Source organism: Gobius niger, assembly GCF_951799975.1.
Source record: "Gobius niger genome assembly, chromosome: 18".
In the NCBI taxonomy this organism is placed as follows: Eukaryota; Metazoa; Chordata; class Actinopteri; order Gobiiformes; family Gobiidae; genus Gobius; species Gobius niger.
This window is the reverse complement of record NC_136869.1, coordinates 28,307,048-28,377,925: the sequence shown is the minus strand read 5'-3', so window position 1 is coordinate 28,377,925 and position 70,878 is coordinate 28,307,048. Positions and strand designations below refer to the sequence as shown.

The 70,878-nt window shown below is 43.4% G+C and overlaps 1 protein-coding gene across 1 annotated transcript; it reads right to left on the bottom strand.

Moving 5' to 3' along the window:
- Positions 1 to 14,783: 14,783 nt before the first annotated feature.
- plppr4b (phospholipid phosphatase related 4b) lies at positions 14,784 to 50,533 on the bottom strand. The gene is made up of 7 exons (XM_079575929.1): positions 50,207 to 50,533; positions 26,929 to 27,114; positions 23,476 to 23,605; positions 23,207 to 23,402; positions 20,126 to 20,183; positions 18,762 to 18,935; positions 14,784 to 17,579 (listed from the first exon to the last, which is right to left on the bottom strand). The coding sequence occupies exons 1-7, from the start codon at positions 50,276 to 50,278 to the stop codon at positions 15,990 to 15,992; spliced, it is 2,406 nt and encodes an 801-aa protein (XP_079432055.1). The 5' UTR covers positions 50,279 to 50,533; the 3' UTR covers positions 14,784 to 15,989.
- Between the last annotated feature and the right edge of the window lie 20,345 nt (positions 50,534 to 70,878).

Sequence of the window (70,878 nt, the reverse complement as noted above, 5' to 3'; positions counted from 1 at the left end):
TGCTAGTGGAACAGTGCTGGTGGAACAATGCTAGTGGAACAGTGCTGGTGGAACAGTGCTGGTGGAACAGTGCTGGTGGAACAGTGCTAGTGGAACAGTGGAACAGTGCTGGTGGAACAGTGCTGGTGGAACAGTGCTGGTGGAACAATGCTAGTGGAACAGTGCTGGTGGAACAGTGCTAGTGGAACAGTGGAACAGTGCTGGTGGAACAGTGCTAGTGGAACAGTGCTGGTGGAACAATGCTAGTGGAACAGTGCTAGTGGAACAGTGCTAGTGGAACAGTGGAACAGTGCTGGTGGAACAGTGCTAGTGGAACAGTGCTGGTGGAACAATGCTAGTGGAACAGTGCTAGTGGAACAGTGCTGGTGGAACAGTGCTAGTGGAACAGTGCTAGTGGAACAGTGCTAGTGGAACAGTGCTGGTGGAACAATGCTAGTGGAACAGTGCTGGCGGAACAGTGCTAGTGGAACAGTGCTAGTGGAACAGTGCTAGTGGAACAGTGGAACAGTGCTGGTGGAACAATGCTAGTGGAACAGTGCTAGTGGAACAGTGCTAGTGGAACAGTGCTGGTGGAACAATGCTAGTGGAACAGTGCTGGCGGAACAGTGCTGGTGGAACAGTGCTAGTGGAACAGTGCTGGTGGAACAGTGCTAGTGGAACAGTGCTAGTGGAACAGTGCTAGTGGAACAGTGCTGGTGGAACAATGCTAGTGGAACAGTGCTAGTGGAACAGTGCTGGTGGAACAGTGCTAGTGGAACAGTGCTAGTGGAACAGTGCTAGTGGAACAGTGCTGGTGGAACAATGCTAGTGGAACAGTGCTGGCGGAACAGTGCTAGTGGAACAGTGCTAGTGGAACAGTGCTAGTGGAACAGTGGAACAGTGCTGGTGGAACAATGCTAGTGGAACAGTGCTAGTGGAACAGTGCTAGTGGAACAGTGCTGGTGGAACAATGCTAGTGGAACAGTGCTGGCGGAACAGTGCTGGTGGAACAGTGCTAGTGGAACAGTGCTGGTGGAACAGTGCTAGTGGAACAGTGCTAGTGGAACAGTGCTAGTGGAACAGTGCTGGTGGAACAGTGCTAGTGGAACAGTGCTAGTGGAACAGTGCTAGTGGAACAGTGCTGGTGGAACAGTGCTGGTGGAACAGTGCTAGTGGAACAGTGCTAGTGGAACAGTGCTAGTGGAACAGTGCTAGTGGAACAGTGCTGGTGGAACAGTGCTAGTGGAACAGTGCTAGTGGAACAGTGCTAGTGGAACAGTGCTGGTGGAACAGTGCTAGTGGAACAGAGCTAGTGGAACAGTGCTGGTGGAACAGTGCTGGTGGAACAGTGCTAGTGGAACAGTGCTGGTGGAACAGTGCTAGTGGAACAGTGCTAGTGGAACAGTGCTAGTGGAACAGTGCTGGTGGAACAGTGCTGGTGGAACAGTGCTAGTGGAACAGTGCTGGTGGAACAGTGCTGGTGGAACAGTGCTGGTGGAACAGTGCTAGTGGAACAGTGCTGGTGGAACAGTGCTGGTGGAACAATGCTAGTGGAACAGTGCTAGTGGAACAGTGCTGGTGGAACAGTGCTGGTGGAACAATGCTAGTGGAACAGTGCTGGTGTATCAGTGCTAGTGGAACAGTGCTGGTGGAACAATGCTAGTGGAACAGTGCTAGTGGAACAGTGCTGGTGGAACAATGCTAGTGGAACAGTGCTAGTGGAACAGTGCTGGTGTATCAGTGCTAGTGGAACAATGCTAGTGGAACAGTGCTAGTGGAACAGTGCTGGTGGAACAATGCTAGTGGAACAGTGCTGGTGGAACAGTGCTAGTGGAACAGTGCTAGTGGAACAGTGCTGGTGGAACAATGCTAGTGGAACAGTGCTGGTGGAACAATGCTAGTGGAACAGTGCTGGTGGAACAGTGCTAGTGGAACAGTGCTAGTGGACCAGTGCTGGTGGAACAGTGCTGGTGGAACAGTGCTAGTGGAACAGTGCTAGTGGAACAGTGCTGTGGTGGAACAGTGCTGGTGGAACAGTGCTAGTGGAACAGTGCTGGTGGAACAATGCTAGTGGAACAGTGCTTGTGGAACAGTGCTGGTGGAACAGTGCTAGTGGAACAGTGCTAGTGGAACAGTGCTAGTGGAACAGTGCTGGTGGAACAATGCTAGTGGAACAGTGCTAGTGGAACAGTGCTGGTGGAACAGTGCTAGTGGAACAGTGCTAGTGGAACAGTGCTGGTGGAACAATGCTAGTGGAACAGTGCTGGCGGAACAGTGCTAGTGGAACAGTGCTAGTGGAACAGTGCTAGTGGAACAGTGGAACAGTGCTGGTGGAACAATGCTAGTGGAACAGTGCTAGTGGAACAGTGCTAGTGGAACAGTGCTGGTGGAACAATGCTAGTGGAACAGTGCTGGCGGAACAGTGCTGGTGGAACAGTGCTAGTGGAACAGTGCTGGTGGAACAGTGCTAGTGGAACAGTGCTAGTGGAACAGTGCTAGTGGAACAGTGCTGGTGGAACAGTGCTAGTGGAACAGTGCTAGTGGAACAGTGCTAGTGGAACAGTGCTGGTGGAACAGTGCTGGTGGAACAGTGCTAGTGGAACAGTGCTAGTGGAACAGTGCTAGTGGAACAGTGCTAGTGGAACAGTGCTGGTGGAACAGTGCTAGTGGAACAGTGCTAGTGGAACAGTGCTAGTGGAACAGTGCTGGTGGAACAGTGCTAGTGGAACAGAGCTAGTGGAACAGTGCTGGTGGAACAGTGCTGGTGGAACAGTGCTAGTGGAACAGTGCTGGTGGAACAGTGCTAGTGGAACAGTGCTAGTGGAACAGTGCTAGTGGAACAGTGCTGGTGGAACAGTGCTGGTGGAACAGTGCTGGTGGAACAGTGCTAGTGGAACAGTGCTAGTGGAACAGTGCTAGTGGAACAGTGCTGGTGGAACAGTGCTAGTGGAACAGTGCTAGTGGAACAGTGCTAGTGGAACAGTGCTGGTGGAACAGTGCTGGTGGAACAGTGCTAGTGGAACAGTGCTAGTGGAACAGTGCTAGTGGAACAGTGCTAGTGGAACAGTGCTGGTGGAACAGTGCTAGTGGAACAGTGCTAGTGGAACAGTGCTAGTGGAACAGTGCTGGTGGAACAGTGCTAGTGGAACAGAGCTAGTGGAACAGTGCTGGTGGAACAGTGCTGGTGGAACAGTGCTAGTGGAACAGTGCTGGTGGAACAGTGCTAGTGGAACAGTGCTAGTGGAACAGTGCTAGTGGAACAGTGCTGGTGGAACAGTGCTGGTGGAACAGTGCTAGTGGAACAGTGCTGGTGGAACAGTGCTGGTGGAACAGTGCTGGTGGAACAGTGCTAGTGGAACAGTGCTGGTGGAACAGTGCTGGTGGAACAATGCTAGTGGAACAGTGCTAGTGGAACAGTGCTGGTGGAACAGTGCTGGTGGAACAATGCTAGTGGAACAGTGCTGGTGTATCAGTGCTAGTGGAACAGTGCTGGTGGAACAATGCTAGTGGAACAGTGCTAGTGGAACAGTGCTGATGGAACAATGCTAGTGGAACAGTGCTAGTGGAACAGTGCTGGTGTATCAGTGCTAGTGGAACAATGCTAGTGGAACAGTGCTAGTGGAACAGTGCTGGTGGAACAATGCTAGTGGAACAGTGCTGGTGGAACAGTGCTAGTGGAACAGTGCTAGTGGAACAGTGCTGGTGGAACAATGCTAGTGGAACAGTGCTGGTGGAACAATGCTAGTGGAACAGTGCTGGTGGAACAGTGCTAGTGGAACAGTGCTAGTGGACCAGTGCTGGTGGAACAGTGCTGGTGGAACAGTGCTAGTGGAACAGTGCTAGTGGAACAGTGCTGTGGTGGAACAGTGCTGGTGGAACAGTGCTAGTGGAACAGTGCTGGTGGAACAATGCTAGTGGAACAGTGCTTGTGGAACAGTGCTGGTGGAACAGTGCTGGTGGAACAGTGCTAGTGGAACAGTGCTAGTGGAACAGTGCTGGTGGAACAGTGCTGGTGGAACAGTGCTAGTGGAACAGTGCTGGTGGAACAATGCTAGTGGAACAGTGCTCTACAAATAAATAAACTTGCTAGTGGGCAGGCGAGCGCTTTGTGCTCGTTTTGTAAGCTCCACATACTTTGGGGACGGTGTGTACTCTAATTCCACGCTCTGCTAAGATTATTAGAGCCCCTTTACCAGCCCTGATGGAACTTACAATAGTAAAATAAAACGGGGCTTTCCCATTACAGAAGTGTGTCCAACTGGAGTGGTAAAGAACAGCAAAAATACCATGAAAATCATATAATGCCAAAAATTACATAATCCACATTTCAGAAAACGCTTTGTCTGTGTCACCAACCGCTCAGTGACAGCAGCATTCTTTGATTTGTGAACATTGTCTTTGCCCTTCACTGTCATTATGTATTGAATTGTGTCATGTGACGTGTTTACCAAAGACACCATTAATATGTGTCTCCTCAGTGTTATGGTGAGTTGGACCAGTGTGGGATATGCGTGTGATGGTGAGTCTAAACTGTGTGGCTCCTTAGTGTGATAGCGGGTGTAACCTGTGTGGCTTGTCAAGGTTATGGTGAGCATGACCAGTGTGGCTCCTCAATGTTATGGTGAGTAGGACCAGTGTGGCTCCTAGGTGTGACAGCGAGTGCGACCAGTGTGGCTACTTAGTGTGATGGTGAGTCTAAACTGTGTGGCTCCTTAGTGTGATAGTGAGTGTAACCTGTGTGGCTTGTCAATGTTATGGTGAGTAGGTCCAGTGTGGCTCCTCAATGTTATGGTGAGTAGGACCAGTGTGGCTCCTCAATGTTATGGTGAGTAGGACCAGTGTGGCTCCTCAATGTTATGGTGAGTAGGACCAGTGTGGCTACTTAGTGTGCTAGTGGGTGTAACCTGTGTGGCTTGTCAATGTTATGGTGAGCATGACCAGTGAGGCTCCTCAATGTTATGGTGAGTAGGACCAGTGTGGCTCCTAGGTGTGACAGCGAGTGCGACCAGTGTGGCAACTTAGTGTGATGGTGAGTGTAAACTGTGTGGCTCCTCAATTTTATGGTGAGCGTGACCAGTGTGTAGTTCCAGCGTCGCTTCTCTATGTATTTCTTTTAGTGCACTTAATAATGCGTTTATAACTGTTACATATTGAAATGAATCGGTATAGTGGAGGATGTTGACAAGGTATCAAGTTGTTCTTTCGCCAAAGCAGACCTCGAGCTGATGTTTATTCAAATGCATTTGAATAATATAATAATAATAATAATATTTTGTTTGAGCCAAGTTACTGTTCCAGTGAGATGCACTTCAGCATGTCTCCAGCAGAGGGGGCGGTTGTCTCTCTGTCTCACTGCTACTGTAAGTCACTCAGAGAATATAAATGCTATCTTCTGGTCAGATTTTTTTCCTTTGTTCATAAAAGATCTAACAGCAGAATTTTTGAGTGACTCATTTTTAACATCTGTGCATGGTCATGTGACTGTCAGGGTCGGACAAAAATATATTATTTTATCTGTAAACAAACTACAAGCTTCTGTAAGTGCTTCATCGTCTCGCCGTCCCTCCTCGTTCTGTGATTGGTCCCCAAATCCATTCCAAAATTTCGGCCATGGTCCCCAGACTGCTGTGCAGTTTGAAATGATTGAAGCGCACACAGCAGCATGGGGGTTCCCAGGCTACATGACTAAAAATAACACTTCCCGCACACTGCCAACCTTGCAAAAACAGTTTATTAGGATTAGGTCAATGTTTCGGTCCTGAGACCTTCATCAGGCAAATTGCTCAAGGCTACCAAATTTGATGGAGGAGGCTGAAATTATAACGAGTCAAGCCACAGTTTGTGGTTTCACATTTGTAAAATAAAGCATTGCCATAAAGTATATGTATATTTTTAATGTATTGCCTGTCCTGCATTATGTTGTATATCCATTCTTATGCCTGCAGTTGTAGTGGCCATAAAACTGCACTTGGGAGTCCACAATATCACATTTAACAATAATACATTTCACCACCAAAAATATCAGAAAAGCTTTTCACCACTTTCTGTCATTGAGACTCAACCAACTTCACCTCAAACAGAACTGGTGGTCATTTCCGCACCAGCTGTAGGAAATGACCACCAGTCCTGATTGAGGATGCAAACTGGAGGCTCGCTTTTGACATCCGAAAAATCATGGGAACAATTGGAAATAAGGAAAAAAAAATTGCTGTAGGATTAATGTCAGGTTGAAAATTACAGTATATCCTTCTTTCAAGTACTTTCACCTGCTAATTTATAGTTTTGATAAATGCATTGACCCATTTTCATTTTCAAAAGCACATCAACAGAAAGCCCCTACAAAAAGAAAACATCCTTTTCAACTCTTGCTCCATGGATGTCCTTTCAACAGAAGTTCAAAAGGAAAATATGCTTAAAAAAAGACAAAGACACACTTTAGAATTTGTTGAATGCCAAACAGTTTAGTTTTACAATGTTTAGCATAGATGTTTATTACATATATTTAACTAATGATCATGCATGACATTATGGTCATAATTACAGCCCATAAAAAGACTTCCAGGCGCCTGTGAGGCTCTTGGTGCAGAGGGATCAATTACAGACCTTAGAAACAAACTAAGAGCTTGTTCATTTCAAGGATGTTTAAGTGGACAAAGCCCATTGATTATTTGCTCAAGATCAAACTTGTCTGTAATTAGTTTGAGCTTCTTTCTGGAAGGTTCATGGTGATGTTATCCACGTGCTCCCCAGGTACTTACCACCTGCGGGGTGCCCACATACTGGTGTGTTTTTTTAGATATGTCCATGCTTAAACAAAGGACTTTTATATGTTTCTACAACGGAGTGCCTCAGATTTCATTGACTGCATTCACGGTTACCAGACAGTTGTCTTTCTGCTGTCCAATCCTTCTGTGTACTATTTGACCGTGTGCTTTTCACATAAGCCATATCTATTCCAGCTGTACCCAGAGACGTCCACTGCTGCAGTATAGGGGAATTTTAGTTTAGCCAAGTTTCAAAAAGTCTCAATCATAATCCACTAATAAATGCTGTATTTTCTCACTCTGTGGCACAATACTTCTTATGCTTATCTATGGTCTCCTAAAATGCCACTTGGTGTAGCATTAGAGTCCCACACTATGCACTAATGATTGAAATTGTCTGATCGAAATGGAGTTGTTGCTTGTTGCCGTGCTATCAAATGTTTAAATCCACAGATGAACAATAACATGCACAGAATGAGAGCTGTGACCACACCTGTACTGTACCACCATCTTGCTTCTATTGTACAGTTGTGCACAAACGTTTACCCTGGCAGAGTGTTTGAATGTTTGGCTGTTTTTCAGAGAATATGAATGATAGCTCAAAACGTTTTCACTCATAGTTAGTCAAACAACTGAGTTTATTCTTTTTAAATCATAATGACAAAAGAAATTTCCAAAAACCTAATGGAAACTGTTACTTACCCCAGTTATAATACTGTGTATTTCCACCTTTAACATCAAAGACAGCTTGGATTATTTTGTGGTAGTTGTGGATGCACCTCTTTATTTCCTCGTATAGTAAAACTGTCTGTTCTTTTTGGTAAAAAGCCTCCAGTTTCTGTACATTTCTGGGCTGTCTTGCATGAACTGCACATTTGAGATCTCCCCAGAGTGGCTCAATGATATTGCGGTCTGGAAACTGAGAGGGTCACACCAGAACCTTCACTGTATTCTGCTGTAGCCAATGAGAGGTCCACATGGCCTTGTGCTTTGGATCGTTGTCATGTTGGAAAGTCCAAGTGCGTCTCATGTTTGTAAAGATGGCACAGGCTTGGAGTCTAAAAGATAAAGGTCTGTTGGAAGTTAAAGTCTTTGTCTTTGACCTCCTCTGTCTGTAGCAGCTGTCTCTTTATTGATAGACATCTTGTGCTCACTCCTCCACATTTACATTAATAACAGGATTCAACAGAGAATCCATGATGGCTGCTCAGTATTCCAAAAAAAGGGCAAAAAAGCAGAAACTCCACCCCCGTGTCAATCAAAGGAAAAACGTTTCCACAATAAACTGTGGTTTCATAAACTGTACCCATCCCAGAGTTATCTAGCTTTACAAATACTAACTTTTTTTTTAAAACGAGGCTTTAAAGTTGTTTTTGCAATTAGTAAACTGGCTTTTCTGAATTTGCACCGAGCCACTAGGTGGTGGTAATGTAGCAATGGCAGCCCCCTGTCATAACGGTCACGAAACGGTGCTACCCTCACCCATTGCTCACAGTCGGATATGCTCGGTTGCTATGGTAACAATATTAAAGGAAGTGAGTGGGGACACTCACACATCTGATGGCCATTAAACGTCATATAATATGTTTATATTATATGTTCATATAATATAAGCCAGTATGGCTTCACCACATCCCCATACTTTACTATAGAGACTGGCTTCACCATTCATTTGAATGGAGATTGAATGTTCGATTCAAACAGGTCCAGGAAGCCGTCGGCTACTGATGTGGTATTTGTACAAACAGGCTCAGAGCAGTTTCTGTGATTACTGTGATTTCAACAGGAACATATAGCCTGCTGATGTATCTTAAGGACGTATTCATTCATTTACAGTCTGATTTTGTCATACTGTTTAGTGTTTACTAGCAGTTATAATAATAATAATAATAGTAATAATAATAATAATAATAATAATAATAATAATAATAATAATAATAACAACAATAATAACAATGATAATAATAATAACATGTACACACTGCCCTCTACTGGACACAAATATAAAGATTGAGGCCCTGCTTAGTTCTACATGAAACACACGCACACAGATCGGCATACAGGCTGTAAGCTCTGCAGTCCATACGCTTTGAGATTTGGATATAAATAATTGCTAACCCTGTCTCTAACCCTAACCCCAAGGTGGCGGATAACAGGTTAAGTGAAGGAAGTCTTTCTCGATGATAAGTTACACTGCAGGTCAAACTATTTTTAGAAGCGAAAGAAGATGGGCTGAGGCATTCTGAATTTGCAGAAAAACGTTATTGAATAGCATAAATAGTTTTTCTGAAAATTCAGAATGCCTCGGCCCGTCCTCTGCCACTCCTCTTCTAGTTTTTCTATTTTCCTTGAAAATATGTAGTTTAGTGTCTCGATGTTCCCCGAAAGTAATGCAAAGAACAAATCACGTCTCCTTAACCTTTGTCTCGTCCTTTGAGTCTGTGATTTGACATGTTCGTTGCCGGAGTCACTTTCTCTTGTACTTGATTGGATTGTAAGGTCACTGAGCTCCCAATGGCAGTATTCAGGCAGTACATCATTTATAGTGGGTCAGTGCTAAAAAAAAAAAAAAAAGATTCATTGAGTGTATCTCCGGGAGGGCAGCAGGCTCTGCTCCACCTCCAGGACAAACACGGCAGGGCCGCTCCAGGCTCTGATATTCTCTCCACTTTGGATCTCCTTTGAAGAGCCGGGCTTTGTTATGCTAATACTGCTGTTCTTTCAACACCATGTTATGATGTTCCCTGGCATAAAGCAGGCCAGTTCACCAGCTGATGTCACAAATTGCAGCACCCAAATTGCTTCTGCAGTCTGATGTTGTGGTTGTATTATTTATCTTCAGTAAATATTCAAATTGGTCCAAAAGTACAGTATACAAAATCAAATGTATGTCCGAGGCTGCAGTAATGCTAATGCTGCATGGTGCTAACATGACCCTGTGTTAGCCGGTGTATCTTAATCAGCTGCACAGATGTGTCCTGTCAACGGCACTATCAATAATTGAAAGTCCTCCATCCATAATTCATAAACACATGGATGGAATATGCTGATATGACAAATTATTTAAAGCAACATTGTGCCTTGGCCTATTTTCCTCGTGTAGTGGAGTTCTAAATGCAAGAGGTTAGTTACGCTGGGAAAGAGAGATTTTTTTTACTTTTGTCAGATACGTTTCTGTAAGCTGATGCATGTAGAGGGCTAGTCAGTCGTTAGTGCTTTGTGATGGGGCTTCATCAGACCCTAAAGTCAGCGCCATAGGAGGTTACTCAGTCAGGTGGATCGTCACTGGTTATATTGCCCATATAGTGGAGCAGACTAAGCCCAATTTAGGCCAAACTGTTCACTTTGTAATGCATTGAATAAGTAATACAACAATACTAAACAATACATATGGTGAGTGAAACAGAGTCAACACACACATCATTATCCCATATACCTGTACCTGTACCAGATGTCAGAGCCGTGGTAAGAATATTCTTGTTTCATAGTTCAGTTTACCTCGGCGTGTTACGTTCCCTCTCGTAGTTTTTTCACAATCGCATTTTCAAGTTTAGCGTGTTTGGTTCTGTTTTTGCCCCGTTTGGCGTCAGGACCCAGAAACCTGGACTTGTAATGGACTGGACTGTAACATGAGCAGTAAGGTGGTGCACAATAATGGTTTATGTAAAAGTTTTCAAACTTATGCCATATCACATTTTGCCTTGTTCCCATAGACATTTTGAATATCTACATAATGTATCCAATAAGGTCTAGGCCGACCGAAGAATGTGTAACTTTCACAGGAAACAGAAACTTGAACGATACAAAGATATAGGTCATAATAACCTCTTCCACTCTCCCTGTACTTGTTCTACAGTTGTAAAAAACATTAGAACAGTTCAAACACTATGTTCGATGTATGATGACTTTGTTCTCTTGGATATTTTAACTCCGTGTAGGCGACTTGCACAATGCGGAGCAAAAGTTGCTTTAGATCTTTGTTTCGTACAGATTGCTGACAGCGCTTAATAAGGTCAATGCCTGTCGTTGATGACCTTCAAGGAATGAACTTTTTTTTCTTCTCTGTGAGAACCGACCTCCCATAATCAGAGTTGTACTCCTACTGTTAATCTGGCCTCCAGTCCACTCCAGTAAAGAGTGGACTGAGCGGTAAGAGATAGTATTTGTGCTGCTCGTGTGTAAGAAATACTTCTTTCCAGGGTGACGTTTTGTGGGTGTGGTTTTACGCACAGGGAGACTCCACAGACAGGCAGATGGATTGGTTCACTCAGCCCTGTGATAGTCGTATGTATTTAAGCACACGCTGCATGTTGTACATTCATCTAGTCTCAAAATCCTTCATTATACTTATGGAGCGATAAGTCCACACAGTCATTATCGCGAACGTTAACAAAGTCAAAATGATGAAAAACTGTTCCACTCCTGCAATAATTGACTCCATTATTGGTGCAAATTCTTACAAAACCAATCTAAAAATCTGGCCACAGACCACTCTAACGAACAGTGATTGTGGAAATGAAAACCTGCACGAGATATTCAAACCAAACTTCCTGGCACACATATGTAAGTGTCAGCCTGCAGGATGAACATCCAATCACAGCCAAGCATCAGAACAGCAAACCACACATCCATTCAATATTAAGTTTTCAAAAATGTTGTGTTTGTAAATCTCCTCACGTTTTTCTGTTATCGGCATGTTCTTATTGTCGATAAACGGCTTCTTCTTGTTGGTAAATGTTTGACCCGCCCCCACAGGGCAATTATTGGCTCAAACCACCGCAGGTTCTGTATGGAAACAGACCAGCCGGAGCACAAGTTGAATTGTCATGCGTCTCAGGACTCAGAGAACTTTCCTGTGCTTTCTCTCTGAGTGAATACTTTTTTTCTTCACTAGAGTACGGGAAAAGCTGGGACTGTAGGTGCCTAACCTTTCAGCCAGATGCAGATATAGCAATGGCGGGCTCGAAATGCACAAAGTTGAAATGAAAATACATCACAGCCAAACATTTGAACAATGAATAAAAAGTTTATTTGACTTTTTCAGACAATGCACATCTTGTCTTCTACCCTGAACATGTGCCGTCAGAATGCGGTGGTCTTTAGCTTGTTTTTTCTCGGAGAAGAGTGCGGTGGCGTCTGCTGCATAGAACTCTGGCACAGCTCATCACAGTATCCCAAACATTTAATTACAACATGAGGCCCACATGCACGAGCGATCACAGTCCAGCGAGCTACACACAACCAGACCACTGGACCGTCCATGGCACAAAGAAACACTTGTCCTGGACTATGTTCAGACTGCAGGCCTTAATGCTCCGTTCTTTATCTTCCCCCAAGCTCCTTCACGTGTCCATGCCACTTCAGTCTCCACAACATGTCCGCTGTGTCTGAGGAAGTAAACGAGGAGGGTGGGCGCCTCATATCAGGCAGTGTTCATGTTTTAGTACGAAACCAGCACATTAGCAGCATAATTGTTTGAAGACGGCCTTAGAATCGAGTTAAGAAGAGCGTAGGAATGTGGCCAGGGCTGCTTTTGGAAAAAAAAATCAATCTGATCTGCGTCATATACAGCTGACACAGAGACCCAACAGTAAGGTTTGGCCACTCTGGCCTGCAGTCTGAACATAGCCTGTATGTGTGTTGTATGGTCAGTATGAAGGGCTGAGAGTCTAAAGACCACTGTGACAACTTTAAAACAGACCTTTTTTTTTAAATTTTGTTATGTAATTATGGCACATTTGCTGTGCTACTGTGCCTCGTGATGATGATACACATCAGCAGCGCTTTTTGGCTGATTCAACACCAGACTTCTATGTGGTCAAGTGGGCTAGGAGCCACTTCATGTTTGCTAGTACACGCTTGTGAAGGCCTACAATCTGCCTACACTGTACTTTTCTTGCACACAAAATCGCCCTCCCTCCTCTTGGCGCTCGCTGTAGACATGCACACGTGGCCTTGCGACGCATCAAGTTGGGAAATGTTCAACTTTTTGTCACTGTCACCTGGCACTACAACGAGCCAGCGAGGGTTTCATTGACACAACATGAGTTTGAGAGTGTCAGATTGTTATGAATTCCCCAACACTGGCCTGTCAGTTAGGACACGTATTATCCAGCCAAATCGTCTTTGAATTCAATGATTTCCCTGTTTAGAACAATCATCAATGATATGTATATGTTCCTTCATCTCCACACCATGTAGCTAAAACACTGCCAACTTTCATAGTTCAACAAATCTTAATAAACATGTGATGTGTGCTGAAACATAGCATGATGTGTGTGGCTTCCATTAGGGTCGCTGTCATGTTCTCAAATCTGTGTGAATGCTTTTGAATTCCCTCTTGATTTTTGGCAGTAAAGAGCTTAATATTATAGTGGAATAATGTTACGGTCCAAGATTCTCAGCCCTCTCCATACATCCTCTGAAGTAGTGCCAAACAATAAGGTTTTTTTTTTTTTAAGTAACTTACAAGAATGATGGAAACTAAACATAAAAATGCTTTACAAACTATTTCTCCGATTTTTAGTGAAGTACAATTTGTACATGATTGTTGAAAGAGCATGTTGATCTAAGTCATTACAAATGTATCATGTTTCGATAAAATATACTTCATTTATTACATAACATAAATACTTCACCCACAGACTTTCAAATGCACTGCAGTAAACTGTGAAGATCAGGATTCAGTATCAGAACACGGTGCAATAGAATTCTGATACATTTGTCATACTTTGTTTTTTGATGATAGAGAGCTCATTTACGTGTGATTTGTGTCACATGGCAGCACCATGCCCTTCTACATCATAGACTTTACATGTTCATCTATTCTTTGTTATTTGGACATAGGCAGTAGGACATTTTAGAAGAGAATAAAATATATATCTATGACAAATATTTACTGTATAAGACAGACGTGAATAATATCAATGATTGATAAATCTCTGAAAACGGACAAGGTTGTAGCAATATGAACTCTAGTGACATGCAACTGTTACAAAGAAATCATGTACAATAGAACAGACTGTACAACAACTCAGTACAGCTCATGTTTTGCAGGAAAATTCTGTACTTTGGCTTTTTTCTGGTAATTTAAAAACAACAAAACTCTTTTCATATTTAAATATATGCCGGGGCGTCTCACCAGCAGGTACAAAAGACAAGAGGGAACTCTCTTTACACAGAAAACCACGGAACAATGATTTAGGAAAATAGGACTGCATCAACAGTTACTCTGTTACTGAGATCTGTTTTATGTAAAACATGCGTGAAACACGCGGGGTTTTGGCACCATGATCCACTTGTGATCCATGTCACAGAGAGGGAGCAGTATCTTTCATTTGTTACAAACGCTTCTTCATTTAGATCAAGTCTAACCCTTTTCCCACTAGTACCTCCTCAGACACACATCACACGCTCAGATCCAGGTCATCTTTGCTTCACTCAGGTTTTGGACGACAGAAAAAGGGAGGCAGAGTCCTTGTGCCACATGAGTGTTTGGTACTCGCTCTGTGGTGTTTCTTCACCATTAAACCAGAGCAGGCCTCAGGCCCAGGGTCGACAATACTTCTATCTCAGACCTCTCCTTTCAGATACAGTTTTAAACCATCTACTGGTAGCTTACGATTGTGAAGACTGCACTGAAAAGGTTTCTGCTCCCTGGTTAGCACCATGAAAAGCCTGAGATCTGTGTAGATATACGCTGAGGCTGAGGGGGTACGAGCAGAAAAGGCTTATGAGGAAATATTGGCCCATACCACACCGTACTCTGGAGAATGTGTTTGTGTCTGTGTGGACACACACACCCACTGCTGGTAGTGCCTCTACTTTTGGAAGAACATTTTCCATTCACTTTTACTAATTACAGATTTTTTCCCCAAATGAAACCGATTTGGGGCAGAAACAGCTTTCCTTTGACTTGGACAGCCCTCTGTGGAGCCAATGAAGACGCTACAACAGCTTCAAATCAGCCGCCATTGTTGTCTCTCAGTTTACCAACAAACACTGGTAACTCCTGTTACTACAGTCAGCCTCCATGTATGTCTAAAGTGACAAAAAGCTACATTGTTGATGGTGTTTTTCTGGGATCAAGTATATGTTCACAATATTAAACCTTTACTTAGCTATAAGCTGTTTCAACAGTGTTTTGGGCAGTTGCTATGCTAGATTAGCTCTGAAGGTACTGAATATGCTAATGCTAACACCAATGCTCAGGCTTTATACTAAAATAATACTGTGGAGAAAAGCTGAATGTTTTATGACTGATCTAAATTACTGTGAAGAAGAATGTGTTTCGAACATAAAAGGTTTAAATGAAAGATTCTGTCACATTGCACCATAGCATTAGCATTTGGCAGTGTCTCTGAGTGCAGTGCTAATAGCTACTAATCAGAATTGTCAGCTACATTTAGTACAAAACACTTTTTTGGCAATGTTTATGTATAAAAGCTGCTTCTACTGGAGTTGTAGAAGGGGATCTGTGACATAGACAGCTTTAGAGTCCTCTGCCCTTGTGACAGTGAACGCATCTCATTGAGTCACAGCATATTGGACTGAATCGCTACAGGAGGAGGCTAAGCACACTTATGGTTCCAACAGTATCTTCAATGTCACCTGTACATAAGACTGTACAAAATATCACATCTGTGTCTCAGTGCTGTCCACTCAGCAAAAGAATTCCTCTGGGCTTTAGGAAGTGATGAGTGCAGTAGCACCTTTTATCTTTTCAGCGGTAGACTATTTACAGTGTGAACAACGGGGCCACACTCACAGGGACTGACCGAGCCTGCTACAACCTCGGATGCTGTGCTACGTTTTTCCCTCTGCACTAAAGACAGAGCAGTAAAGGCCTCCTGAGGTGGTCAGGGGCTAACAGCACAGTGATGGTTCAAAGACATGTGCACTTGTGCTTGTGCAGGTCAACTTGTGCTCAGTGCAAACACGGACAAAATCATGCTGAAACGAGAAAGTGTACGTGGCTACAGCAAGGCTCCCACAGAGTTTTTCAGGAAATATGGGGTCAACAAATGTACCAGAACTACAAGCTGAGCACTTTTCACTTTTATCCAGGTGCACTAATTCCTATGCTCTATTTAGCTGCATATTTGCTGAAAATAACAACAGCTCATTTGATCAACTGCCAGGTCAAAAACACATCTTTCATAAAAATAGTAACTTTGTCCAATAAAAACTAAAAAGTGAAGAAAGTCCACTTTCCCAGGGGAGTGGGAGCCCTGGGTGTTGCTACAGTTACTCCTTAAAAGCCGGTGTTAGGGACGTGCCCTTGTAGAAAATATTCCGTGTGCTGTCCGGACTGTTGGCCCTCTCCGGGATCAGGATAGCGTTGTTGGCTTTTCTCCGGAGTGTGGACTCGCGGCTGGATGCGACCGAGGGTGTTTCAGAGGCGCTCTCTGCCCCCGCCGCGGAGCAGCCGTCCCCAGGAGTGACCCGAATAGTGGACAGCGCAGCAGGATGGACCCTCTGCTCGGCCTGGCCCGGGGTGCTCTGCGTGTGCACCGTCACCACCGGCGGGCTGCACATGGTGGCCGAGGTGGTGACCACGTGGTTGGGCCGTTTCCTCTCCATAGACCCCTCGCAACTCTCCGAATCCCGGTTCAGATCGTTCATCTCGAATGACTGCCTTGGAGCCCCGGGGCCGCCTCCTCCCGGGTCCAGCCCCGCTCCACATCGCATGCCTGTCCCGTGGTCCAGAGACCGCCACCTCCACGACCCGCTCCCATCTGTGGAGGGAGGCTGAATGATGGGTTTGCTGTTCTCAGGGTGCGCCTCGACTCGGACGATGGCGCCTGTGCTTCCTGAGATGCTGGAGCTGTCCTGTTCGGCGAGCGCTCTGTACCGCGGCGGGCCCTGGCAGCTGGGTGCGGCTGTGCATATGCTGGACTCGTCTAAGCTTTTGGAGTGGGTCTGGAGCAGACCTTGCTGTTTGGACATGGCGATCACCTGCATTATCCTGGGCTGGGCCTCACTCGTCCGGCACGTCTTCTCTGCCACCTTTTGCCAGTGTGCCTGCCCTGCATTGCCGCCGTCATTGGGTGGCGGCCCTCCCCCTCCCGGCACTGACCTCGGGGATGCGTTGTAATTCTCTTGAGCTTCTTCCGGGATGTGGACCAGCTGAGAAGACCCGGGCCTGGACTGCAGAGCTATCCGGGCCCCTCCAGTGATTCCGCTGCAGTTGCTTGGTAAAGTAGTGCTACTGCCTGCGGCTAACTTGGCCATGTACGAGTGGCAATCAAAGCCCCCGTTTAGGCCCATTGTGGCTGGTTCTGAACTGGGGTGGAGGTGGTCCATGCTACCGTGGTGCGGGGCGTGCTGGGAGGACTGCCCCGACGAGGAGTCCAGGGAAGAGGAGAAAGAATCGGGAACTTGCAGGGAACACTTGTGGTTCTTGTTTTTCCACTGTGACAGCAGCTGTTTGGAGCGACTGGAGTCCATGGACGCGTGGTGGAGAGTGGCAGCGTGGCGCCGTGCCGCCTCCTCGTACGCCGCTATGGCCTGCGGGGTGTGGACGCGGGGCAGGGTGTGGCTGAAGGCCATGTAGGCCTCTTTGCTCTGCGGACTGCGAGGGGAGAGCGCGTCCCCTTCAGCGTGGGCTTTGAGTCCGTCCTCGGGTCTTTGCTGTGGGGGGAGGCCGCGGTGGAGCAAGCCCTCGGAGTGGGACGTGGGCAGCAGAGGTTCTCCAGCCATGGCTTTCATCTGCATGTGGTGCAGCACGGCCTCCTGGCTGATGTGGGGCAGGGAGCAGGGGGGCCGGTGGGGCTGTGGAGGTGTGGTAGAGCTGCTGTCCTCACTGGGCTGGAAGTTCCCCACAGCGAACAAGCCCTGCAACAGAGAGAGAGAGTTTATGCGGGCGGCCAAAAGTCCAATTCAGTGGCTTGCTGTGGAGTGCCACCAGCTGCCAGACTACATACTCATACAAACTTATATTATGCTAAGTCAAGGTTTTATAGTTTGTTTTTGTGTTTTTTTTTACCACTTTGGAATGTAACACATTTGGAGTTGTGCTTTGAAGAAAAAAATGCACTGATCCAAGTTTATTACTTCCAATACTGATACCAACCCGGGGTTTGAACGTCGATACCCGAGGCCAACCGATACCACAACACTTTCTTAAAAATGGCTTGCTGATTATTTGTCTCTGTTAGAAATTGGTTTGCGGGGAGTGAAAAAAAAAGTGTGGTCCTTATGTTTCACCTACAGATAGAAACATATCCTGTAGGTGTGTCCCTTACAGATATGTTTCTATACTGTCGGTCATTTAGCACTTCATAAACTAAAATAAACACTGAGACCTTCAACAGTGGCATTACTGTGCTGTTATAATAGTTTATCCCCCAACCTTGATTAGTTAAAGGTGCAATATACAACTTTGTATGTAAAAAAAAAAGTAACAAAGTTTATTAATGTGTATTTGACCTTTATATGACCCAGCGGCTGCTTGGGTGATTTGCATAGTGCATTTACTTGCCATTCAGATGGCCTGTAGGACGCTCCAGGAACAATTATTTTAGGGTTCATAGTAGGTTTTCATTGTATACAGTCCATTCCGATGAGCTACCAGAAATATGCTTTTTTTTTTTTTACATAAAAAGTTGCATTGTGCACCTTTAACCTGTTTACCTGCCACTTTAGGGCTAGGATTAGGGTTTGGAATTATGCATATGCTAATCTCAAAGCATAATAACTGGAGAGTTTACAGCCAGTGTGATCCTCATTTGAAGACCTTCTAGTTCTAAAATATGTGTGAAATAAACCCTAATCATAACCCTATCCCCCTGATCAGGGGGGACAGCAAGTAACAGGTTAATGCTCACATTAGCAATGACGCTGTACGTGTGCAGTGTAAAACTACACTGATCCCATAGTTTCGAGTCATTCATGTCTATCCAAGCTCATGATATCTAAATACCTTCACACGTCATAAGGGCTTGAATGTATTTTGGGGGGCTGCTAAAAACTGGAGGTTTCCATGCTCCAATATAAAATAGTAGGCAGAAACAGTACCAGATAAACAGCGATGGCCCCTCCCAGCAGGAAGCCCAGGTAGACGTCCACGGCGTGGTTCTTGTACTGGATGATGCGCGTGAGGCCACAAATGATGGCGCTGATGATGAAGGAGAAGACCAGCAGGGGCTTGAGCAGTTTGGACGAGTCGGTCAGAGTGCTGTTGAAGTACATCTGTACACAAGATGCAGAGGAAGCACGTTTCAACTCAATCATCTACTTTTTAAAAACCATCCTGGTAAAGAGTGGGCCCCAGAGCTCCCATCGGTCCCAGCAGGTCTGCAGTTCCATCTTTACTGCACACTGATGACCTGAATGACTAGAGAGCCTATCTCACCAGAAAGAGTGTCAGACTGACAAAGGGCTTATCTCACCCACATGGAGACTAGCGTTTTTCTATTAGGCCCAAAGCGCTTTGGAAGCAAGGAACCACTCACAAGTGTACGCTGGAAGCAAGGTGGGTGAAGTGTCTTGCCCAAGGACACAACAACAGTGGGCACCTTCAGGAGCTGGGATTCGAACCCCCGACATTCCGGTCATGAGACAGCCTGCTCTACCAACTGTGCCACTGTCGCCCCAGAGATAAGGCGAGTCTCTCTTAGTGAAAACAAACAGGTCCCATTGCAGGGGAGTCTCCAGATGGTCTCCGAGAGGTCTACGCAAACACTATTTGAGTGTATGGAGTCTCATAGCGTGAGATCTCCTCCTCAGTCACAGAAACGGGTTCAACAACTAGTCTTCTTGCTCTTGGAGACCATACAAAGATCTCTCGGAGACCATGCAAAGATCTCTTGGAGACCATACAAAGATCTCTTGGAGACCATACAAAGATCTCTTGGAGACCATACAAAGATCTCTTGGAGACCATACAAAGATCTCTTGGAGACCATACAAAGATCTCTTGGAGACCATACAAAGATCTTTCGGAGACCATACAAAGATCTCTTGGAGACCATACAAAGATCTCTCGGAGACCATACAAAGATCTTTCAGAGACCATACAAAGACCTCTTGGAGACCATACAAAGATCTCTCGGAGACCATACAAAGATCTCTCGGAGACCATACAAAGATCTGTTGGAGACCATACAAAGATCTCTCGGAGACCATGCAGACCACATGCAGTCTTAGCTGAAATCAAACCTGTTTTCCCTGAGACTACCTGGAGACTCGCCTTATCTTAAGGGGACGTTTGACCAGCAGCAACTCGAGTCTCCAACTAGTCTCCAGGCCGGTGAGCTAGGCTCTTTAGGATTCCAAGCCTAAATAAAGGTGTGGTTACACTGTTAAAACCTCACTACAGTGTCGTACACGTCAATGTGCGTTTCATGATGAAATATGTTTTTGACACAGGTCAGTCTTACCGAAACATAGACCGCAGCAAACGACGCCAGAGTGGCATGTTGGGAAGGGAAGGACTTTCTGTAAAAGAAGAAAATCAAAAGGAAATAGTGGTTAATTCCTCTTCATCTTCTTTCTTGAGTTACAGGGGTTTCCTCTAACTTATCAAATCAAGTACCACGAAGAGACAATGGCTTTCCCAAATGAGGACAGAATACATTTTTTTTTTGTCTTTTCTTCAGTAATTTTCTTTTACCTAAACCTTCAGTAAACATGTTCTGATATGAATTGGTTTAAACACATCAACGACCAAAGAGGGGAAATGTGAAACATATTAGAAGTTAGTTTGAGAGAAGAGAATGCAGAGCTGCTGAGAGGCAACAAAACCGAGAAGAAAACGAGAAGCCACCGGGGCGCTAACAACGGCTTTAATTACTAACTCCATACTGAATCCAAACATCTCCAGTGTTTAGTTCTAGTTGACCTTGTATCATCATGTCCCTCTGCCCCAGCCTTTGAAGCCTGGCTCTGCTGCAGCCTCTCCCCCAGCTCAGCGCCTCTCCCCCTGGCAGAGAGAGAAGTCTTCTTTCAGCTCCATGACCTACTTCTGCAGCGCTGCTCCCCCACTCCCCACTGATTCTGCAGCCTCTCCGCATCCAGCTCCACTTCGCCAAGCACCACCGCCAGCTTCACAGGGAGAATTACAGAGGAGATTTACGCACACGTACAGAGGAAGTGTGTCTAAACCGCATTGTTGGGTTTCACATATAGTTTGACAGGCTTATGAACTCAACATTTGTGCTTCTCCTTCTTGGATATTTCTAATGAAAATGCTGGAGTGTGATTGAGTATCACCCAGAATCAGAAAAAAATCCATTCTCGGTGTAACCTCCACAAACAACTTCACTAGATGGAATTGATGAAGAAAAGAAACCTACTCAAAGTAACAAACTCTTTGTTGTTTATGTTTATTATTTTGAGCTAGGACTGGGAATTGTTTCATTGTTTTCGATATCAGTAGTTTAACGATACTTGGATTTCAATACCGATGCCTGATCAGTACTTTTTCCGATACTCAATACTCAAATATTTGTCATCTAGACTGAGAAATCAGAACCCCTCCCACAAAAACGGAGCTCAATTGTGAAGATCCAGACCCTGTGTACGAAAATGAGTACGAGGATATGGTAAGACCAGGCTAGGGCAATCCAACTTGGATCTTGGATTTCCAGATACCATACTAGTATCATTTAATGGTACCCAGCCCTATTTGGAACCCAATGCCATAAAATGAGCTTAAGTTGAGACGCTTCAGGATAAAAAGCCCAGATTTATGTCCTGTTTTCTCCCTTAACATCTTGGTTTTACCGCAAAAGTAAAAAAAAAAAAATAGACCAAACTCTGCCTTGGGATTTGGTCTGAAATCTCTCCAGCATGTTTCCCACACGTATCCATTCACACATACTGCCACGTTTGCTATTCACGTGGTCATTAACTTTCTTAAAGATGCCAGCGAAAAAGGTGTGTGGGGACACACTCGCATTTGATACAAAACGTGGATTTTTTTCTGATTCTGGGTGATACTCAATCACACTCCAGCATTTTCATTAGAAATATCCAAGACAACAAAGACAATATTTTGAAGGATTTTTTTTTCACAGGGATTTTTCTTGATCTAATTTCTGCCTGATTTATCTAGTTTTGATCCCAATAAACAAAGCAGCAATTTGAATTTATATGGATATTTTCACGACTAAGTAGATTATTAAAAAAAAAGAAAAACGATCCAAAATCTCTCCAAGCAAATCTTTGTAAGTAATAAATATTTATGTACATTCAAACCTGGCTCTATCCATTATGAATATTTAGTTGGTAATTTGGCCCATATTCATCAAAGTAACCGGGTCTAACTCCTACTTGCTGTTATAACCTCTACCTTAACTACGGTTCCACAAGACAATCTGAATTATGCGTGTGCTGAAGTGGAAACACAGTCTTTCAGAGCCAACAGAACACAGAGCTGTGCCAAAAACGGAGGCTAAATTTAGTCCAGCAGTCTGCAGCTAAGACTACACCACACTGAATACTGCTTCCTACTGGCACCAGAGACAAGGGCAGACGTCACCTCGAGCGTGGCAATAGTACAGGTATTGTTATATCTGTGATGGGGGTCCAAACGGCTCCAACCTTGAGCAGAGTTGAGCTTTTGCATTGCTTTGATAAAGGAGGAGCTACGCACGGCTACACATGGATTACACTCAAAACAAAATAACTTGATCTGATTAAACAAGTGCTCGCCCATTGGCGATTAGCAGCCATGTTCCATGAGAGAAAGGTAATGTTGAGCTAATATGTTTAGCAAAACAAAGCCAACAAGTGAATTTCTCCACAGCAGCTTCGGAGAAACATGACTGATCCACTGTGGATCAAATGCGCTCAGTTCAGGTGGGGGTTTAGAGGTTAAGAAAACTGAATTGCATGATGGCTTGTTCAAAGGCAATCACAGATGTGAAATAATTACAAACTACATCCAATAATCTCTGTATCAGCGTCCCTTTATCAACCCCTGCACTAGGACGGTAAACTTTGAACTCTTTTATTATTAACATTTTTTTTGTCCCTTTAAGCTTTTTTTACTCATTGTACATAATATACTTCTATTTACTGTTTCTTGAGAGCTGAATGTAACAAGTGAATTTCTCCATAGTGAGATCAGTAAAGGATTATTTCATCTAATCTCATTAAGGAGTCAAATCATTTCACCCAAAATGATCACAACAGTTTCTGCTTTTCCTACCACAAACATTAGCAACACGTGTAAATGCTATAAAACTGAAAAACACAGCAGGCAGTAATGAATGTGTCAGATAATCAGGAAATCCTTTCAAAGCCCTGCTGTTCTCTTCAGTTTACAGCGGTTTGGACACTTCAACACAACAAAGCTAAAAGCTAATCACAATAAAACACCACATTTTCATCACCCAAACACTTATACCAACTAATCAGTCCTTGTTCCGTCAACTTCTCCCATCCATGCCTCAGCCAGCCTCCTTTGTTCCATAAAAAGTCATGTCTTTCGGGCTCAGGTTTGTGACAGTGCTGACCTGCCCTGGGTGATGGCGGCCGGGTCAGGCCCAGCGCAGATGTCCTCCATGACGTAAGGGTTCTGCTCGCAGCTCACGTTCAGGCTGGTGTAGTTGGGTCTGCACACGGTCAGGAAGTACGGCGTGGGGTACCCGGTCATCAGCTGGAGCACGTCTGTGATCAGGGCAGTGGCGCACAGGCCGAACGCGTGCACCCCTGAGGGAAAGAGAGATGGACGAGGTGAAAAAAACAAGCGTCCGGCCGAACGGAGGAAGAGCGAGCTTGTTACCGACGAAGCGCACGGCCCGGCGGATGAAGGAGTTAAAGTTGCAGCCGGCCGCGTTGATGTTGGCTTCGGCCGCTGCGCCCCCTCTCCGACGGGACACACAGCAGAACAGGATGGCTTCCCCGATCATGATCTGCAACACAAGACACGGGTCAGGGCAGGGAAGCACCTTCACCTGAGATTATGACATCATCACATTCGAGAAAAAAATGATCTCAGTCTCCATTTGCATGGAAGTTCTGAATGAGATACTTCTTAACTTAATTCAGCAGTCCAAATATCAAACATCCAAAACATCAACCCTGCATTAAACTTAGGATGTAAAACGATTAACCACCACTGAAAAGTTAATTGATTGACTGCGGAATTCTTCCGCAGTCAATTATTGGTTTTCATGTTCTTTATTATTATTCCTCTTCCATCTTTTTCCCGATTTTCTAGAGCTTTCAGCACCTTCATGCTTTGTGCAATTCATGCAAGTTATGCATCAAAACGTTCCGCATGTTGAGGAGAAGGGTGCTATTACTTTTGGGACTTCTGCAATTTACGTTTTTTCCGCAATCGGCCAAAATGTCGGAGATTTTTCCCATTGACTTATAATGGGGCTGCCGCAAATCCATGCTTTTCTGCACTTTTTTCTGCATTTTATGCAATTTCTGCACTTTGTGCATGTTCAGCTTATGCAACTTGTGGGTTTTGAGAAAAAATTGGCCTTCTGCAGTTTTCCAGTTTTTTTATACGGGAGTTTGAAATGTTTGCATTAGTGTGTATGTGGACCTGTCGCATTAGTGTGTATGGGGGAATCCAGCCAATGGGGAGACTCCAGGCCTTTCAGCCATTTGTGCAGCTTCTGCCAATCAAGCACTGAGGCCATTTCAGCAGTTTGATCAGTTTATGCAATATAAAAGTTTATGCAATATTAATAATTTATGCAAATTAACCACTTTATGGGATTTAACCAGTTTATGCATTTTAAAGCGTTTATGCAACTTAAGAGTTTATACCATTTAGGATTTATGCGAATTATCCCATTCGTGCATTTTACCACTTTTTGCAGTTTATACAGTTTATGCAACATGACATTTTATGATTTTACCAGTTTATGCAAATTAAGCATTTTATGCAATTTGAACAGTTTATGCAATTTCTGCATTCGCTTCCTGCAATTCCGCAGTCAATCGCAATGGCGCAGCCATTGCATTTCTAGTTGGACCTTACTTCATATGCTGAAGAAGAAAGCATTCCATATATGCCACTTTCTGTTTCATCTTAATAGACCAGCTTAGTCATAAACCAAGTCTAATAAACAGCACTTTGACAGTTACCATAGTTACCACTTTAGTTACCACATCGCACCTGCCCTTTTTTAAATTTTGACGTATGCACTCAAAGTCATTTGTTTTTCCAAAAAGTTTCGATTTAATTCCGGTTTGATGATTTTGAATGTTCTGGCTGTTACTTTGGTCACATGGCTCTGTCTGTATTCTGCTGGACAGTGAGCCTCCCTCTGTAATGTCACAGGCTCTGTAAGGGAGTGTGCATTTACGTGAGTATGTCTGACAGGAGGAAACCCAGTCTTCCAGATTGAATTCATGCTTGGTACACTGGATAAAATGTAGCATAGCGCTGTATCTTCTGTCTGTGGGATCATACATTCAAGCGATCCTTCATCATCTTAAAAGGAAACACTGCATCAAAACTCTGATTATGGCACTGATTCAACACTTCTCCAGAGAATCACTTGGTAAATTTAAACTTCAAGTTTTTTTTTAAATGTGTTTTTCTCACATTGGGGCGACAACATCTGCAACATCAGCTCCTACAGACTCAACATTTTCTAATATTAAATATCCCAAATCTACAAACATGGCTCTCACTATGATTCAGACTCTCACTATGATTCAGTGGCCACAAATATAGGACATTTTGGTGATTTTTATGTATGAAAGGCCTTATTTTCAATACAGGGCTTGTTAAAAGTTTGGAAGCACTTTTAATGTATCATCTTTTCTTTATTCTCAACTATTTCCTTTGTGTGATTCTCATTGAAAACATGAAACTATGAATGAACATGGGATGATGGAGGAAACAAAAACAATTGTTTTACAGTTTTCTGATAGTGGCGCCAAGTCAGTGCGAGTACAACTACACAAGCCTGTCGTTGGACGCTTGTGCTTACTGACGTCAGACGCTTGTCACAAATGTCACCGAGTGTCAAGAAGCTCTGGCCGTGTGTCAGCTCAGAGTGTGTTCGTCCATCTTGGGACAGACTAGTCTCCCTCTTTGCTACTACCATGTCCTGTGGATCTTTAACTATATCCCCATGGTCAACACAAAATCTCCCCAGTATTTAAGCCGACATCCTGCCCATATGATTGAATATGGCACATATTTTGTGCTGGTAGCAAGTGGCTATAGGCCCGGTTAGCCCGGTTAGCATGTTACAATCGCCTACAGCTCATTGTTGATTAAAAGTCTGCAATAAACCTCAACTGTGTGAAGCCCGGCTCAGTGTGTGACCATCATAAAGGCTGCTCTATGTCGTTACAGCTTCATTTACGTTATTAGTGCATAATGCTTGTTTTCATGGGAGAAAACTAGAGCTCGATGCGAGCTAACTGAGCTAACAAGCTATGGTTTTCTTCCGGAGCTAATTGTAGATAATGTGAACAATAAACTACAAAGTCAGCCAGCCCAGCTCAGTGTGTGATCATTGTTAAACGGTTCTTTCTAGCATAAGCTTTCTCCGGTGGTAATGCTACAACAGGCATCCTCACCCAAACACATTCCCAGCGCAGATTCAACCACTGAAATAAGTTTTATTGTCGCCATTTTTAATCCTGGGTGTTTAGATAAAGAAACACTGAATTGTGTCTTTGTAAAAGTCCCAGAGCTGCTGTAGCTCCGGTTCACAATGAAGCTAAACCTCCCTGACTTGTTTACATCTGCAGGCCGGCAGAGGATCTGCCCGATGGCTCGGCTACAACATACGTCACAGTCGGGAAAGCTCCTGATTGGTCGATGCTCGTGAATTTCTCCCAAGATTTCAACAATTCCAACTTTAGCGTTGGCCGTGCATGAAGCCCTGGAGTGAAAAGCTTCAAAATGCACCGCACAGGAGGCGCGTGACACGCTGCGGGACCTCTGGACACCCCCCCGAGGCGCGTCCTCCATGTACTTTAAATGTAAACCTGACGCTTTGGAGGCGTCGGCCGCGTTTGGTGTGGAGCAAAAGGCTCATGTTTACATCGTACTGTCTTGCTTTTCACTGGAGCTCCTGTCTCCGCTTTGACAAACCGAATTAAAGCTAAGTACCCGGCAATGGCAAATTAAATGTATCATAATTATATGAGTTCATTTCAAAGCCTTCAGTGAGAATCTACAATGGAAATAGTTCAGATATAAAAGAAACACAATCAAAATCATATGAAGCATATGTCCGTGGGCGGTGCTTACGGTGATGGCGGGTCCAGCGAAGGCCAGGCTGAGCAGCATGAGCAGTGGGATGACCTCGTGCGTGGGCTCGATGTAGGGCAGGCTCAGGCTCCGGTCGTGGCACGTGAACCCGGACTTGGCTGGTTTGAAGATGTCGGTCCACTCCAGGAAGTACAGGCTGACCACGAACGACACCAGGATGGGCAGCTGCCACACACAGACCACAGCGGAGTCAGGTAAGGTGGCAGAGGACGATTCACCAGCCATGATATACTCACAGTTATGTAATGATGGCCCAACATAATACTGGACAGTTTTAAAGTGTAGTAACGCAATAACACGCCGTTAATAAAGCTGTTGAGCCCAAGATGTGACGATTTTTTATTTATTTAGCAGGCCTGGGAAATGACATGAATGGAGTTGTAGCGCTGAAACTAAACATTTCAAACATTCAACATTAGGCCCAGTGCTTTTTAACCTGTATATGCTCCCTCTTGGTGATGTCATCAGGAGACATGGAGTCACTTTCACAGTTATGCTGATGATACACAGTTATACATCTCCATGTCTCCTGATGACACCAGGCCAATAGATGCACTTTTTAACTGCATTTTAGAATCAAATTCTGGATGGCAGAAAACTTTCTCCAGCTTAACCAGGACAAAACTGAAATGTTAATCATCGGCCCTGAGAGAGAGACTTTTACCCAAACTACAGTCACTGTCTATGAATCCTTCCTCACAGGTGAAGAACCTGGGTGTGATCTTTGACTCTGAGCTGGTGTTTATTCCACACATTAAGAATATCACAAAGAGAGGTTTTTACCATCTAAAGAACATAGCCAGAGTCGCCCCATTCTCTCCCGGGCCAACACGGAGACGCTCATGCATGCTTTTATCACCAGTCGTATCGACTACTGTAATGCCCTGCTTTCTGCTCTTCTGGATCTCAGGTTTACAACTCTTACAAAATTCAGCAGCTCGTGTCCTGATGAAGACCAGGAGGCGGGACCACATTACACCAGTTTTAGAATCGCTGCATTGGCCCCGTGTGTTTCAGGATCAATTTTAAAGTTCTTCTAATGGTTTTTAAATGTCTTAATGGTCTTGGTCCTTCTTATCTTTCAGAACTGCTTTTACCTTACGAACCTTCACGGCCCCTTCACTCCTCCGGCAGGGGCCTCGTAGTTATTCCTAAAGTCAACAAAAAGACTCATGGTGAGGCGTCTTTCCAATATTACGGCCCTCGCCTCTGGAACCACCTGAGGAGGAGCTCAGGGCTGAGGAGGAGCTCAGGGCTGAGGAGGAGCTCAGGGCTGAGGAGGAGCTCAGGGCTGCAGAGAACGAACATGCTTTTAAGAGCAGCTCAAGACCCACCTTTTTAGCTTAGCTTTTAACTGACTAATCTATTTAGAATCCTAATATATAAATGGGAGGGTGTGCCGGGCGTATTGTTTTAAATGTTGTAATCTGTAAAGCACTTTGTGATACCTTTCGGTATGAAAAGCGCTTTATAAATAAAGTTTGATTGATGATTGATTGATTTCATCTGTTCTCAGCCTGAACAAACACACAGTACATACTGTTTTTTGATGTTGTTAGGGTGAATAGAAATTGAATAGAATTTTAATATTACTTTCAAAGAAAAGTTATTTTTAATGATGTTTCTCAGTAAAACAGTTTGAGTGTATTTTAGTTATCATAACACTGATTTTATGTAAAGTTGCTCACTTTGTCACTTTGTCTTTGGGGAGGTACTGCCTTAAAGGAACAGGCCACTGTTTTTCCATACTGAGATATGTTCTTACCTGAGCTTAGACGAGTTGATGTGTACCTGTCTAGTCTTTGTGTGTGTGCTCTGTCACGCAAAACGACCAAAGATGTTGTTAGCATTTGGCCTCTCCCAGTATATTCCTGTAGCTCCAAACGGGGATTGGTTGGAAGCGACCGCGCTCTTCCACGGGCACAAAGACCAGACAGGTACACATCAACTCGTCTAAGCTCAGGAAAGAACATATCTCAGAATGGAAAAATGGGTACGTGGTACCACTGCGCTAGATCACTGAAAGGTCAATTACGCAATATAAACTTTTTATTCACATTAAAAAGTATAAAAACTTGTGTGATATGACCCTGGATGAGTTCTATTGGACACAATACTTCCTAGAAAAGTGTTTGTTGGTCATGAAAGTGTCAGGATCTCTTATGGATGTGTCTTTGCCCAGTTCTCCTGTCGGATTCACACTTCGGTCTGAACATCTGCACGCCCTGATGTTCCCACGTCTCTCCGTAGGCCTGCTGTTGTTCTGGTGATGTGCCATTTGACCTCCAAACAGAAGACTTTGATTTTAGTTCATCTGACAGACAATAGTCATGTTTCAGTGTGGTCAAAATACTAATGTTAAGATGAAGAAAATAAGAATAAGAAAATAAGATGGCGCGCAGGAAGCAGTGGAGAGGCTGGGATGAAGATCACAGAGCATAGGGAGGAGGAGCTGTGTCATAAATACATAAAGATTTAGAGATGGCTCTAAATGTCCCTGTGTGCGCACGGTTCAGCGAGCAGACTAACGTGGCTGCAGAGTGACAGAGGAAATGGCTGTGGTGACCCGTGGATGGGGCTCGGCGTAGGGAATGTGCCACAGAGAATTCATTAACCCATAAACAAGCGCTCACGCACACGGGCAGGAGATGGTCTGGCTGTGGTCAGGAGAATATCACTGAGCGAGCCAATACTAAGCCTTCAGAGCAAGTTCACGTGTCTCCTCCAGGCGCCTTAATATTCTGCATTTACATGGAGGAGTGAACATGTGTGGGACATGAGTAAGGAGGGAGCCATATGTAGGGCATGTATTCCAGTCATATTACATTCATCATCAGCACAGTTTTCCCCTTTATTCAACCTGGAATGTACCAAAGATTCAGATTTTTTTTTTTCAGGAGAACTGTAAATGCTTTCAGTGCTTTCAGTTTTTTAACAATAAATCGTGATCTACAAGATCAGTTTAACCACTGCCACCTTAGGGTTAGGGTTAACAATTAAATTTAATCTAATTCTCAAAGTGTTTTGACTGGAGAGCGGACAGCCTATATGCCAGCGTGATACCTAATTTGAAAGCCAAGACCTTCAAGTTTATAAAAATATGTGTGAGATCTGTGTACATTTGCTGTTCTTAACCCTAGTTATTTCCTGATTAGGGTTAACTAACCCTAGCCCCCGATCAGGGGAGACGGCAGGTCACAGTTTAAGATGATCAGTGCTGATGAGGCCTCCTGAAGTGAGAGGTGAAATGTCTCCGACACTAAAACAACCTAGTAAAAAAAAACGCATTATGAACGTTTGTCTTCTCAGAAAACTAAAAATGAGCACACAGCGCGTTACCATTTAAAGATTTTAGACTAATGTGATGATGGCATTTCTAACAAGAATGTAAATCAAACATTTCTGGTTCCTTTTCTGCTCTTTCCTAAGGTACTCGATAGATTAAAGAGCCTGTTAAGTCACATTCTGTAACAACGGTTCAAAATATAATACACTGGATTTTGTAATAAACACTGTCAACTCATTTTGTAATAAAATGGATCACTACACACTATCAAGCCCTATTAAATACTTCATTCATCCTTTATAACACATATGCACAGTTTGCTAACAACTGTTAACATGAAAAAGCCTCTAATCCAGGGGTGTCAAAGATACACCCCCGAGATGATTTAATCCAGCCCCTGCCCTGTAGAGCATACATTCCAGAGTATGTAAAAAAAAGTAAGCCTCTAGCCCATTCCTGTGGAGTTATGAATTTTTAAAGTTTTTAGAAATACATTTTTTTTTAAAAAGGAAAGAGTTCCACACATGTCCAGCAGAGGGCACTGACATAATAAGCGCTCAGGATATGAACAACACATTATAGCCACGTGGTAAATGGACAGTCTGCCCCAGGGCGGCTGTGGCTTCAATAACACCTTAACACCACCAAGTGTGGAGTGAATGAATAATGACTACTATGCAGTACTTTGAGGAACTTGTGACACAGGCTTGTAAAGTGCAATGCAAGTGTAAGCCGTTGTTATTGATGAAGCTACAGTCATGTTGGGGCTTTGACCAAATCACAGCTCATCAGTATTCATTTAGTGGAAACATTGTGTCTATTATATGCGGCACACGGCCCATAATGAGTTTGACACTCCTAGTCTAAAGTCAGAAGTGGATTGGTTTAGGAAAACGGTTTGGGCATATTGTGTCTGAACAATAAAGTCATCACTATGTATCTGCTTATAAATGAGTAACAAATGATTTGTAGCTTTACAAATGATCAAATAAGTATTTACAAATACTTTAACAATGTGCCGTCATCATAGTATTACCGCACATTATTACAAAATGCAGTTTTATGACCCTAAGAAGTGAACACTCCAATACAAATGTAATTGTTTTTCCTATTCACCAGCGTCTGGCCTTGACAGAATTCTACTTTTTGTCGAGCATGAATGAAGTATAATCGTACTGAAGTATTTGTTGATTTTTGATCCAACTATAATGTTGAGCCAAGCCATTGTTGAAAGTCTGTGATCCAGACTACACAGCGGTAAGTCCTCCCACTGTTCTGTCAGAGTGCCACACACACACACACACACACACACACACACACACACACACACACACACACACACACACACACACACACACACACACACACACACGCACACACGCACACACACACGCACACACGCACACGCACACACACACACACACTGCTGAATAATGCATGGGGGAGAATGGAGAAAGTGCTCCATGGGGGTTTTTTACTTATTTTTGGTGAAGCCAACCAAGAAAAAACAAACAAATGTGCCACAAGCTAAAACCTTTGCTTGACGATTGTGCTCAGTCATTGCTCACGCATTCCCAACCAAAAGACACATTTGTTGGGTCTTTGTGTCTTAAAACAGTCTGGGATGTTTCCTACAATTTGCCCAATCATTAAAGCCACACCACGTAACATTTCAACCAAAATAATAGAATAAAGTACATGCATTTATTTGATTACAGATTCACCTCTCCTCCGACCTGACTGTAGCTTCACTGGGGTGTAAGTCGTCTCCATGATGTAGATGAAAGGCAGCCAAATATGAGATTTAAATATTTGGAGTCCTCGTGCAAATGAATTCTTTGATTATCCACTACGTACTGTGTCGCGCTGGTCATGAGTATACATGTTTTGTATAATCCATTACGCAGTGTGCTTTTAAAGGAACCGGCCATAATGAGATATGTTCTTACCTGAGCACACAAAAAGACCAAAGATGTTGTTAGCATTTAGCCTCTCCTCCTCGTATAGTTACACGAAATTAAAGATGTCGATTTTCAAAGCAGATAAAAGGGGAACTATATTGTAAGGCGCACTTGTTGTAGGAGCACTTCGACGTCCGCATAGAGAATTCTACAGGAGTGAAGATATTACAGGTGAAACTCTGTAGAATATCGTTCAAAAGTTCATTTATTTCTGTGATTCAATTAGATATGAAACTAATACATGATATAGACTCATGACATGCAAAGTGACATAGGTCAAGCCTTTGTATGTTATAATTTTGATGAGTATGGCTCACAGTACATTTTCAAAATATTCTAATTTCATGAGATTTTTAATTTTACAAGCTGAGCCATAATAATTAGAACAAGATTAGAACAAATAAAGGCTATACATATTTCACTTTGCATGTATTAAGTCAATCATGTATTAGTTTCACAGTTTAAGTTCTAATTTTCCGAGTTTCACCTGTACTGTGCGGACGTTATTACGCCTTGCAATATATTACCTCTTTTTAACCGCTTAGAAGATCAACATGTTTAATTTTGTGTAACTGTACTTGGATCGATCGATCGATGTGTCCATAGAGGAGAGGAGGAGAAGCTAAATGCTAACAATATAAGACCAGACATTTACGCATCAACTCGTCTAAGCTCAGGTAAGAACATATCTCAGTATGGAAAAACAGTGGCCTGTTCCTTTAAAGAAGAGAATATGCACAAAAGTCTAATCTTCCAATCCATATTCTAATCTTCCAATCCTAATATTCCCTCCATAATGCGGGCCGCCCTGGGGTAGACCGGTGGAAGCACGAATGCACAAGTGCGACATTGCATCCTCACCATCAACCTCTCACTTACACAGAGTGAGATACTGACCCTCGCCTTTGAGGTCTGATCGGGTCAGCTTTCTCAAGGCGGTATGGGCTTTTCCTATAGACATAAGTTATCACCAGAAGTAGGTTAGAGAAGCTTCAGGAGAGCTTGGCAGACTCCTAAGTAATAGTCACAAGTCTAAGTCCTCAGAATGTATTTGAAATGTTACCAACCTACTGTGTACTATAAATTGCACTGAAATGTCCACTCAGGCCTCTAACCCGCATGCTACATAAAAGCTAGTGCACTGAAAACTGGTGAAAATGTCCACTGTCCTTGGAAACAGGTCTTTAGGCTGATGAGAAACATGAGCGAACTGCTTTTTCCTCTTGGTGATTCAAGAGTAACAAAGAGACACCAAGTCTACAGCATCTTTAAGGATAAAGCATCAAGATTTCACCAGACGCGAAATTTAAAGGTGCACTGTAAAAAACGTTAATATTAGGGCATATTTGACCTTTCAAATATGGGTGGTTAACTTGGCGCCTTTGCATTCCATCCTGGAGGCCTCTATGATGCTCCAGAACCAGTTTTACTTTAGGTTTTTTAGAGTTCTGGTAGGTTTTCATGGATGGAATGGAGACAGATCCAAAAGGAGTAAAAACATACCAGAAACCCTATAAAACAATTGCTCCTGGAGTGTCCTTGAGCCCACCGGGATGGAAAGTAAAGGTGCCATGAGAACCACCCATACAGCCGCTGGGTCACCGAAAGGTCAAATAGGCCGACGTATATATATATATTACCCAAAAATAAAATCACAAAAAGTTTATAACAAACAGTAACTTCAATAAAACCTCCAGCCTGTCCCAGAGCAGGCTGTCCTGAGAAGGCAGGACAGTTCTGTGGTAAACTCAGCACGATGCATTCAGGGACAGGTCCATGGGAGGCCAGAGGCTCATTCTCTTCACACAAACTCAGCTCTGACCTACTTTACACGCAGCTGCTCCTGACTGCCTCACACTAACTCAAACATACTTTTACAAATCAGCACTGTGGCGTCTTTACTATCCACACAGCGCCACCTCAGCAACCTCACCCTGTTCTTATCACCACCTCAGCACCCTCACTATGCTCCCATCACCACCTCAGCACCCTCATTATGCTCCTATCACCACCTCAGCACCCTCACCCTGCTCCTATCACCACCTCACCAACCTCACCCTGCTCCTATCACCACCTCTGCACCCTCAATCTGCTCCTATCACCACATCAGCACCCTCACTCTGCCCCTATCACCACCTCAGCACCCTCACCCTGCCCCTATCACCACCTCAGCACCCTCACTCTGCCCCTATCACCACCTCAGCACCCTCACTATGCTCCCATCACCACCTCAGCACCCTAACTCTGCCCCTATCACCACCTCAGCACCCTCACCCTGCTCCTATCACCACCTCAGCACCCTCACTATGCTCCCATCACCACCTCAGCACCCTCACCCTGCTCCTATCACCACCTCAGCACCCTCACTCTGCCCCTATCACCACCTCAGCACCCTCACTATGCTCCCATCACCACCTCAGCACCCTAACTCTGCCCCTATCACCACCTCAGCACCCTCACCCTGCTCCTATCACCACCTCAGCACCCTCACTATGCTCCCATCACCACCTCAGCACCCTCACCCTGCTCCTATCACCACCTCAGCACCCTCACTATGCTCCCATCACCACCTCAGCACCCTAACTCTGCCCCTATCACCACCTCAGCACCCTAACTCTGCCCCTATCACCACCTCAGCACCCTCACCCTGCTCCTATCACCACCTCAGCACCCTCACTATGCTCCCATCACCACCTCAGCACCCTCACTATGCTCCCATCACCACCTCAGCACCCTCACCCTGCTCCTATCACCACCTCAGCACCCTCACTATGCTCCCATCACCACCTCAGCACCCTCACCCTGCTCCTATCACCACCTCAGCACCCTCACTATGCTCCTATCACCACCTCAGCACCCTCACTATGCTCCCATCACCACCTCAGCACCCTCACTATGCTCCCATCACCACCTCAGCACCCTCACTATGCTCCCATCACCACCTCAGCACCCTCACCCTGCTCCTATCACCACCTCAGCACCCTCACTATGCTCCTATCACCACCTCAGCACCCTCACCCTGCTCCTATCACCACCTCAGCATCCTCACCCTGCTCCTATCACCACCTCAGCAACCTCACCCTGCTCCTATCACCACCTCAGCACCCTCACTCTGCTCCTATCACCACCTCAGCACCCTCACCCTGCTCCTATCACCACCTCAGCACCCTCACTCTGCCCCTATCACCACCTCAGCACCCTCACCCTGCTCCTATCACCACCTCAGCACCCTCACTATGCTCCTATCACCACCTCAGCACCCTAACTCTGCCCCTATCACCACCTCAGCACCCTCACTCTGCTCCTATCACCACCTCAGCACCCTCACCCTGCCCCTATCACCACCTCAGCACCCTCACTCTGCCCCTATCACCACCTCAGCACCCTCACCCTGCTCCCATCACCACCTCAGCACCCTAACTCTGCCCCTATCACCACCTCAGCACCCTCACCCTGCTCCCATCACCACCTCAGCACCCTAACTCTGCCCCTATCACCACCTCAGCCCCCTCACTCTGCTCCTATCACCACCTCAGCACCCTCACTATGCTCCCATCACCACCTCAGCACCCTCACCCTGCTCCTATCACCACCTCAGCACCCTCACTCTGCCCCTATCACCACCTCAGCACCCTCACCCTGCTCCTATCACCACCTCAGCACCCTCACTATGCTCCTATCACCACCTCAGCACCCTAACTCTGCCCCTATCACCACCTCAGCACCCTCACCCTGCTCCTATCACCACCTCAGCACCCTCACTCTGCTCCTATCACCACCTCAGCACCCTCACCCTGCTCCTATCACCACCTCAGCATCCTCACCCTGCTCCTATCACCACCTCAGCAACCTCACCCTGCTCCTATCACCACCTCAGCACCCTCACCCTGCTCCTATCACCACCTCAGCACCCTCACCCTGCTCCTATCACCACCTCAGCACCCTCACCCTGCTCCTATCACCACCTCAGCACCCTCACCCTGCTCCTATCAACACCTCAGCACCCTCACACTGCTCCTATCACCACCTCAGCACCCTCACTCTGCCCCTATCACCACATCAGCACCCTCACTCTGCCCCTATCACCACCTCAGCACCCTCACCCTGCTCCTATCACCACCTCAGCAACCTCACCCTGCTCCTATCCCCACCTCAGCACCCTCACCCTGCTCCTATCACCACCTCAGCACCCTCACCCTGCTCCTATCACCACCTCAGCACCCTCACCCTGCTCCTATCACCACCTCAGCACCCTCACTCTGCTCCTATCACCACCTCAGCACCCTCACCCTGCTCCTATCACCACCTCAGCATCCTCACCCTGCTCCTATCACCACCTCAGCACCCTCACCCTGCTCCTATCACCACCTCAGCACCCTAACTCTGCTCCTATCACCACATCAGCATCCTCACCCTGCTCCTATCACCACCTCAGCACCCTCACCCTGCTCCTATCACCACCTCAGCACCCTCACTCTGCTCCTATCACCACCTCAGCACCCTCACTACGTTCCCATCACCACCTCAGCACCCTCACCCTGCTCCTATCACCACCTCAGCACCCTCACTCTGCTCCTATCACCACCTCAGCACCCTCACTATGCTCCTATCACCACCTCAGCAACCTCACCCTGCTCCTATCACCACCTCAGCACCCTCACCCTGCTCCTATCACCACCTCAGCAACCTCACCCTGCTCCTATCAACACCTCAGCACCCTCACACTGCTCCTATCACCACCTCAGCAACCTCACCCTGCTCCTATCACCACCTCAGCAACCTCACTATGCTCCTACCACCACCTCAGCATCCTCACCCTGCTCCTATCACCACCTCAGCAACCTCACCCTGCTCCTATCACCACCTCAGCAACCTCACTATGCTCCTACCACCACCTCAGCACCCTCACCCTGCTCCTATCACCACCTCAGCACCCTCACTCTGCTCCTATCACCACCTCAGCACCCTCACCCTGCCCCTATCACCACCTCAGCACCCTCACTCTGCTCCTATCACCACCTCAGCACCCTCACCCTGCTCCTATCACCACCTCAGCACCCTCACCCTGCTCCTATCACCACCTCAGCACCCTCACCCCTCTCCCATCACAGATCCATGTTTCATGCGTGTTTAATTGCAGGAGCCAGGGGCCTTTGGTGAATTGGAGCGTGGATAAAGAGCACAGCGGGGAGTGAGTGACAGCCACCGCACGCGTCACGTGACCAGCTCCACAGTCTTCATGCGTGTTTGGAGGAACACGCCAATCTGTGTATGGATCAGGGATTGTCAGATAAAATCAACGCTGGCGATCTTTTGTCATTTTGAAAAGTTTCCATTCAAGTGGAAACACCGCACAACATTTCTACCAATACATTCATTGATTCTTTACTGAGAACTGAGTCTACATACACGACCGATGAAGGGCACACTTCCTTTTATTGAAATCATCTAAAATTATAATGGCACTGATATTTAAAAAACGTGTTTGTGAATGAAATCTTGCGGCACAACTAATAAAAGCAAAGCTGCAACTGTCAATTTTTAGTGCATTTACTGTAGCTTTGACTTTAGAGCAAAAAGCTTTCACTTGCTCGCCTGCTCCGTAGTTGGGCTGATTCTTGTGTTTGTTGGGGAGGTTCTGGGTAAAATTGACGGTTGGAACTGCTCAGCACGGAGCAGGTACATCTCTGCCTCGTCTCCATGGAGATATCAACTAAAGGCAGCCAAATATGAGATTTAAATCGGTAAGGTCCTCAGCCATATCCATTCTTTGAATACCCACTGCAGAAACAGCATTTTCTGTGCCCAGCTGGTCGTCAGGAACATGGTTTGTATAGGCAGCAATATAATCCAAAATGTTACGCAGTGTGCCTTTAAGGACACACAATCTTTAAATATTTATAATATAAATAAGCAGAACTAAATAACTCATGCCCCTAGAGGCCATAAGCACCACTGCAGGTGTCATAGCATGTTTTTGCTCATTAATTGACCGTGAGAGTAAAGATTACGCTGACAGGAAAGACAAAGGGAGAGAGGGATCTTGTACTTTCAATTACACAATGTAGATACAAATATAGATAAAACTCAAACTTGGCTGTAAATACTGTTTAAGTGGCGCAGTTAGCTTTGCCCGTTAGCCTGTTAGCTTCTTCTTCGTGATTCCAGTAGTGTGTATTGGTAGCTCTGAATTGAAATACTGATTTATTCACAATGACTAATCACTGAGGCGTTTATGTTAAATTTCATAAACTGAATGCAAAGTGAGTCCAACACTTCGGGTTGCCAGATCCCATGGCTAAAACCTGTTTAAAACAAACCTAGCATCAAGTCCTAATTAGTGCAGGCCTCACTTAGTTACAGCCCAGGGACTGAGTGTGGAGATTCAGAGCTTGAGGTCTGGTTTGTCCACAAACTTGTACTTCATGCAGCTTAAGCTTGAGTTTTGTTGACAGTACCTTTTTAGAAGCCAGTGAGACCGCATGCTGCACGCACTACTTTAAACAAGATCAAAGAGAGAGTCACTTTTTTACCACAGGCAAAACATGACTCACATTTTGTTCCGACTTACCCTAAAAAAGCTGTGTTCATTTGAGTAGAACGGTCAAAATGCAGGTGTTCAGACCTGACTTATGGTCAGACAGACTGAATAGCACATATGCATACATACATGACGGAAACAAAACAACACTGTTGATTCTGCATAATACGGGACCTTTTAGATTATATTAGAGTTATGAGTTATGAAACGTTCACAGAGAGGACTATTTTCATCCATGAACCCAAGATAATGAATGTATTTAGCCAGTGCATACACAGACTTCATCATAAGCTTTCATCTCATAAATATTACTTTTTTTTCGCCTCAAAACCCCTTGAGCTCTTTGGTTTCTCATCACTTGGTTTGTTAACATCCTTGTGCAAATACAGGAAGAGTTTGGAGACAAAATGTGATTTCACGACTTGCTTGACACATACATCCATAAAAACAATTACAGTGACATCATTAACTGATTTTCATTCATAGACTGTCTCTGAACATTCTTGAAAATGTGAGCAGTTTCCAGATCTGCCAACCTGTATGCATTTGGCGTACAAAGTACGCATCTTCACACCCAAGTATGCATGTACGAAATGTTGCTCTGAAAGTCCACACACTTTTTTAATGTATTTTTTTACTTTTTAAATACGTGATTTATATAGATAAATCCATCATACATGCGCTGGTGTTTTAACGGCGCTGAGCATGCGTACTCTCTCCTCAGGATATGCCTAGCTAATATGGTAAAGGAAGCTGTCTCGGGTCTTTAGCGGTTGGTCCTGCTCATGACACTGCGGTGATATCGCAGAAAGCGGGCGGAGGCATTCAGAGAACACCGTGGGACAGTTACTCACGAACTACAAACACATGAGTCAAGGAGGTGAGACGCCGTAGAAGCACGCTGGTAAGTACTTTTTAAATCAGATGTTGATCTGGTGGCATAACATAAAACCTGCACTTGTTTATGATGTGATGTCTCTAACTACAAGCCACAGTGGCGGGTATTTCTGGGCGCTGTTCTCTCGCTCCGTCTGTCCTTTCGCCCCTACTTCAGCTCTCATGCGTCCAAACTTTTTCTTTTTTTTTCTTAAAAAAAAGCGGCTCTCGTAATTTTTGGTAAAACAAGCTCCACAAATATGTCATTAAATATGCGACAGTAGGGCTGTATTGCTGATCGTTTTCTTTAAATTTTCACATGGAAATCCGCCATGCTTGCAGCTACTGACAAACATTGTCCATAGACTAACATTAGACAGAAACATTATAAAAAGTGGAGAAAAGAGCTGTGGATTACCTCCGTTAGCTGCTGAGTCACTGCTGGTAAATACATCTAACACACTCTGTAGTGTCAAAATGCTTTTATATGAACGACAACTCCAGTATTTTACCATCTTAAAACCTCCATTAGTTTACTATGGAAAAAACTTGCTGCTAATCCCATAAAGTTTTGCGATATGACATCACAATCCTGAACTCTATTCAAATTGAGCCAGGACTATGGAGCTCCACAGTCCTGCATTTGGCTGGTGTTTTGGTGGTATTACATAAGAGAAAAAAGTAGGTTATTCCTATATTATTCCTAAGGTCTACAGTTTTCCATTGTATGTTTATTTTTTTATTAAGGAGGCTATAATCATTTTAACACAGAGTATGTCTATAAAAACTGAAGCACATTTATGGACAGGTATTCAAAATGAATTGTCAAAGCCAAACTATTTGGAAGCATTTTGTGGCCTACTGCACTATACTGTACTGCCTTTTCTTTCTTAATTCCATTATTATGTACAGGAATCAATAAATCCAGAATAAGATATCAAATTATCCTACACTCATACATGTATTCCCTTTGTTGTGTATTGTATATTGGTCAGGATTTGATTTGGAATTTTCTGTTTTCATTTAGGTTTCATTGAGGTGGATTGAAGCGACTTGATCAACATACGTGTCTGACGCACCAAAAAATGGTGAATCCAATTTTTTAGTCGTGTCCTTTTTTAGTCCTGCTCCAGTCCTTGTTTGTCAAATAACTGTGCATTATCTTTTGTTCATACTATTTTTAAAGATGGGCTATGAATTTTTTTATGTGAAAAAAAAACCCTTGATATTTTTTGCATATTGCATATTTTTGTTGGCTTTATGGGTGCAGCATGGCAGCTTTATGTTCCCTCACAGTGGCCTCTATGATGCTCTATAATCAATTGTTTTAGGGAATTTGGTATTTTTCTGTTGCAAACCCCTAAAAACATTGGATTCTGGAGCATCATAGAGGCCACTGTGAGGGAACATAAAGCTGCCAGGCTGTACCCATAAAGCCACCAAGTAACTTAACGGTCAAATATACACAATTGTCAAGTTTTTTTTTTCCTTAAAGGAACAGGCCACCGTTTTTACATACTGAGATATGTTCTTACCTGATCTTGGGCGAGTTCATTAGTACCTGTCTGGTCTTCACGGCACAGACGACGTTAGCATTTAGCCTCTCCTCCTCTCCTCTATAGCTCCAAACCAGGTGAAAATAGAAGCTAGGTTGGTATTATTACACCTTACAATATAGTTCTCATTTTATCCACTTAGAAAAGCCACATTGTTTAATTTTGTGTTATTTTACTTTTGTAATGTGACACTTCACGTAAACCATATTTAAATAGCTTCTAAGTACTGATTTATTATTTTGTTTTACCTGGTTGGATTTATCAGGGCTGCTTAAATCTTAAAGGTAAAATTTGCTGATAGTAGAAGGCATTGTATTATTGTAAACTTCTATCCTAAGACTTGTGTGTGCATGTGATGTTAGGAAGCATGCCCTCAGAGGATGATGCCAATCTAGAGAACGGCAGCAGGAAAAAGGTTCATGCTCCTCAGAAGTTCCTGAAAAAGTACCAGGATCAGTGGCCATGCCTTCGCCCCTCCAAAATACAAAATCATGCTTTTTGCACATTGTGCAGGTATGACTTTGATGTAAGACATCAGGGAGCTTCAGGTAATGCAAAGAGCATTCTAGTTAGGGAGAGTATGATATTTTGTGTATAAATTAGGAACAATTACTATAATGCATTTGCAGTCTGTTTTTACGTTACAATCAAATAGAGCAGGTGAATGTTGTCACTTAAGCCAATTGTATAAAAGCACACATAAGCCAGAGTTATTAACTGCTTTTGTGTATATGTGTGTCGCAGATTGCAGACGCCATGTGGAGGGGAAACGTCATACAAAACTTACAGCTGCAACTGATGCTGTCCCAAAGATAAATCCTTTTTTTACTCAGGCACATGAGCTGAAAACCATAAAGGCAGCAACACTTTTTACATTCTTTATTGCTGAGCACAACATTCCTTTAGCTGCTGCAGATCATGCCGGCCCACTCTTTAGGAAAATGTTTCCTGATAGTGAAATTGCGAAAAAATATGGCTGTGCTCAAACAAAACAGCATCCGTTTTAAAGACTGATGATGAGGATATCACCAAAGCCATGAAGCAGGCACCGTACAGCCTTGCAACTGATGGAAGTACAGACATGGATGATGTAAACATGTACCCAATTGTTGTTAATTTTTGATCCTACTCTTGGAAAAGTGGTGGTCATGCTGCTCAAAATATGCGATACCAAAGAATCTACAGGACGCGCCATATTTGGATATTATTATATATATATATTATTATTATATATTGAAGAAGAGAGACATACTATGGACAAATTGTGTCAGCTTTGCTGCTGACAAGGCAGCAGTTATGCAAGGCTTAGGTGGAGGAGTAGCAAGCTTCATTAAAGAAACAAATCCACACGTCTATCTTGTTGGCTGTGCATGTCATTTAATACACCTTGCTGCAGAGAAGGCGTCCACACACTTGACACTAAGCATTGAGGACTTCCTTGTGACCATTTACTACTATCTCGACAAAAGCAGTAAAAGAAAAGCATTAGTCAAGGAAAACAGAGGTGAGGAAGATAATCAAGCTGGCGTCCATAAGATGGCTGTCTTTGTGTGTGGATCGTTTGCTTCAACATCCCCTGACTGTTTTTTTGATAGAGAGGTAAAAAAAAGAGGCCCAAGTCTTATCCCTCTCCATCATCACATCGACACAAACCATCTTCTGCCACCACTTCCTCCTCTCAACTAGGTTCCATCACAGCGCCTATAAAGCCTAAAGAAGCTGCCTCTTGACAACTGCATTTCATCGTAGCTCCTGTGAGGCCCAAAAAAGCTGAGGCCCAATGAAGTTGCTTGTCAACTACATTCCATCACAAATCCAGCTAAGCCAAAAGAAGCTGCCTCTTCTCACCAGCGTTCTACTACCGTGAGGCCCAAAGAAACCTCCTCTTCTCAACTAGTTTCCAGCTTAGCTACAGTGATGCACAAAGAAGATTCCTCTGCTCAACCTGCTCCTAGCTCAGCTTCTGTGAGGCCTGAAGATGCCTCTCTTTTTCATCCGGGTTCCACTCAATAACCTTCAGCTACTCCTGATTGTAACTTTCAAGCTTGTGACTTTGATTTGACAACATTCCTGTTCAAACAAACTGAAACAGCCAAGACTGCCACAACAAAAAAGAGAAAATGGAAATCAAGACGAAAGAGAAGAAGGAACTCACAAAACCTGAAAAGGTATTGAATTTTCTCAAAGACCCCATTTCTAGAGTATATTCAGCTCTATTCTACAAAGAGCTATTCCAATTTTTGAAACAAGCAATCTGACACTCCAAAAAGAAGAGCCATGTGTTCACATCCTTTTGCCAACACTTGAGCTACAACTAGAAAAGATTTTGCTTTCCTTTTGCAAACCTGACCTTGTACCTGACCTGTAAAACATATGTCAATATTACTGAACAGCTCCCTGATGAAGAACTGTTGATTGGTCACAATACCAGAGGTTGTATTGAGAGTCAAACTAATATTCTTGACTTGAAACCATTCTACTGGGATGTAAGATGTTTTTTTTCAACTGCAGTGGAATACACGGTTGCCAAGTTTCCATTTGGCGATGAGCTTCTTCCAAATGCTGTTGTTGCAGACATTCATGCCAGGAAATCTGCATCTTTCTGATCTCTTCGCTACTTTGTCACACGTTTTCCTTGCCTTCTCCCTGAAAATGTCACTATGGATGAATTAGAAGATGCGTTCCACATTTATCAGGTTACCAGTTTCGAGGATAGCATCACAACCAATCGCATCGATGAAGCTTGGAAAGACATTGGTCAGCTAAAAAGAGGAGGCACTTGTGTCTTTGCAGGTCTCTCAGCAGTCATGCTTGTGATTCTAGTTTTTGTTTTTTTCCATAGCAATGCAGGCTGCGAAAGAGTGTTCAGTCTTGTAAATAAGAACAAAACACAGTAGCCAGTCTCGGCACTGATATGATAAGCTCTTTGGTCACCAGTAAAGTTACCATGAGTGCAAAGGCACTCATGTCATACGGAAGTGTTCAGTGATGCCTTATTAATGAAGGCAAAGCGTGAAACTTACAAAGAGAAGCTGTCAAGTCTAAATGTCTCTGAAAAATATTGAATACATACTTTGTTTGAATTGGAAGGAGGAGAGGCTGACCTGGAAGGAGGAGAGGCTGACCTGGAAGGAGGAGAGGCTGACCTGGAAGGAGGAGGGGCCGACCTGGAAGGAGGAGAGGCTGACCTGGAATGAGGAGAGGCTTACCTGGAAGGAGGAGAGGCTTACTTGGAAGGAGGAGGGGTCGACCTGGAAGGAGGAGAGGCTGTCTTGGAAGGAGGAGAGGCTGACCTGGAAGGAGGAGAGGCTGACCTGGAATGAGGAGAGGCTTACCTGGAAGGAGGAGAGGCTGACCTGGAAGGAGAGGCTTACCTGGAAGGAGGAGAGGCTGACCTGGAAGGAGGAGAGGCTGACCTGGAAGGAGAGGCTGACCTGGAAGGAGGAGAGGCTGACCTGGAATGAGGAGAGGCTGAGGCTGACCTGGAAGGAGGAGAGGCTGACCTGGAAGGAGAGGCTTACCTGGAAGGAGGAGAGGCTGACCTGGAAGGAGGAGAGGCTGACCTGGAAGGAGAGGCTGACCTGGAAGGAGGAGAGGCTGACCTGGAATGAGGAGAGGCTGAGGCTGACCTGGAAGGAGGAGAGACTCACCTGAAAGGAGAAGAGGCTGAGGCTGACTTGGAAGGAGGAGAGGCTGAGGCTGACCTGGAAGAGGAGAGGCTGACCTGGAATGAGGAGAGGCTGAGGCTGACCTGGAATGAGGAGAGGCTGAGGCTGACCTGGAAGGAGCGGGAGGAGAGGCTTGCTTACCTGGAAGAGGAGAGGCTGACCTGAAAGGAGGAGAGGCTGAGGCTGACCTGGAAGGAGCGGGAGGAGAGGCTTGCTTACCTGGAAGAGGAGAGGCTGTGCAAAATTGTGTCCTAGGGAAAGGGGTGAGTAACAGTGTTATCTTTGTATGCTGGCACTAAAGGTGAGTAATATGTGTTGTTTGTTTGTTTTCTATTGCAGTTTTCTGGAGCAGCAGAAAGTTGTCCACTGGTGAGCTGGAGCGGGTGAAAAGTTGTCCACTGGTCAGAGGGAGATGAGGCTATCTACACTCTGTTGACCTGGAGAGTGGAAGACACTTTCCAACAGACGCTTACTTGCATGATGAGAGGGATGTATTATTGTATTATTCAATGTAGAAAGAATGTAAGATGTGAAAACCTTATTAAAGACAAGAATACACTGTTAACGGTTCTGCAGGTTTTTCTTAAAATAATGTATATATATATATATATATATATATATATATATATATATATATATATATATATATATATATATATAAAATGTACAGGTTTAGTAATATTATAACCAAGAGAGACACCCGAAAATGCACCAAATTACAAGCAAATGATGTGTATAACATCTGGTATAATTCTGGTGGTGCACTCGCAGACCAGCCCCTAGATATAAAGCTTCATTATGTTCTCTTTTCACCTCTGGTCTTTGGCGTAGAGAGTAGCTTCCTGCATTCACTGTCTTTCTCAGGGCTGTAGCCAGGCCACTGTAATAAGGCATGCTTTAGTTTGTGTATTTAACTTAAAGTGCAGCAGAATCAGATCTATTCTGGAGCCTTTCTTTAAACGATCCAAACCATTAAGGTTTTGCTGCACCTTGAATAAGTTGGTCAAATAAATAATTGGTTTGATTTGTTGCGCGTTTTACATACTGAGTTTTTTTTTATTCACAATATTATTTACAATACAGTGGGCTCTTTGTCTGTTAAAATGCACCAAAATGCTGGAAACATGACTCTTACACTAAGTCTCCCAGCTTTTCTTGGAACAGTCCTGCATTCAGTGCTGAATGATTTGGTAAATCTCACCTTGGTTAGGCCTTGTTTTCACTACTATATATGTGTATATTGGAAAGAAACTACTTAGGGCAAAAATATTGTGCGAGCGATAAAAAGACAGCGATAGTAAAGTACTCTTAAAGTACTCTTTTTACAAAGTTGGCAGGTCAGGAGTTTCATGTTTCTTTACGTTTTCATTGAGGGAGAAGGGAGGGGGCAGCTAACATGTGATGTGTAAATTGTGCGACTCATTACGGATGTTTTAATGGACATGTGTAATATTGATCTGATCATATGTGGAGTCTCTCAGCCTTTGTCATTTACAGCACAGACTTTAATACTATGTGAACGTTGAGGGAAAAAACCTCCCACAGTCAGAGACACCACTATGGCTCCTGTCTGAATGGATTATTAGGTCAGTGTTTATCAAATGTGACACCAACGCTGCCACGTGCATGACTGACTACTGCAGAGCCCTTTCTTTGCAAATGAGAAGATACAACATATTCATAAAGGCGGATAAAAAAGGACTTATTTATGGCGTGGTTCCGGGACCATTTCCAATGGACCAATAGAAACTAAACTGCCGTAAAACTCAAACAAATAAACACGGCAGCAGCGCCGAACATGCTCCGAGTGCCCATCGAGACATCGACAAGGGTTTTTCTGCAATGGGTTTTTCCAATAAAGCCTTTGGAGCAGGACCTACTGTATTCAAACCTCACATTCGGAAACTTTTAGTCACTCAAAGCTGCCACATTCCAGCAAAGTTAAGATTTCATACTGACAACATGCTAAATTGTTTGTAGTATCCTTTAAATCCTAAAGAATTACATCAGGTAAAAAACACTTGACTGATTGATTCAGAGTACCACTGAGGGACAGCCACATGACTAAAATAAGTCCGGGATAGAATGGCCCAGTGTCTATCTAAACACTTTAGAATCTGCATTATACAAAAATAATGGAAATTATTTTTACTGTATCTGTTGCTGCTGAACCTGAGATCAGAGGCTTCACAATTCTGATCAGCCTCTTAGGGTTATTCTATTGCAGTAGTCAAAACCTGGATTGCGATTCGATATCAATAAATCTTGCAGCCCTACCATATTTGGGTAACAGCGACACGTGGATATTGATTTCAGACATAATGTGCGAGTTTACAAAATATCATAAACTAAACATGACGAAGGGAGAGTTTGATCTATTTTTCACTCTGACATTAAAACTAAGAGAAGACTAAGTGAGAAAACCAGACAAAAAACGTAACCACTGCATGAAAAATATGACTTTTCACCAGCCCACTCTAACCATCATCACACTGACTTTACCAGAGCATAAATGTGCATATAACATAGAAACATTAACACCGGCCATCTAAAAGCAGCCTTCTCCGAGCTGAGGCAGGATTCCATCAGACAACAACAGAGAAGTGTTGGATATGGAGCCAGAGAGAGTAACTCATAAGGCGTTCTGATTTGTGAAGACCTCCTCATGGTGTTGTATAATGCACAGATCCCACTCAGAGTCGACTCTCCGCCCGTTCTCATGCACATCACTTTTGCACAGCCTTGACCTATATACGCTGCACGGAATATCACAAGTCAGGCAAATTAGGGTGAATCTGCAAACCGGAGCCACTGCACATCCGCAGCAGCAGATCTACAGCAGCAGATCCACTGCAGCAGATCCAGCACATCAGATCCACCACATCAGATCCATCACATCAGATCCACCACATCAGATCCACCACATCAGATCCAGCACATCAGATCCAGCACATCAGATCCATCACATCAGATCCATCACATCAGATCAATCACATCAGATCCATCACATCAGATCAATCACATCAGATCCAGCACATCAGATCCATCACATCAGATCCACCACATCAGATTCATCACATCAGATCCACTACTGCACATCCACCATAGCAGATCCACCACATCAGATCCACCACATCAGATTCATCACATCAGATCCACCACATCAGATCCACCACATCAGATCCACCACATCAGATCCACCACATCAGATCCACCACATCAGATCCAGCACATCAGATCCACCACATCAGATTCATCACATCAGATCCACCACATCAGATCCACCACATCAGATCCATCACATCAGATTCATCACATCAGATCCACTACTGCACATCCACCATAGCAGATCCACCACATCAGATCCACCACATCAGATCCACCACATCAGATCCATCACATCAGATTCATCACATCAGATCCACTACTGCACATCCACCATAGCAGATCCACCACATCAGATCCATCACATCAGATTCATCACATCAGATCCACCACATCAGATCCACCACATCAGATCCACCACATCAGATCCACCACATCAGATCCACCACATCAGATCCACCACATCAGATCCAGCACATCAGATCCACCACATCAGATTCATCACATCAGATCCACTACTGCACATCCACCACATCAGATTCATCACATCAGATCCACTACTGCACATCCACCACATCAGATCCACCACATCAGATCCACCACATCAGATCCACCACATCAGATCCACTACTGCACATCCACCACAGCAGATCCACCACAGCAGATCCATCCTAACAGATCCATCACAGCAGATCCATCACAAAAGAGCAACAAAAAAGTGACAAAAAAGAAATGAAAAAGTGACAAAAATAGTGACATAAAAGCCACAAACGAGTAATACAAAAGTGACAAGTAAAAACACAACATGGCAACAATGCGAGGAAGAAGATGTGATCAGATCAGTAATGAAGGTCTTTGCTTTCAAATGAGGCATTACGCTGCCCTCTAGGCTGTAACCTTTTAGGTTTGGGTAAAGTTGAACTGGGGAAAATGCACTTGGTTATGGCACAGGGTTAAGAGGTAAAAGAAGTGGTTTGAGAGAGAAGTAAAGTGAAAAACAGTGTGACCTAACGACTGTAGTCAGGGCAGTCTGGGTGAGTTTAAACAGACCTCAAGCCTGTGGTAGTAGTAGTCAAAGAGTAGCGAAAGTTGGAAAATGATGTGATGGAGGGACAGCATGAGGAATTCTAACTAAGCATCGAAGCGTTTCCTTTGCTAGTTTGGCCCAAAACACAAAGGTCACGAAATATTCTAATCCAGAAAGTTAGGACACAATATTGTACATTTTATGCTAAAACAAGAAATCTATGCATTCACTATTTCTAAAAGTGGGGAAACGTTAGATTAAGCCGAGGAATGGAGTCAAAATTGAACATTTGACACATTGGACTAAATAATTGTGTAAAGAGGACAGAATAAATATGGAATATTTCATTCAAATGCAGTTGAGTGTGCTTTGGACCATCCTTTTTGTTATTTAATACCTGCTTAAAACAACTGCAATGCTTTCCAGGGACATTTAAACCCTTGATTTTGGCACAATTCCTTTAATGATTCTTGGAAACACTGGAAAAAACATATGAATAACACTGAAAGGCATTAACTCTTTGCTAAGGACTTGAACTTGGGCTTGCCGTGCAGTGATAGGATTTAGGGCTTTTTACTGGGAGCCGAGTCTTTAGCCGAGTTCATTTCAAAGAGCCCTTCGAAAGACGGCCACTTTTTTGTTTTGTTTTTTTGACGCCAGCCAGATAAATCATCATCTAAGATCGCCAACAGAATCAGAAAGGATCGTAATTGCCATTGCCAGTGAAGAAAATGAATTCACAATTGTGCACCATGAAACGTGAATAACACATCTACTGTATATGGGCATGCAAAATAAAAGACCTAGCCTACAATATGATAAGTCTGAGCACACCTTTTGATTGAAGTCACCCGAAACTACAATGCTTTAAAAAAAAAACGTGTCTGTGTGAATACAATCTTGTGTTTACAATGAATGCTAAGAGGCTACAACTGTCTGACAAATCTTTTTTTTTTTTTTTTTGGCGCAAAAAGCTTTCACTTGTGTCACCTGCTCTGCTGTTGCCGATACTTGAGATGGTTCTGGGTCAAATTAAAGCTTCAAAGGAGCCGATCCGGTCACGCACGTCACGTCACTAACTGCTGTGGTGAATGTGCGGCGGCTCCGCTCTGCAGGTTGATAGTAGCGTGTCAGGCACAGCGCTTTTACGCACGGACACCATTACGCTTGGCTAACGGCGGCGGTATCGTCTCCCCGACTGCCCGAGTGCTACCGACGAGCGCAAACCGTCACTCACCTCCACGAAGTAGAAGCATGGCAGCAGGCTGACGCTGTCTTTGGTCAGGGTCCTCTTGTCTCGCGCGGACATGTTGGGGCCTCTCGGTTTTACGCGCGCACGGATGGAGAAGCGAAGGAATGGAGGGAAGATGGGGTGGGGGGGTCACTGAGGGGAGGGAGGATCAAGGCCGACGCATGGCGACGGGGAGCGCGGCGCTATCCTCGACACGAAGCCCCTGGGCCCTGTGTCATCAGCGGCGGGGAGGCTCCACGGAGGCGGCTGCGGCGCGGGCTTTGTGCGGGGAGGGTCGGTGTGTGAGCATGTCCTCTTTAGAGCGGCTGGCAGGTGCGCGCGCGAAAGAGAGAGAGAGAGAGAGAGAGAGAGAGAGAGAGAGAGAGAGAGAGAGAGGAGGATGAGCGCATGCGCAGAGGAGGGGAACGAGAGGGATGCTGTGTGGAGAGTAGGGCAGTGTAACTCTGACGACAGGGATGACCTTACTCACCCGGGGCATCAGTCTGACTGTGGAGCAAAGCGGTGGGCGTGGTTTAAACCCTCTGGCTTAATTATACGTTTTATGTGAAAAAAGAAAGCCCATCTATGTGGGGATCTGCTTAAATCTACGTGCTCATTTTGTTGATAAATTAATTTCCGAGGGGATATTTTGGAATTCTTAACCTCCTCCACCTTAACTGATAGGCCACCGTTTTTACATACTGAGATATGTTCTTACCTTAGCTTTGACGAGTTCTTTAGGACCTGTCTGATCTTCACCCGTGCCTTCAGTCACGTAAACACAGCGCAGACGGCGTTAGCATTTAGCCTCTCCCTCTCTCCTCTATAGCTCCAAAACAGGTCAAGATAGAAGCTACCAAGCTCTTCCACGTTTTCCCTATTTAAATATGGTTACGTGAAGTGTTCCACTACAAAGTATAATTACACAAAATTAAACAATGTGGATTTTCTAAGCGGATAAAAGGAGGAACTATATTGTAAGGCGTAATAATACCAGGAGTAGTTCGAATCGGATCTCCCCTGTGTCTCCCAACCAAGTTTAGGGGACAAAAGTAGGGACGGTTAACAGTTGGGTCAATATCGCACCATCCCAGCAGTAGTTAATTTGACCCAGCAAGATGGATTCCTCCATTCTAACCCAACAGATGACTTAAATATTTTACTCAAATTCTGGGTCAATTTACTGTAAAAGAAAAAACTGTAAATCTGGGTCAATTTAACCACACATGTTAGTTATTTAATCTATCCAAATGCTGGATCAAAGCAATACAAATTCTGGGTTGTTTCAACTACATATATTATTTTATCCAGTAATCCATCCAAATGCTTGGTCAAATGAACGTTGGATTAATTCTAACACATTACAGTACAGTCGGGACGACAGTGGCTCAGATGGTAGAGTGGGTCGTCTCGTGATCAGAAGGTCGGGGGTTCGAATCCCACCTCCTGAAAGTGTACACTGTCGTTGTGTCCTTGGGCAAGACACTTCCCCCACATTGCCCCCAGTGTCTGCGTACATTGGTGTATGAATGGGAGTATGAATGGGTGAGTGGATCCTTGCTGTAAAGTGCTTTGAGTGCCTAATGTAGGTGGCAAAGCGCGATATAAGTTGAGACCATTTACCATTTACAGTACAATCTATAAAAAAGAAAATTGCAATAGACAATCCATGTAAAACGGATCACAAACTTTTAGCAAAACAATTCATGCTCGATTCGACCATGCAATGCATATACTATGCAATAAACACTCAAACAATACTGGAATCCTTTTTGACATAAACATCCACAATATAAAATGTTCAAGAAATAGAACAGATCAAGCCAATGTCATTAAAACATTCAGTGCAAAACAACTGACAATGTTAACAGGTCCAGTGTCCGTTTTTCAGACGCCTAGTTCCTGAGGCTGTTAGCTCTATTTGGAAGCAAGTATTCGAGTTTGAAGTTTAGACTCCACTCCTGGCATCTTATGTCAAACATCAAGAGGCATGGATGGCCTGAAGCAGTGTGTCGTGTTCCAACGCCTGACCAGCAATGATGACACAGGCCTGAGATACATGCTGATCGTCATTTCCCAATGTCAGGACAGAGGGGTATGGTCTGTATTCCACCATGTCTGTTCCAGGCTGACAAACAAAGCAAGAAAGAATGCAAGAGTAAGGAACACATGTCTACCAACTAGTATAGTACAACTAAAAGAAGACTCACAACAACGATAAAGTCTAAACTGGGTGTACAATTTGGAAAAGATTCAGTGCATCTCTTATTTTGTCTAAATGGTTATGCCATATAGCTCACATTACAGAAAACAATTTAAAAAGGATACTAAATGAAACATTTTTGTTACAGATCTGCATGATTCATGAGAACGCTTTTTCCCGAGGTCAAAATGGCGAATTTCACCAAAAGGCAACTGATTTGTGTGTTTGGTTTTAAGTCCCTAAAATATGGATGTTTTGCTTCATCAAATAGTTTAATAATTATCTGGTATGAGAGCCCTTGCAAGAGCACCATCATGTGGTGTTTGAGGCGGTGGTTGATCTCAGTCTCTTCCTGAATGTCTGCAGCCTTTCTTCCAGGAATCCAGTGGCTGGCCAGTGGTTCAGTCCTGGGATGTACCATGTTTTCTGCCAAGAAATCAAAATCTTTGATTAAAATCAGGCATATTTGTTTTTGACAGCGTGGGCTACGGTTAGAACAGGGTTTGTCCTCAGAAGTAAAAATCACTATTAAGGTTAAATTGAAAATCAAATTGGATAGTCACCTTAAAAATTGAATAGAATCTGTTTGAGAATCACACCCAAATAAATATGTGACTGAACCAAATCCGATGCCAGGGCTCTTTTAGTATGTTGCAGGACTGTAAAACAGGAAAAAAAGGTAAAAAGTGAAAACTACATTTAAATGGACAGATTTCTTATCTTTGTACAAGGTCTGCCAGCTGCCACTCTGTCAAAGTGTTGATGACAAAGCTGTCCATTGATCTGAAATAAACATAAAACATAAAATATCAATTGCATTTATTATTTAGATATCACTTTAAAAAAAACAATGCTGACACGCAGCAGAATGTAATCCAATGTGACGATACCAAGCTTGTCTGTGGGTGAACAGTGAACACAGCCATTTTGTTTAGCATCACAAATGATAAAGAAACCAATCCTCTCTCCTCGTATATGTGATCAATTGCATACATTTGAGCTGAATTTACATCACTCTAAAAATCACTATGTTTTTACTTCACAAAAATATTGGCGGCTGATGCAGTCTGATGTAAACAGCCTAAACACTCCCATTATACGCCGCTGTGGCGTTACAGGGAACGGCAGAACTCCTGCTTAACATGAGACATTAAAAAGAAAATATTCAGATTCATTGTTTTAGACCTAAATATTAGGAACCTATATCCCCAGGCACGGAAGCGCAGCGGTTAGCGCGCGTGCTTCACAGCGAGAAGGTCCAGGTTTCTGTGGAGTTTGCATATTCTCCCCGTGTCTGTGTAGGTTTCCTCCGGGTACTCCGGTTTCCCCACCACTAAAAACATGTACAATAGGCCAGAATGAACAAGAGTGTGTTTGAGAGTGCGCATGGGGACGACGGATGGAAATTAGCCCAAGGCTACAATCCGGTGTGGTTTCTTCATTAACATGCACTGTCCCGACCAAACAAACCAATGAATAAATACAATAAAATATCAAAATATAAAATGTTGCATTGTCCTTAAACTGGAAAATGACCTGGCTAGATAGCAAACATGCGCGTTCAGACAGCTCATTCGAGAAGAGCTGCTTATACAGTATGTACACAGTCCCACCGGCTTTACCCACGCAGAGGAGATAGTATTACCTGGGCCGGGTGCTGAGTGCGGCTCGGGCTCACTCAGAAAAATGCATGCTCCCTGGTATAGCAGGGGATGTCCACACCATGAGGAGTGAGCTCCTGTTGACCCTCCGTGCCCCTCACTACGTGTTCTAGCATCACTTTTCTCTGAATAGTAGAAATGGAGTCTGGCGCGGAGTGTGGATTTGTGTTGGAGGACGTCTGTCGATGAAATGACGTTCAGCGAAACAAACCATGTGCTGAGTCATCTGACATATGTTGGGTTGATCGACTTTGACCCAGCTGCACAAAAATAACCCAAATAATCCCATACAAATAACCCAAATCCCATACAAATAACCCAAATCCCATACAAATAACCCAAATCCCATACAAATAACCCAAATCCCATATAAATAACCCAAATAATCCCATATAAATAACCCAAATAATCCCATACAAATAACCCAAATCCCATATAAATAACCCAAATCCCATATAAATAACCCAAATCCCATATAAATAACCCAAATCCCATACAAATAACCCAAATCCCATACAAATAACCCAAATCCCATATAAATAACCCAAATCCCATACAAATATCCCAAATCCCATACAAATAACCCAAATCCCATACAAATAACCCAAATCCCATATAAATAACCCAAATCCCATACAAATAACCCAAATCCCATACAAATAACCCAAATCCCATACAAATAACCCAAATCCCATATAAATAACCCAAATCCCATACAAATAACCCAAATCCCATATAAATAACCCAAATCCCATACAAATAACCCAAATCCCATACAAATAACCCAAATCCCATACAAATAACCCAAATCCCATACAAATAACCCAAATCCCATATAAATAACCCAAATCCCATACAAATAACCCACATCCCATACAAATAACCCAAATCCCATATAAATAACCCAAATCCCATACAAATAACCCAAATCCCATATAAATAACCCAAATCCCATACAAATAACCCACATCCCATATACATAACCCATAATGAGTAAAACATTTGATAACACAGCAGGTTTTAGTGTCGACATGGACATAAATAATGTGGGATATTTGATTTGATCAAACATGAATATGATGGCTTTGTATTTTTGAATATTTGTAAAAACTATACTGAAAATATAGCCTGCCAATCGCCAGACAAAATATGACAAGTAAGTTGGTCTGGGGACCACCAATTCCTTTTCTCATAGGAGGTGTGGTTTACGATTGTCCATAGTCGTTTATTGGGCTGAATGTCTATCATGCGTCTGAACGTAACCAAAGCCAATCAAATCGTGGTATGAGATGACGTATGATGTACCCGCTGTAAACTTTCGAGCTGAACTATTTAGAACACGGTCTAAAGTTTGATCAAAATATCTAGTCGCTGCTGGATCTGTAAATAATTCTTTCTTTTTTTTTAAATGTTTTATCCATAAAAATCTACAAGCTTCCGTATGTGGAATAGCTCGTCATCGTTTTGCCGTCCCTCCTCGTTCTGTGATTGGTTCCCAAATCCATGTGAAAATTTCCGCCATGGTCCCCAGGCTACTGTGCTGTTCCAAATGATTCGGGTGCTCACAGCAGCATGGGTATGTCCCAGGCTACCGAAAATACAGGGGCAGACTTAGTTGTGTCCTTGGGCAAGACACTTCCCCCTCCTCGCCTGTGTGAATGCAGTGTGTGTGAGTGGTTTTTGGTGGGAGGGATGGTGCCGGTTTTAGGCCTTGCATCCGTAAATCTACCCCAGGGTCTGCTGTGGTTTATAGTAGCTTTTACCAACCCTAACCCTACAATGTTTTGTACTACAACATCAATGAATTTGTTATGTTGGGGCATGAATACATACTGCAATCCTTGGTTGGGTGTAGCCTGGTTTGGGGTTGAATTGCTTTATTCTGCTTTAGCCTACCGATCATTTTCCCGATTAATCTATTAATCACTTGGCTGTGAATGGTGTATGAAAATGACCTTTTTTAAAAATGTTTCATCACATAACACTAAAGTGGCATTGCTTGAGGACATGTTGATGGAGTAAACTTAAAGGAACAGGCCACCATTTTTACATACCGAGATATGTTCTTACCTGAACTTAGACGAGTTGATGTGTACCTGTCTGGTCTTTGTGCGTGCGCTCAGTCACGAAAAACGACCAAAGATGTTGTTAGCATTTGGCCTCTCCCAGCATATTCCTATAGCTCCAAACAGGAGTGAAGTTGGAAGCTACCAAGTTCTTCCATGGGCACAAAGACCAGACAGGTACGTATCAACTCGTCTAAGCTCAGGTAAGAACATATGGTGGCCTGTTCCTTTAAAGCAGGGGTGCCCAAAGTGGGGCCCGCGGGCCAAATTTGGCCCGCCGGAACAATTAGGTTGGCCCGCCAGAGGGTGACCTACTTTTGCGCCGCATCTGGTCAATAACTTTCTCTCCCGTTCATTCTCAATGGCAAATATAGATGCAGTTCACTTTTTGTCCACCAGCGTCAAATTGGGGGCGCTGTTTCAATCCTTTCACAAAGTTAAAGGAATAGGCCACCGTTTTTATATACTAAGATATGTTCTTACCTCACTTTAGTCGAGTTAATATATCCCCGTCTGGTCATTGTCCGTGCGCTCTGTCACGCAAACGGAGCACATACGCAGCCTCTCCCATATGTGACATAGCTCCGAAAAAGCTCACGATAGAAGCTACCAAGCTCTTCCACGTGTTCCCTATTTAAATAAAGTTACGTGAAGTGTTTTCATGCGAAGTATATTTACACAGAAATGTAACGTGTCGATTTTATAAGCAAATAAAAAGGGGGACTATATTGTGAGGCGTAATGATACGAGGAGTAAAACGTCCGCGCAGTAACTCCTAAAGGTTATTGACGGAAGTGAGCGGGGGGAAGTCTTTAGGAGTTACTACGCGGACGCTGTGCTCCTCGTATCATTACGCCTCACAATATAGTCCCCCTTTTTATTTGCTTATAAAATCGACACGTTACATTTCTGTGTAAATATACTTCGCATGAAAACACTTCACGTAACTTTATTTAAATAGGGAACACGTGGAAGAGCTTGGTAGCTTCTATCGTGAGCTTTTTCGGAGCTATGTGACATGTGGGAGAGGCTGCGTATGTGCTCCGTTTGCGTGACAGAGCGCGCGGACAATGACCAGACGGGGATATATTAACTCGACTAAAGTGAGGTAAGAACATATCTTAGTATATAAAAACGGTGGCCTATTCCTTTAAGGAAACAAAAATCGTTGACATCTATGACTTATAAAAGAATTTATACTGAACTGACACTTTCAAAATGATATAATATGGCATTTTCTTTGACTTAAAGAAATGAATGAGCTAAAGTCACTGTAGGTACTGCAGGTACAGGTGGTGCTGTTGTTTCCATTTTGCTCTATGTGACAAAAAAGCTGGGAAAACATTGATGAAAAAGTGGCCAAAATGTCACTAAAATGTCACAAGAAATGGACAAAAAAATGACAAAAATGTGACAAAAAATTGACAAAAAATGACAAAAATTTGATGAAAAATTTACCAAAAAATGACAAAAAACTTACAAAAATGAGTTGAATACCCAACAAAAAAATGATGGAAAAAAAATCTGATGACGTGAGGAAAAAGATCCTCTCGGTTCAGGCGGGAGTTAAGAGGTTAATTGCATAGATTGAATTAAATGCAAAGGTATACCAAAAAAGAAAATAAAGTAACTTTTATTATTTGCAGTTATGTGTTTCACACTTGAGATTGCCGTGTTTGGCCCGCAACTCACAGGCACTTTTTCATTTTGGCCCTCGGAGACAAAAAGTTTGGGCACCCCTGCTTTAAAGTGTATGTTTGTTGGAGGCTCTTGGCGCTAATTCTGCTTCTGATTGGATGAGACGCCAACGGATATTTATAACATTTTCAATGAACAAAACACTACAGACCCTAACTTTAAAAACAGAGGTTTTCATAAAAAATATAACATTTCATGTCATTTTTGCTCTATTTGAGACTGTGCTTACTAGAAAATGATTAATCAATCACTAAAACAGTTGTCGACTCTTTCAAAAATCGATTAGTTGTTTGAGCCTTTAGTCCTGGATTCCAGAAGAGAGTGAGACGGACTCACAGGGCTGTGGGTATCTCAGTCCTCTGTATGTGGACATGAATGGCCTCTGTCACCTGGAGTGGCTTGAGCAGATTTGGAAAACAAAAGGATTAAGTGGACGAGATGGATTAGAGTCATTCACAATAATGTAATCCACCTGAAAGCACAGAGAAACGTGTCAAACTGTTTGTACTTTGCCCCAGTTCTCAATACGGCGCGTTCTCTCTGAATGAAAAGGTCCTAGATTCTGCTAAACTGAGCTTCGGCCCAATTAAAATGTGGAGACTTTGGTTCAGACACTCGAGTATTTAACACCCTTTATTCTCCCCCAGGTGCTCCACAATCCTCCTTTTCCAGGCCTTGTACCTGATTATTTGTTTAAAAGCAAGTAAAGACGGTTAATTCACAAAAGACATGGGCTTACATTTAGCTCTTCATCTCCCATTCACTCGTCAAAACATGTGCCATAATAGTAATGTAACTTTGTCCACCCATCAGTGGTTATAGCAATGGACTCTGACTGTTTAAGGCTCAGAATAACTTCTTCTTTTGTCTCACGGTAAAGAGCTGGGAACACAGTTTGCCTAAAATGAGCCCGCGATGGCATCTTATACTTCGGCTCAAGCTTGGCCACTAACCTTTTAAATCCTTTGCCATCGACTGCAGAAAAAGGACGTAAATCACACGCTATATACTCCGCGATGTACCTGGTGAGTTCTTGAGCCCCTGCGCTGTTGTGTGGCATAGTTGTTGAAAATGCCTCCTTCTTTGTGAGAGAATCTGTTAACTTTTCGGGGTGACGAGTCGTCAAATGGCTTCGCATGTCGCTGGTGTTTCCGTGATATACCGCTCTGTAGTATGGCAGTGCTTACACATTGTCCATTGTCTGTCCATCACCTTCTCTCATTTAGCATTTTTTGACACGGCAAAGCCAAAATGCTTCCAGACTTCGGCGCCATGCTTACTTGTTGTTGTGTTGACAGCGTGCACTACTATTGGCTCAACAACGGCGAACGCAGAGCAAAGGATCATGGTCTATGTTGTTCACAATGCACTGTTGCGCGGGAGCCGGCTTATTCTTGTTGTTTTTTGACGGATACCAGCCCTTTTTAATATTGTAACACAACCACGACGATATCAAGGCACTTTTACTACCGTGATATCGCGATATTGTCAATATTGTTATATCCCTACAACAATCCAGACCATTTTTCATGATATTTGTAGCACCACAGCATATTCTATGTTATAGCTATCTACACATTCTATGGCTCGTTTGAAAGTTTAGTTCTAAGTGCCTCGGTTCCTAATCCTAAACTAAACAGAGGCTAGTTTGGATCGAAATCATAGCACCTTACCAGCATAGAGACCAGGAGCCATGTTGCGGAGTATGCCGTCCGTTCAGCCTGGACCCCTGGAAAAGAGCCCTTCACTAAGCCCATTCAAGTTCCTTCCAACCATGTCCCCACCAAGCTCCTCCTACTCCTAAGGGCATCAGCTGAACACCATCTGCCTAACCTGCTCCTCAATCAATTTTAGTAGTGGTTTTATGAAATAAACAAACCTAAAACTTTCTCCTGGTCTTGGTCTCCTTGTACCCTGGTGATCGACCCAGAGGGGGCGTTACAGACTTCCTTCTGTGGAAGTCTAAACCGGCAGGCCTCAAGTCATTCTCATTCAACAGTTTAAAAGCCATCGGCTTGCTCCCTTTTTACTGTCAATTTTGAACTGCATCAGCCACGATAACAACTTTGCAGCCTGTGCTTCTGCAGCCATTGCAATAAGAGGCCGACAACCCCGCCTGGCTGCATTACCTTATTGGCTCAACACCATTCTCCAGTATGGCGGAGCAAAAAGGTCTGTCTTCAATCAACTGAGCCAGTTATCCATCACCACATCCCATAAAAGAGCAGTTTAGAAACAACGAGTGCGCACAGATACACAGATACACAATTGTTAGAAGCATCTTAAAGCCAGGAGGACCTTCCTCTGTCAGGTAAGGGACAAATGTACCCCACATGAAACACACAATGACTGTTTTCTTTGTTTGATTATTAGTTGATAAGTTTATGTGTTGTAAATAGATAGATAGACTTTATTTATCTTTATTTAATTAAATTAAATAATGAAATTAATGTAGGTACATTGACATGTAGGTACATGTGTTGATCTAATGTTCTTTTATGAAAAAAATTCTACATGTATACAGATGAAAACCGCACACCAGCCCCCAGACAGGAAGACAGCTGTGTGACCCGCCCGCCTTCATACTCAATAATCATGGACAATCTGGATTTCTTTGTGCATACACACAACCAGTCCATCAATAGGAGCAACACATGTATACACTGGATACACCACATTGCAGTCAAAGACCGTATAGCTACACACCACATCTCCAACATCAAGCCGGCAACGGACATTCAACAATACAATCTGAAGTTATCACAGCGGAGCACCCAGGCTTTCATGTGCTGTGAATGTATTGTTCTTGCCACTAGAATGATGACCAAGCACATGGCTGTTTTTGAAAGCTTTGGAGAGACGGCGGTGCATCACATTCCTCATCTACATCCCAGTGAAATGTCAACACGATCAACCGATGAAAGATGCAACCAGGACATCCAAATGTGGCTACATTTTGTTCACACATTTTGCACACTTCTCTAATTTAGCATTTTCTCTCTCTGAAGTTCCCCGTAGGCCTCTTTTTCAAAGATGAGAACCAGAGAAATGACATGGTGGAAGTCTTAAGACAAATACAACAAGAGTAAGTTAATTTAACATAATAACTGTAACAATCTGTTATGAACAAGCCTATGACTATCATATACCAATTCTGTTACCTCATCACACTTTTTTTTGGATTCAAGTATGTTATTTTTCTCTCTCTCCCCTTGTCACTCCTAGGTATATGCCCAAAGACCCTGATGGGGCCACACTTGCTAATTGGAGGGGCCCGTCTCACAGAGGCTAACGGCCGTAATGCACAGTGGGGATTTGCAGACACTGAGGAGGAACGAATGGAGGGGATGCATTTCAAATTCGAGGACTTGCATGCCATTCAACTTCTATTTGAAGTGAGAGACCATGTGAAAAACAACAAAAAATGCATTAGATTGTTTGGTTATTTGCAATATTTTTTTAATAGGGCATAAATGGACTTTCAGTTACTACTCTTGTTTATGTTTGGATATGTTTTGTATGTTTGCAATGTAGATTCATCACAAAGAGTCCGCCAAGGACCACAGCACTCTATTCGCCAACATGACCAAGTTCAAGAGAACGGCACCAACATCCGGGTTTTCAAAGTAAATACCCTCCACACAGACTTTATTTGAACAAAAATATCACTGTTTTACACAATATAATCTGGATATTTCCCTCTGTAAGGGTTTATCACAAACCCAATCACGCGACCCGATTAATTAAAGGCCTCTCGGACGCATGTCTTCCAACAATAGGTCCAGAAAAATACTGTGTTCCAAAAGCTTTTAATTGGCGCTACTTTCAGCCATCCACAAAATAATCAGCTCTTCAAAGACAATAGACACGTCGAAAGACTGTTGACCTCTACACTGCAACACCTGTGTGCCCTTCCCTCCCCACTGCTATAGGACAGGTCATCACAGAATATTATACACACAGCGCCGAGGCTAAAACATAGATAAAGGCATAAATGTCTCCAACAAGCACATTTACAAAACAGTCATCACTGCCCCAAAGTGCGGCACAGGTTCAGAGAGCGCAGTACAATTAACACTGGCTTTCATGTAAGAAAACCAGAAGTCAAAAAGAAATAATAACACAAACACAAAATGAAAGGAATCATCAGCATCCGTGGTTCTTTGCTGATTATTTTCTAAAAGTCACCATTTGTACATGGGTCATGTCAGAATTCATCAGAACGTCCTCCATGAGACACTTCGACTGACATGTCACCAAGGTGAGCTGGCACCATCTGCTGGGCAAACACTGTATTACATTTCAGCAAACATTGACGTGAACAATGTGGTGAAGGGTGGACAGTTCTTTCATACTTTCAGGAGCTCCGACATGACACTAAATCAGACTAAACATAAGTCAATTAGTTCAATTAAACGGAGAACGAGGGAAAAGGTTTGCAGCTTAAATCTAATGTTCAGTCGATTGATTTGTCAACACTGCACCGTTTCTCGGCTTTGTTTTCATAGTAACTGATTATATCATGATTTCTCCAGTCCCAAGTCAACTGATAGGAAAGGGGCGGGTACAGTTCATGGCAGCGCCCACGTGAACTTCCCGAACAAGGTGAATAGTGATTTTTTTGTCTTAATTTTTGGTGAATATCTCTCTAACGACAATCAAAATTAAGCGAAAATTGTTTGAAAGTTCAACGTCTCCTTTGTCAGCGTGTATAAACTTTAGGTCCAATTATTTTCTCTGAAAAGCGTCCTATGTGGTGACAATATTCAAAAACAGATTTGTGATTTTAGCCAGAAAGGACTTTCAGACATTGTTATGTCAATAATGTTCTTGGAGCCTCACCTGTTTAACAGCTCACTATAACGGGGTTAATGACATGTTAACAACACAGATGCTTAAATTAGGGCCTTGACACTTCACTGTGGTATCTGCTGGACTTCTCTAGTAGCCTTTTGTTTTTTAGATATAGATTTATATTGGCACCTGCTCCATCGGACATTATGACATCATCACATTCTAAATCCGTGATCTTACTGGGTCAAATGCATTTGATAAATTGCACAAAAAGACTAGAACAGGCGACAAAAAGAGTGGCAACAACGTGAGGGAAAAACTGATCGGTTTTGTAGGTCTTTCAAATGAGGCGTTCCTCTGGCCTATAGTCTGTAAGCTCCAGCTGAGAAGTTTTTACATTTGGGTAAAGCTGAACTGGAGAAAATGCGGGGGGCCCTGTCTGTTTACGCTAAAGCAGACATCCTGATGTTATTTTATATTTCTGAACATTTGGACAACTTTATCATGAATTGTGCAGTTTATTCCCTTGACTTGGACATTTACAGAGACATTTATCTCCAGACATAATATTTCCTGTTTCATATTTGACCTTTAATATTTTTGCTGCAACTTTCCAGCGAGAGGCTTTGCACGGAGGATGTGCATCAGTGACACCAGACTCTAGCTGTGACCCGCCCCAGTTCAATGGCAATGTAACCTCTTAACCCCCACCTTACAACCTACAGGCCAGAGTAACACCTCATTTGAAAGCTTAGACCTACAAAACTCATCTGAACAGATCTTAAGCGCTGTTGCCGCCTTGTCGTCACTTTGACATGTTTATTTCATTGTTTTCGTCACATGGTTGCCACTTTTTCAATGCTTGTTTATTGCTTTTTGTCATGTTTTTTGTCATTTTTTCATCTCTTTTTTAACTCATGTTTTTGTCGCTCTTTGTTGTGTTTTCAGCGCTATTTTAACACTTTTTCAATTTGGTTAATGCCAAACTGGAGAAAAGGTGCGCGGTTTACAAGTTGGTAATTTTATGCTCACTACTGCCACCTCAGGCCTTATGTGTAACTGCAGCTTGTGCATGACGGCACTGAAGTAACACCTTTAGAAGTGACAGTGCAGGATTTTAGAGGCAGTTGTGGTGAACAGGTCTGAGCTCATTCTACACATTAGGACATGGCTGGAACATGTAGGGGAGGAAAATACATCATTTTAACATTTTTAAACTCTGTTTAGTCCCTTTAAAGAAGAACTAAGTAACTTTTTTTACCTAAATAAATCCCCTCCGTAGTCCCTCTGGGGGTAATACAAGTGTTAATGGGATGATTGGGGGTCTTTTATCTCCCCCTGGTGTCTCTGGCCAGAAAACCACAATTGCAACTTTCCCTGCACCAGGTCGGAAGCCCCAATCCACACTAATGGAATCACGAAGAAGAAGCTAACTGTGGGCTAGCGCCACTTTAGTAGTCTTTACAGCCAAGTTTGATTGAAAACAATATCTCCATTGTGTAATCAGGTTGTGGCACAAAGTACAACATCCCTCTTTCCCTTTGTCTTTTCTGTCAGCGCAGTATTTACTCTCACGGACAATTAATGAGCAAAAAAAAAAATGCAACATGCTACGACACCTGCAGTGGCGCTTATGGCCTCTAGGTGCATGAGTTTAGTTCTGCTTTCAGGAAAGTCAAATTTATTTATACCACACGTTTCGTACACAAGGCAACTCAAAGCGCCTAGAGGTTAATACATTTGTGATTTGTTTTGATGTCTTTGTCTCAATGTGTCAGAATGAGGATCTCCCCCTTCATCATATATTTCAGAGAGCACGAGCACGGACCCTCTCAGGGACAGTGATTTGTTTCACTCCCAGAGGATTCTTCCTGACATGAACCTTCTGAACCGGTTGGTGTTTGTGTGAACACTCAGCCATCTCTGGTTTCAGCTCCAGTAAACGGACACCACAGCGTCACAAGACTCTAGAGTTACTGCTCCAGGAAATCCCACCACCGTCCACGAGGCGTTCAGGGACCATTCCGTTGATTCAAGTTATATGTGCAAAAGAGTTCTCCCTCTGCGTTCTGTACTGTCCCAGATAGGGCTGAGTATCTTGACATTGTTTTTCGATACTGGTACCTGAATGAAACTGTTTCCCGATATCTAAACTGAAATATTTGTCGTCTAGAACCAGACTATATTTGTTGCATCCAAATTCATCACAGGAATAAGTTTATCAGCATATTTCACAACTTCCAGGGTCATTTTAACCTCTAACCCCCCGCCTTAACTGAGCATATTTTCTCCAGTTCAGCTTTACCCAAATCTAAAAGCTTCTCGACTGGAGTTTACAGCCTATTGGCCAGTGTAACGCCTCATTTGAAAGCAAAGAATTACAATACTCATCTGAGCTTCTTCCTTGTGTTTGTGGTCAGGTTTTAGTTGTGTTTTGTCACAGACTCATTGCTTTTTTTCTCGCAAAACTAGACTAAAATTATGCAAACATTACAACAAAACCGAGGAAAGAGCTTCGGCCTTAGCTTTCAAATGAGGCGTTACCCTGGCCTATAGGCTGTCAGCTCTCAGGTCAAGGAGCTTTTAGATTAGCTCAGTTACAGGGTAACAATGATCAAGAACATGCATTAAAGTTCATGAAATGGATACAAATATATAATATAATATAATATAATATAATAATAAGATACTGAAGTCGGACCAAACAAATGTTGTTCCACTTTAAGTAAAAACATCAGGTATACTGCCTTTAAAGGGACTACACAGAGTTTAAAAATGTCGTCATGCATGAGCTTAATATACATGCTTTTCCAATGACATCACGCATAGTTCCGGCGGCCATTTTTAATACCAAATTGTTCAGTTTTAAATGCACTTGTAGCGAGTTACTTACATTATAATGACTGATATATTCACATATTTTCTCCAGTTTGGCTTTACCCAAATCTTAAAGCTTCTTGAACAAAGCTTCAAAAACCAACACAAATAAGGATGAAAATACAACAAAGAGCGACAAAAACACAATTAAAAAGTGATGACAAAGCAAAAGCAAAGCCCCAAAAAGAACAACAAAAACATGACGGAAGAAACCCCTACTTCTATAACGACTTATAGAATGTCTTCCCACATCACCTGAATGCGCCAACTAGAGCGCGCCAGATTGTGTGCGCATGCGTCTGATGAGAGCGCCCGGTGTCACGTTAACTGTACCCGGCTATGTGAGGTGAGAGCGGGGTCTGCAGCTCGCCTGTGTCCCGCTGGTCACACACTCTCCCCCTGACCCGGAGCTGTCCGAGGTACCCGACCTGTGCGTCACAGGGGAACACGAGCTCCCTGTGACACCGATCCACCGGGACAGAGCGGCCGGCGGCGGCAGAGGAGGCATGGACGCACGGGCGCACCGGGAGCTCCACAGGTGAGACACGTAGGCATGTAGAAGGAGCAAACACGGAACTATTACTGTGACACTGCGGAGTTTCAAAGCTGAACTTTAGTTTGAAGTTTGAAAGACACTTGACAAAACATGCACCTGTCACTGTTGACTGTGGGGCCAAAAAGCAGAACACAGAAAGGGTACTGAAGTGGTGTCTGACAGGGTTGTATGCAGGAGAGCAGGTGTAAACACTTACATACAGATTAAACTTAACTTAAACTTTAACCGGGCACATTTACTCAATTCTAAAAGCTCCTTGAATGGAGAGTTTTTTTTTTTTTTGAACTTCAAGTTTATTTAAATAAAGTATGAATGTTATGTTTAAATACAACATTGACAGAGGGTTTTACATTCACATTTGCAAATAGTGTGTCACTGGGGTCCATCTTTGTGAAAACAACTCCATTTTCAATTGGAGTTTTGCGGTCAGCTGTTCCATTATGTAGACTTGTTTAAGTCTCTGCGTCCATTCTGTCGTTGTTGGGGGGGAAGGTTTCCTCCACTTAACAGTAATCATCTTCCGCGCAATCAGCAAAAGAATGCGGAGTATGTACTGTTGGTCTTTGTCATTAATGTTTTCAGGTATAATTCCAAGGAGAAAAAACATCGGGTCCTTGGGGATCCTAACAGTCAAGATATTTTCTATCTCCTGTTGAATGTCCTGCCAGTACTTAAAAAGCGCCGGGCAGTCCCAAAGTATATGTGTGAGATCAGCCACTTTGCCACAGTTTCTCCAACATAACGGTGACATATTTTTGTAAAATTTAGAAATTATTAGAGGGGTTCTGAAATATCTAATTTTAATTTTCCAGTCAAATTCTTTCCATAAATTGCTATTGATACCTTTATGGCTGATCCCACACATATCCCTCCATGCTCCATCATCAATAATAACATTCAATTCCAGCTCCCACTTGTCTCTGACATCAAATGTGTTATCTCCCAGGTTTCCCATCAGCATTTTGTATATGTGGGACACATGATTCTTGATCGGCAGGTGTTTTTCTCTTAAGGTGATGAAGTATTGCTCTATACCTGTGGGCTTTGCTCTTACTTTGTCCCAGTTGGCATGACTTTGGATATAGTGTCTTATCTGCAGATATCGAAAATGATCTTTTGGGGGTAAGAAGAACTGATTTTGTAGTTGAGAAAAAGACTTTAAGTGATTACCTTCAAATAATTGATTAATTGTACGCAGACCACTGCTCTCCCATCTTTTAAAGCCACTGTCCCACAATGACGGCTGGAATTCAATATTACCACATATAGACATGGCCCGTGATAAGTTAGTTGCACCTCCTAGTTTTTTCCTTACTGAATTCCATATTTGTAGTGTATGTTTCACCCATACATTATTCAGTTTGAGTTTCTTCCAGAGTTTTTCATTCAGAAACGGCAGGACTGATAGTCGTACACCTGATATTGCATTCTGCTCTATTTGGATCCAACCCGCCTCCTGGTCATTATTTATCCACTGTGTTATCGCAAGTAATTGTGAAGCCCAATAATAATACTTAATGTTTGGGAGAGAGACTCCACCCAGGTCCTTTGGTGAACATAAAATTTTTAGTCTAACTCTCGGCCTCTTATTTTGCCACACAAATTTGGAGAGCATTTTGTCTAACTGGGTAAATGTGGACATAGGAACCCATACCGGTAAAGATTGAAATAAGTACAGGAGCCTCGGTAGAATGTTCATCTTGACCGTCTCCACTCTTCCAAATAGGGACAGGGGTAGAACTTCCCACCTCGACAAATCTGCCTTTATTTGTGTTATTAATTTATTATAGTTAGATTTGAAAAGTTGCATTGGATTTGGTGTTAGAGTAATCCCCAGATACCTAAAGCCCTGATGGCATTGTCTAAATGATGTTGTCGTATTTAGTTGGCTTGGCCATGTTCCAGACATCATCATTGCTTCAGACTTATTCTCATTGATCTTGAATCCTGAAATATAACCATAATCATGTAAGCATCGGAGGAGTGCTGGAATGGAGGAGTTTGGATTCTTCAAGTATAACAACACATCGTCTGCAAATAGTGCAATTTTGTGCTCTGCTCCGCTCTCGTCTCTTATGCCCTGTATGCTTTGATTTTGTCTCACTGATTCTGCTAGTGGCTCGATGCTCAAGGCGAACAGGACTGGACTGAGCCCATCGCCCTGTCTTGTTCCTCTACCCAGGCTAAAAAAATCAGAGCAGTGTCCATTAGCCCTAACTCTTGATCTTGGATTTTTATAAAACATCATTATCCAGCCTACAAATTTATCTCCAAACCCCATTTTTAGTAGTACCTGTTGCAAATATTGCCAGTCAACTCGATCAAATGCCTTCTCGGCATCTAAGCTGAGAAGCATTGATGGTTCTTTTTTTGAAGTGGCAAGTGATTGCAGGTTTAGGGTCTTTCTGATATTATTTGAACCGTGACGGCCATTAATAAAGCCTGTCTGATCAGGCTTTACCAGTTTCTTAATATATTTTTGTATGCGTTTGGCAAGGATACTTGTTAAGATCTTAAGGTCGACACACAGAAGACTAATAGGCCTGTAACCAGTACACAGCGTGGGATCTTTTCCCTCTTTCTTGATCACCGTTATTATCGCATCTGACCAGGAGGCAGGTGGGTCTTTGCTGTTCAAAACCTCATTATATATTCTTGTCAGAACTGGAGATAGTTCATTTATAAACGTCTTATAATATTCCCCTGGGAATCCGTCAATTCCCGGTGACTTGTTATTTTTCAAGTTACTAATAGTCTCTCTGACCTCAGCTATTGTTATAGGCTTTGCCAAGTCCGCAGTCTCATCATTAGTTAATTTAACCATGTTAAGTGGGTCCAAGAATCCTGCAATCTTTTCAGTTTTATCAATTTGGCTTTGGCCTTCATATAGCAAAGTGTAGTAAGCTGCAAATGCTCCTGCTATGTCTTTAGGTTGCGTTACTATATCATTAGTTATTGGATGTTTAATTCTTGTCACAATTCGGCTTGATTGAGCTTTTTGTAGTTGGAAGGCAAGTAGTCTACTCGCTCTGTTACCCATTTCGTAGTATTTTCTGTTTACAAACCTAAGGGCTCCTTCTGCCTTGTAAGTAAGTAATTCATCCAGTTTCTGCATAGTTTCTTTTAATAAGGGGAGTATTTTTTTGTCTTGTGTTTTCTTATGTTCGTTTTGTAACTTCCTTATATTGGTTTCTAGTTTCCCTTGTTCATTTAGTCTTTGTCTCTTTATCCTAGAGGATACAGCTATTATCTTCCCCCGCATTACAGCTTTGCATCCATCCCATAGAGCAGATGGGGGAACATTGTCAAGATCATTAAGATTTAAGTATTCAGCCAAATCATTTGTTAGCTCTTGGCACACAATATGATCAGTTAAAAGAGAAACATTAAGCCTCCAATACCTAAAGGACGGCTCTACACCCAGACGGATACGCAATGTAACTGGCGCGTGATCGGAAATTGTTATGGGTTCAATTTTGCTCTCTATAGTTCTATATGATTCTTTTTTTGATATAGCAAAGAAGTCTATTCTTGAATAGGACCCATGCACATGAGACATGAATGTGAAGTCCCGTTCTCTTGGGTGAAGGGAGCGCCAAATATCCACCAGACCTAGTTCTTCCAGCATTCCTTGCAATGCCACCATCTTTTTAGCTCTTGGCCCAACATCTTTAGGTAACCGATCCTGTGTCCTATTCAATATACAATTAAAATCGCCCCCTACAATAATTATTCCTCTTCCTTTGTCGGCCAAGATAGAGGCGATTTTCTGGAAAAACTGTGGGCAGTCTTCATTAGGGGCATACAGATTCAGAACTGTAACTTTTACGTCATCAATTTTGCCTACTACCATGACATAGCGACCCTCATCATCCTGTATTAGTTGTTCATTATGAAAGTTAACTGATCTGTGAAAGAGAATTGCAACTCCTCTTTTTTTTCCACTTTTACACGAAGCACTGTATACCTGATCTACCCATTCGCGTTTTAGTTTCAAATGTTCTTTATCCGAGAGGTGCGTTTCTTGAATCAGTGCAATAGAGCAACACAATTGCTTTAGCTGACTATACAGTTTTTTCCTCTTGATGGGATTATTAATACCTTTTATATTATAGCTGACCAAATTAACCCCAGACATATTTCACCAAAATACGTTTTAACAGAAAATGGTTATCTTTACTATATTTTTCAGTGACAAAAAACAATGTTTTATGATCATTTAAACCCAGAACATCTGTCAAAAAACAAGGAACATAGAACCTTGGCCGAACCGTTGCCAAAACATGTTCAACTTCCAAGTAACCAGCTGGTCTTAAAGTGATCAGCTCCCGTTGGTACAGGGGCAGAGATAGGTGACGAGCTATCTCTGGGATTGATGTAAGGCAAAATGCCAGTGCAGTCACTTTTGAGTAGAAGAGACTGCTTTGTGAGTGCATTACACTCAGGGGTCACTCCTTATCGTCCAAACTGAAAATATGTGGTAAAATTATACAGCGTTTAGTTATACTCTACAAAATTCTTATTGAAAAGCAAAAAAATAATAAAAAAAATAAATAAAATAAAATAAAATATTATATTCTCGGCATGTTATTATTGTAAACTTAGTGCAACTTTTCTTGATAAGGCCATACTTATCTACTGCAGTTCTTTAAAGAAGGTGTTATAGTCCGCAGCTGCAAGCGTCGCCTCTCCTCTGCGCGTATCTTGTCCTGCTAACATCCATCTGTCCTCCCTCGCCGCACTCTCCAGCCGCTCTCGCTCCTCCGTCCGCACAGCGATGCCCATCTCCTGTAGGTGGGTGGCGGCCTCCATCAGTGTCGCGT

What these genes read in the sequence shown, in the direction of transcription:
- plppr4b (XM_079575929.1), bottom strand. Translation starts at nt 50,278, where the DNA reads ATGTCCGCGCGAGACAAGAGGACCCTGACCAAAGACAGCGTCAGCCTG. An exon ending in CATGCTTCTACTTCGTGGAG is followed by an intron (nt 27,115 to 50,206) that starts GTGAGTGACGGT and finishes TGTGTGTGGCAG; the next exon opens with CTGCCCATCCTGGTGTCGTT. An exon ending in CCGGGCCGTGCGCTTCGTCG is followed by an intron (nt 23,403 to 23,475) that starts GTAACAAGCTCG and finishes TCTTTCCCTCAG; the next exon opens with GGGTGCACGCGTTCGGCCTG.